This window comes from Phoenix dactylifera, chromosome 13 (assembly GCF_051530095.1).
Source record: "Phoenix dactylifera cultivar Ajwa chromosome 13, Ajwa_hap1_PhDact_Kaust_v1.1, whole genome shotgun sequence".
NCBI classification, from domain to species: Eukaryota; Viridiplantae; Streptophyta; class Magnoliopsida; order Arecales; family Arecaceae; genus Phoenix; species Phoenix dactylifera.
The window spans coordinates 19,317,596-19,385,058 of NC_143202.1; the positions used below are offsets into that span (position 1 = coordinate 19,317,596).

Genomic DNA, 67,463 nt, shown 5'->3' on the forward strand with positions numbered 1-67,463 from the left:
TCACGCTCAGTACCCTTGTTCTCTAACAAGCACCTGCACTATCACTTCAGTGTCCCTACACTGTGGACTCAAGTCTCGTCCATCCAGAAGGAAAGTGATCTGTGCACTGATCGGATCGATCACCGTCCTCGTGATGATCCATTGATCAGGAGCATTTAGAAATTAATCACCAATGATACATGGCTCAAATTCTCAACTCTTGAGAATATGCATCATCATCTTATTAATTTCTTGGACGATTCATAGACACATAATTAATATAAATGAAAAGATGCCTTTTATTTATTCAATAATAAATAGTCAAGTACAAAATTATGTCCCTAGAATTAACAATGTGTCAGCCAGATTGGCTTCTAGGGCATACATCTAACAAAATAGTCATGGATGAATTCAGATGAATACTGTTACGGGGGAACTTAGCCACCATGCCCCACGTGACCGGCATGCGCGCCCAGGAAGACTACGGCTGCCCCTTGATCCAGCAATCCGACCTCGGGTCGGATATCTTCGGCTCCGCAGCCCGACCCCGAGTCGGCTGCCCCTTGATCCAGCAATCCGACCTCGGGTCGGATATCTTCGGGTCCGCAGCCCGACCCCGAGTCGGCTGCCCCTTGATCCAGCAATCCGACCTCGGGTCGGCAATCTCTTGACAACAACAGACTGTTCTCCTGAGGCACGCCGCGGCCCCCTGCTCCACTACTCCCTGCAACGGCCGAATCCGGCGCTGCCCCACGATCCGCTGTAACAACCGTACAAAGCGGAGCTCCACTACGCCCTGCCATGGCCGTACCCGGCGCTGCCCCACGACGCCCTGTAACGGCCACATCAGTGGCAACCCCATCGTGCCACACGATGACCAATCCCCAGAAAAACCCCCCAGCCTGATATATATGGGGCTAGGGGGGAAGGGGGAGGGTAAGCAAGATTCTCCATAGCATCATCTTACCTGCTACCTCTCCTTCTCCTTCGATTCCCTATAACTTGATCGTCGGAGGGCCCCCACTACCCCAGTGGTGGTACGAGGCTTGCTTGCAGGTTTTCCGGCGGAAGGTGGAGCGCAACCAAAGCAATTCAAAGGGAACCCCGTTCACACCGCTGTGCCAATCGTTCTCGGTTTGGACCCCCAGCAACAGTTGGCGCTAGAGGAAGGGCCCGGATCTCAGAGCGATCGTAATGGCACGGCGAGGTGGTCGTGGAGCTTCCAATGCTTCCGGTCGCGGGGCCTCTCGCGCCACTGGCCGGGAGGCCGCTGCATCTCCAACACGCTCTCAGCAACACTCCACCGCCCCACCGCCCATTCAGATGGTCGAAGCCGCCCAGTTCGACCAGCTAACCCAGCAGGTTCGCACCCTCGCGGAGGCGGTGCAGAATCTGCAGGGTGCGATGTCCCGGGCGCCGCAGCGGGCTCAGGAGCCGCCGCTGCCTGAGCGTTCGCCTGTCCTCCTCAACCCGCGCTTCTTCCTCTCCCATGGGGAGGAGCGCCGGCGCGAGGAGGATTCTCGAGCACGCTCCATTCTGCCGGGACCTTCCCACCGGAGCTGCGCGGGGTACGAGAGGCGGGCCCGGGCGCGTTCCCAGACCCCCCAGTCCTCGAGGAACCCGCGCTCCAGTCGGTCCCCCTCTCGCCGCTCCTTGTCTCCCACCCACCGGTCGCGCTCCCTGGACCGGCGGGTGGACGATCTCCACCGACAACTTCAGGTCCTGAAGGGCCATTCCAAAGATCCCTTCGCCGACTTAGAGATCTCCTCCCAGCCGGCGCTCGCCTAGAGGATCCTGCGGACCCCGAATCTGTCGGGGTTCAAAATGCCGGCGATCGAGCCCTATGACGGGGCGGCGGATCCGCGGGATCACGTCGAGAGTTTCAGGACCCTTATGCTCCTCCACGGAGCATCAGATCCCCTTCTCTGCAAGGCTTTCCCGGCAACCCTCCGCGGCCCGGCGAGGGCATGGTTCGTCGGGCTGGAGGCTGACTCAATCCGGTCCTTCGACCAGTTCACTCGCCTCTTCATCACTCATTTCGCCGTCAGTAGCCGGCGGCGACTGGTCTCCGACTCCCTCTTTGATGTCCGGCAAAACGAGGGAGAAAGCCTGCGGGATTATCTTACCCGCTTCAACAGGGCTACGCTGGAGGTCCGAAATCTGAGTCAGGAGGTAGCTCTTTCAGCCCTGAAGCGTGGCTTCCGAAAGGGCAGACTCACCTTCTCCCTGGACAAACGCCTGCCGCGGAGCTTCCCAGAGCTGTTGTCCCGGGCGAACCAGTATGCGGACGCCGAGGAGGCGGCCGCCCACCGGAGCAAGGAGGCCGCCGAGATCCCTCAAAAGCTTGGGAAGAAAAGGCGGAAAGAGGCACGCCAGAGGAGGAGCCCGACGCCTCAGCGTCGGCGCAGAAGCCCGTCGCCGGCGAAGAACCACGGCGCCCCACGCCCTCGTTCTCCGCCCCGACGTTTTCACCGGTACACCCCTCTCCTGACTCCCCGGGCCCAGATCCGTATGGAGATCAAGGGGCGGGAGGACCTCCCGGCCCCGAGACTGATGCGGAGGATCCCTGGGAAGAGGCCCTCCCGGGCGTACTGTGAGTACCACCGAGACCATGGCCACGACACGGAGGACTGCTTCCAGCTTCGGGACGAGATCGAGGCTCTCATCCGCCGGGGGCGTCTCGGTCGATATGTGAGCGACCGACGTCCCCCCGCAGACCCGCGTCCGGCCGACCTGGCCCCTCCGGAGCCTCGGGAGCAGAATCGACCCGTTGCGGGCGTAATCCACACTATCACTGGGGGCTGCCCCCGGCCCGTGAGGAAAGCAGGGGGCTCGACGGAAGCGTTAGGGGCGGCCGTCGCAAAGAGGCAGAGGGTCGGCAATGTAATCACCTTTTGTGATGAGGATGTAAAGGGGGTTCAGACCCCCCACGATGACGCCATGGTGATCTCCCTCACTATGGCAAACTATGATGTAAGGCGTGTTCTTGTGGATAGTGGAAGCTCAGCTGATATCTTGTTTTACGAGGCCTTCCAAAAGATGGGCTTGTCCAGACAATTGTTGCACAAAATATCCACCCCCCTCATAGGATTCACCGGTGACGCTGTCCCGGCGGAAGGTGTCGTTGAGCTGCCTGTGACTGCGGGCGTCGCACCCGCAGAAGCCACGGTGCGACTCAGATTCTTGGTCGTCCGTGTTCCCTCGGCCTACAACGCTATCCTCGGACGACCCGGACTGAACGCCCTTCGCGCGGTGGTCTCTACGTACCACTTGCTCATGCGGTTTCCCACGGCGGTCGGGATCGGGGAGGTCCGAGGCGACCAACCGACCGCACGGCAATGTTTCCTAGCGACCCTCAAAGGGAAGAAGCCCGCAGAAGCCCTAAGCGTCGAGTCCCTTGATGCCAGAGACGAGGTGGCCTTGCGGCAGGGGGAGCCGGCCGAGGGTGTGGTCGAAGTTCCCCTCGAGGAAGGCCGCCGGGACCGGGTGGTCCGGGTCGGCGCCAATCTCGACCCGGGAGCTCGGGCCCGGTTGGTGGAATTCCTCCGAGCCAATGCCGATGTATTTGCCTGGTCGGCGGCCGATGTACCTGGGATTGACCCGGAGGTCATTTCTCACGCCCTCAACGTCGACCCGACCCACCGGCCAGTGAAGCAGAAGAAGAGACACTGTGCCCCGGATCGGATCCGGGTGGTCGACCAGGAGGTAGACAAACTCTTGGAGGCAGGATTCATAAGGGAGGTGAGTTACCCCGAGTGGCTGGCAAATGTTGTACTTGTCCGGAAGGCGAGCGGGAAGTGGAGGATGTGCGTCGACTATACCGACCTGAACAAGGCGTGCCCTAAGGATAGCTTCCCGCTTCCGCGGATAGACCAACTGGTCGACGCGACTTCCGGATATCAGCTGCTGTCTTTCATGGACGCCTTCTCCGGTTACAACCAGATAATGATGGCCCCACAGGACGAGGAGAAAACTGCCTTTATAACGGACCGGGGGCTGTACTGCTACAAGGTAATGCCCTTCGATCTGAAGAACGCTGGCGCCACTTACCAGCGCCTCGTCAACAAAATCTTCAAAGAGCAAATCGGCCGGAACATGGAGGTGTACGTGGACGATATGCTGGTGAAGAGCCGCCAGGCAGACCAGCACATCGTGGATCTGGAGGAGACTTTCACCACCTTACGGAAGTTTCGCATGAAGCTGAACCCAGCGAAGTGCGCCTTTGGCGCTTCGGCCGGGAGGTTCCTTGGTTTTATTATCAACCAGCGGGGTATCGAAGTCAACCCGGACAAAATCAAGGCCATCCAAGGTATGTCCCCTCCGATCAAAGTAAAGGAAGTTCAGGAGCTCGCTGGAAGGGTCGCCGCGCTCGGACGATTTGTGGCAAAATCGGCCGAACGCTGCCAACCATTCTTCAAGGTGTTAAAACGCCCAAAAGACTTCCTCTGGACTGCCGAATGTCAAGCAGCATTCGACCAGCTCAAGGAATATCTGGCGTCTCGTCCCCTACTGTCCAAGCCGCAAGAAGGGGAGATGCTCTAACTCTATCTGGCGGTCTCCCCAACCGCGGTCAGCGCGGTGCTGGTTCGGGAAGAGGCAAAGCTCCAGAAGCCTGTGTACTACATCAGCCGGGTCCTACGGGACGCCGAGACGCGGTATACGAAGGCTGAAAAGATCGCCTTCGCGCTGCTGACCGCGACCAGGAGGCTCCGCCCCTATTTCCAGGCCCATTCTGTCACCCTCTTAACTGATCAACCGTTACGACAGATCCTCAGCAACCCCGAGAATGCGGGACGGCTGGTGAAGTGGGCAGTAGAACTCGGAGAATTCGACATCCGCTACCAGCCTCGACCCGCCATCAAGGCCCAGGTGCTCGCGGACTTCCTCGCTGAGTGCACGGTGCAGGAGGCGGAACCTAGACCGCCGGAAACGCCCAGCCTCGACCTCCCGACCTGGACGCTTCACATCGATGGATCGTCGAACCCCGAGGGTGGAGGGGCCGGGCTGGTCCTTACCAGTCCTGATGGAGTGATAGCCGAGTATGCCTTGAGGTTTGGATTTTCAGTTACCAACAACGAGGCGGAATACGAGGCCCTAGTCGCAGGACTCAAACTCACTGGGGAGCTCGGCATCCGGCGTTTGAAGGTCTTCACCGACTCCCAGCTGGTGGTCGGGCAGGTCCGTGGGGAGTTCGAGGCCCGGAGCCCGACCATGTAGAACTATGTCCGGAAGGTGCAAGCACTCATTCCCGACCTCGGCAGTGTCGACATCCAGCAGGTCCCCAGAAGCGAAAATGCCAGGGCCGACAGGTTGTCCCGCTTGGTGGGCGCAGAGGCGCACAACTTGTCGAGGGCAATCTACCTGGAGACCCTGGATGCCCCGAGCATCGGCGAGGCTGGAGCGGTGATGGCGATTGATCCGGAGCCGTCTTGGATGGACCCGCTCGTCGCCTACCTCGCCGAAGAGATCCTCCCTGAAGACGAAGATCAAGCTCGGCGACTTGTCAGGAAGTCCGCCCACTACGTACTCTATGAAGGGAGGCTGTATCGGACCTCGTTTACCGCCCCCCTCTTAAGGTGCCTCCGCCCCTCGGAGGCGGCCTACGTCCTCGGCGAAGTCCATGAGGGCGTCTGCGGATCGCACTCGGGGGCTAGGTCCTTGGCGCACAAGATCATGAGGCAAGGCTATTATTGGCCTACCTTGTTGGAGGACTCAAAGGATCACGTACGGAAATGCGACGCCTGCCAGCGCCACGCCAACGTCCAGAGAGCCCCTTCTGTCCCCTTGGCACCAATCACCGCACCCTGGCCCTTCGCACAGTGGGGAATGGATATCCTCGGACCATTCCCCGTCGCTTCCGCCCAGCGAAAATTCTTGATTGTTGCAATCGACTACTTCACCAAGTGGGTGGAGGCAGAGCCGCTGGCCACTATCACGGAGGCGCAAGTCCAGAAGTTCGTGAAGAAAAATATCATTGTCCGATTTGGGGTACCCCGGGTCCTCATCTCGGATAATAGTCGACAGTTCGACAACAAGCATTTCCGTGACTTCTGCGAGGAATTCGGGATCGAGCATCGGTTCACATCTGTGTCGCATCCCCAAACCAACGGTGAGGCCGAGGTGACAAACCGGACAATCCTCCAAGGAATTAAGGCGCGAATCGGTCGGACGGGGCAAGCTTGGGTCGAAGAACTCGAGAACGTCCTTTGGGCGTATCGGACCACGCATCGGACCCCTACCGGGGAGACGCCTTTCAGCCTAACCTATGGCACGGAAGCGGTTGTCCCCGTGGAGCTCGGACTCCCCTCGCCCCGGGTGGCTACGCACCGACCCGAGGCCAATTCGGAGCAACTCCGAAGAAACTTGGACCTCTTGGAAGAAGCGAGGGAAATGGCGCAGGTTCGGATGGCGATGTATCAGCGGAGGGTGGCCCGATATTATAACTCCAAGGTCCGACCAAAACTTTCAGAATCGGAGATCTGGTGCTAAGGCGAGCCAAAGCATCCCAACCCGCGGAAGGTGGGAAGCTGGCGCCAAATTGGGAAGGCCCGTATAGGGTTCGCTGGGTAAACCGACCTGGCTCCTACCAGTTGGAGGCCTTAGATGGTCGAGAAATCTCAAGGAGCTGGAATTCCGCTAACCTACGGGTGTATTACCAGTAGAAAGACAAAGCCAGAAAGACAGTTCAAAAAATGTATAGTCCTTTTCATTTCAATAATTCCTGGTCACAATGGCGTGTTCGTGTGATTACAAAGAATTCCCAGAGGGGGATTGGGGAGTAAAGAAAGTAAGGAAGAGGTGGGGACTCCGTAGAGTTGAAGATCCGGGATCCCGAACCCTCCACCCGAAGCAGCTGCAATCCCACCGGGCGTGGGTGCTTCTCCCCGGAGGCGCCATCGACGCCTCACGCAAAAGACGAAGAGCCGGCGCGGACAAAGAAGAAGTGGACGAAGAAGGAGTTCACACTGCTCCTAGAGGAACGCCACCTCCAAAGGATATTCCGGCCCTCCCCAAGAGAAGGGAAGGGAAGGAATACAAGGGAGAAGAGCGCGAGGAGGCGCGATCCCAGATGAAATGCCTAGAGCGGAGTTCCATCGGGGAGAATCTCCCCGTTGATCCCAGATGAAACGGCTAGTTGGCGGAAGTCGCGAGGGGCGCACCTCCCGTTCTTCCGGCAGGGGCTTCCCAGCCACGCAACGGAGAGGAGGTCCACGATCCATGGCAACTTGAACAGCTCCGGCTTGGCAGGCTCCACCGCACCTGCACTTATATTTATAGCCAAACTGTGGCCCCCCGATCGTTCCGATGCGGGTGGCTCCAATAAATGCGGGCGCATCGAATCCGGAGCCGTTCCGGCTCTCGAGGCGTATCCTCCCACGACCCCCTAAGCGTCGTTCTCCTTAATTGCATTCTTCATGCAGGACACTCCGGACGGCGTGTATCCCACGGCACACGTATCTCCGCACGCGCCCAGGCCGCATCCGCCTCGAAGAACGCGCGTATCGCGGCCGCTTAACTGGCACTCCTCCCAAGCAGCAACTGGCCGATCCGATTTTCCAGGTAACGCCTCAATTAGCATTTAATAGCCTTCTGGTATTCCCCAGGCGACGAGTCGAGAGGAGGAGAAATACGATCGCAGCTGGCCACGGAGAAATCCTGTCGAGCGGCAAGTGATAGGCACGCGACCAACGAGCGGAATTCCCCGAAGCTCGGCCTTTGGATGCCAGGCTAACCCGATGATCATCCCGGGAGCAGACTAGCCTGAAGCTCCGACCGGTCGCCTCGGCTTGCGCCAGCCTTGGCCGACCAACGAGCGGAATTCCCCGAGGCTCGGCCCTCGGATGCCAGGCTAACCCGATGATCATCCCGGGAGCAGACTAGCCTGAAGCCCCGACCGGTCGCCTCGGCTTGCGCCAGCCTTGGCCGACCAACGAGCGGAATTCCCCGAGGCTCGGCCCTCGGATGCCAGGCTAACCCGATGATCATCCCGGGAGCAGACTAGCCTGAAGCCCCGACCGGTCGCCTCGGCTTGCGCCAGCCTTGGCCGACCAACGAGCGGAATTCCCCTAGGCTCGGCCCTCGGATGCCAGGCTAACCCGATGATCATCCCGGGAGCAGACTAGCCTGAAGCCCCGACCGGTCGCCTCGGCTTGCGCCAGCCTTGGCCGACCAACGAGCGGAATTTCTCGAGGCTCGGCCCTCGGATGCCAGGCTAACCCGATGATCATCCCGGGAGCAGACTAGCCTGAAGCCCCGACCGGTCGCCTCGGCTTGCGCCAGCCTTGGCCGACCAACGAGCGGAATTCCCCGAGGCTCGGCCCTCGGATGCCAGGCTAACCCGATGATCATCCCGGGAGCAGACTAGCCTGAAGCCCCGACCGGTCGCCTCGGCTTGCGCCAGCCTTGGCCGACCAACGAGCGGAATTCTCCGAGGCTCGGCCCTCGGATGCCAGGCTAACCCGATGATCATCCCGGGAGCAGACTAGCCTGAAGCCCCGACCGGTCGCCTCGGCTTGCGCCAGCCTTGGCCGACCAACGAGCGGAATTCCCCGAAGCTCGGCCTTCGGATGCCAGGCTAACCCGATGATCATCCCGGGAGCAGACTAGCCTGAAGCCCCGACCGGTCGCCTCGGCTTGCGCCCGCCTTGGCCGACCAACGAGCGGAATTCCCCGAGGCTCGGCCCTCGGATGCCTGGCCTAGCGCCGGAAGAATTTCCTGAGGCCTAACCCTCGGATGCCTGGCCTAGCGCCGGAAGAATTTTCTGAGGCCTAACCCTCGGATGCCTGGCCTGGCGCCGGAAGAATTTCCTGAGGCCTAACCCTCGGATGCCTGGCCTAGCGCCGGAAGAATTTTCTGAGGCCTAACCCTCGGATGCCTGGCCTAGCGCCGGAAGAATTTCCTGAGGCCTAACCCTCGGATGCCCGGCCTAGCGCCGGAAGAATTTCCTGAGGCCTAACCCTCGGATGCCTGGCCTAGCGCCGGAAGAATTTCCTGAGGCCTAACCCTCGGATGCCTGGCCTAGCGCCGGAAGAATTTCCTGAGGCCTAACCCTCGGATGCCTGGCCTAGCGCCGAAAGGATTTCCTGAGGCCTAACCCTCGGATGCCTGGCCTAGCGCCGGAAGGATTTCCTGAGGCCTAACCCTCGGATGCCTGGCCTAGTGCCAGAGAAACTTCAAGAGTCAGGAGTCGGCGAGACGCTATCAAGAGTTAAAAAGAGGAAGGACGAAAGTGAAATGGGGAAACACTTTGTTTGCATTAACTTTTGTTGCATCAGGGCCGAGACCCATACAACATGGCAAAACGCCAACATACAAAGAAAAGAACAAAGAAAAAGTACAGAGGGTCAGCTTGGAGGAACCCCTGGATCGGGAGCACGTCCGCGAAGGGTAGGGAGACGGTTGGAGAACCGGCAGGCAATGGCATCGGAGGGGAGTCGAGGAGGGAGACCCCACTCAGGTCAATTCCGGGGTATTTAGTGGACACCCATGCCAGGCCTTCATCGAAGCCTAAGGCAAAGGAGTCGGACCCCGCATCCGACATGTCACGGATGAACTCGGCGGACTGACGATAGGCCTGTACCGCCTGACGCCCGATTTCTGCGCTCTTCTCGGCCAGCGCCGCCTCCGCTCGCTCCGTAATCTAAGCTTTCGCTTCCATGACCTTCGCCACAATCCGCTCGTCCGCCTCGGAGGAGACCCTCAGCAGATCGGCCCGAGCCTCCATGTGCTTCGCCTCGGCAGCGACGCGAGCAGCCTCAGCCTCCTCCAGGCGCGAATGAAGCTCCTGGTTGCTCGCACGAGTTCCCTCCAAGGCCGACTCCAATTCGGCCATCTTGGCTTCAAGAGATCGGGTTCGGTTGCGGGCGTTGTCGGCCGACTGCTGGGCCTTCTCCCACCTCTCCCGGAAGTCGGCAGCCTTCCGGGACTGCTTTTCGGCTCGCTCCTCCGCCTTCCTGATCTCGCTTTCGAGACCCGAGGCAACCTTGAGTTGCTCCTGAGCCTCCAACAGTTGCCTCTCGAGGGCGGCGAAGCCGAGTGCCCGCTCTTCAGCCACCTGGAGCCTCGTCTCGAGGTCCCTGGTCGTTCTCCCCGCCGCAGCCTGGCCTCCCTCCTCTACAGCTTTCAGTCGGCTCTCGGCCTTCGCCAGGAGCCTCGCCTGTTCCTCGTGGCTCTCCTCCAGACGGATCATGTACTGGGCGAGCTAAGAGATTGGAAAAATGAGAGCGTCAGACGGGGATCAATAGAGCCTATAAATGACGAAAGCGACCAAAAGAACACTCACCGACATGAGGCAGACGCAGCTGGCAGCTCCGACTTCAGGGATCCTCATCTGCCGGACCTGCCTACGGTCACCCTCCAGCAGCACCGTCTCAATGAGGTTTCGGGCGCCGGCGAAAGTGAAGGCCGACCCCGACTTCGCCCCGGAGCCGGACGGTGGTTCTGCGGCCTTACCCTTACCCATTGCTTGAGGGAGAGTCATGCCGACCGTGCTCAGGGCGGGGGCCACGCCAGAAATCGACAGGATCCCGCTCGGCCGAGGCCTCGGCGCGCCCCTCCTCGTATCATCCGAGGCCGACCGAGTCGAAGGCCGGGCTGGGGACCGACCGCGTCCGACCCGGCCGTCTCGGGCGCGCCCGAATGACATCTCCGGAAAAGCGGTAGTCTCATCACTGGAGGGCTGATACGGCGTCAACTGTCGGTCCAAGCCCGCGGCGTCCCCCTGATCAGTGGGCCCGGACCCGTCTGTCGGCGTCGGAGTCGCCTGCTGGCGGGGCTTCTTCGCCGGTGGGACCCCGCTCGGAGGAGTCCGTTTCTTCCTCCGGACCGCTTCCAGTAGGGACGCCCTACTAACAGCCATTGCCCTGTCCGACTGCATGACGTCGTCGATTTCTGCAAAAAGAACGAGATGGTTAGAAACTGAGAAGCTGATGGAAAGAAGAAACGAAAGAGGAGAAAAGAGCTAAAAAAGAAGAAGTGATGGCGGACTCACGATCGGCGGGGACCGAGCTCAGACCGACGTTCACCAAGGCATCCTCGGAAATAAGGCGAGCCACCGGGGGGAGCCGGCCCTCGGCAACCAACCCCCTCAAAACGGCGACGCCATCGGACTCCTCCCTTGACAACCTCGATAGGCCGATCGGGGACTTCATCGGCGTCTCCCAGGTTGTCCCGATTCCCCAAGAGGGATCTACGTCGATGAAAAAGAAACGCTCCTTCCAGCCATGAATGGAGGAAGGAGCCTCCTTGACGAGGCCGCACCCTCGCCGCGCCGCAAAGCACCACCACCCTCTGTCCCGGGGGTGGCTGTTCAGGCCGTAGCATTCCCAAAAGACATTCAGGGTGGCGGGAACCTCGTGCATGCGGCAGAGAACCTGGAAGGCTGTCAGGGTACGCCATGAGTTCGGCACCAGTTGCGTCGGCGCCACTCTTAAACCTCGAAGCACCTGCACGACTAAGTCCGAGGGGAAAAAGCGGAACCCAGCCCGAAGGATGTCCTCATTAATGGCGACCTTCCCTGGAGGAGGATGGGACATCCTCTCCTCAGGCCCCGGGAGCGTAACGTTGCAGGCTTCGGGAAGGTGGTACCGGGCCACGAACCTATCTAGGTCTTCGGGGACCAGCTCCGACTGAATGCGGTCCGCTCTTACTTCGTCCATCCCTAACGGCCAGAGAATCTACGGTCAGGACGGGGTCAAGAGGGGAGAAGGGACCGGAACGACTGGGGTACACTAATACGAAAGGAGAAAGTACGGAGAGCCCTAAATTGAGGAGTGGGGCAACTCACCGGAAGGAAAGGAAGAACGGCTCCGAGAGCGTCAAAGGAGGAGCGAACGAACAGTCCGACGGCAACGGCAACAGCACAAGGAAGAAACTCGAGGATGCCTGTGAAGAGAAAGGCGGACGGGGGAGGGCCCCCGGTTAAATAGGCAGAAAGGCGGGTAACGCCTCGGTGACGCCAGAGGACGCCTGGCTATCGAAGGATCGTTCTCGCCCCAAAGGCGAATCGACGCCATTAAGGAAGGATGTCCGCCGAAATCCGCAGACCGCCAGATCAGCGACAACCGCCATACGCCATAAAAAAAGAGCGGGGAGCTCGGAGCGCGCGCCTTTCCGAGGGATAGCGGCAATCTCGAAGCATCACTCCCTTCACCCGTTCCCCTCCTGGTTCCAGGCTCGGAAGTGGGGGGCTACTGTTACGGGGGAACTTAGCCACCATGCCCCACGTGACCGGCACGCGCGCCCAGGAAGACTACGGCTGCCCCTTGATCCAGCAATCCGACCTCGGGTCGGATATCTTCGGCTCCGCAGCCCGACCCCGAGTCGGCTGCCCCTTGATCCAGCAATCCGACCTCGGGTCGGATATCTTCGGCTCCGCAGCCCGACCCCGAGTCGGCTGCCCCTTGATCCAGCAATCCGACCTCGGGTCGGCAATCTCTTGACAACAACAGACTGTTCTCCTGAGGCACGCCGCGGCCCCCTGCTCCACTACTCCCTGCAACGGCCGAATCCGGCGCTGCCCCACGATCCCCTGTAACAACCGTACAAAGCGGAGCTCCACTACGCCCTGCCATGGCCGTACCCGGCGCTGCCCCACGATGCCCTGTAACGGCCACGTCAGTGGCAACCCCATCGTGCCACACGATGACCAATCCCCAGAAAAACCCCCCAGCCTGATATATATGGGGCTGGGGGGGAAGGGGGAGGGTAAGCAAGATTCTCCATAGCATCATCTTACCTGCTACCTCTCCTTCTCTTTCGATTCCCACTAACTTGATCGTCGGAGGGCCCCCACTACCCCAGTGGTGGTGCGAGGCTTGCTTGCAGGTTTTCCGGCGGAAGGTGGAGCGCAACCAAAGCAATTCAAAGGGAACCCCGTTCACACCGCTGTGCCAATCGTTCTCGGTTTGGACCCCCAGCAACAAATACCATCTAAAGATGAAGATGAAAAGTTAAGATTTTATAATACACATGCACTTGTAGCTGACTTCTTTTGTAAAAGGATGATGGGAAAGCTTAAAACAAAGGCAGTGTGTTAATGTCTTACGGTGGGCATCATTATTACTTAGATCAAAACATTCATTTATCCTTCCATTCTGCCAATAATAAACTTGAAGATAAGACTAGGCTAGAAGGCCTAGAAAGTCTGAAAAGTTCATATTGCTGAATTGTTTTTTAGGGAAGTTGTTCATCTTCATAGTCTTCCTAAGACAATTGTTAGTGATAGGGATGTTAAGTTCCTTAGTCATTTCTGGCGAATTTTGTGGGGTAAGTTGGGAACAACTTTGTTATTTTCTACTACTTGTCACCCTCAAAAAGATGGTCAAACAGAGGTTGTGAATCGGACTTTAGGTACTTTGTTGCGTGCTATAATTAAAAAAAATTTGAAGACTTGGGAAGATTGCATTCCTTTTATTGAATTTGCTTATAATAGAACTGTGCATTCTTCTACTTCTTATTCACCATTTGAAGTTGTTTATGGTTTTAACCCATTAACTCCATTGGATCTACTTTCTTTACCTGTTAACAAGATTACCAGTTTAGATGGGAAGAAGAAAGCTGAAAAGGTGAAGAAAATCCATGAAGAAGCACGCCAACATATCCTTAAATGAAATGAGCAAGCTGCTGCCCATGCCAATAAAGGAAGAAAGGAAGTCATTTTTCAACCAGAAGACTTGGTTTGGGTACATTTCCGCAAAGAGAGATTCCCTAGCCAACGAAAATCAAAGCTCAATCCACGTGGGAATGGTCCTTATGAAGTACTGGAAAAGATCAATGACAATGCTTACAAGATTGATCTTAAAGATGAGTTTGATATTTGTTCTACCTTTAATGTTTCTGATCTATCTCCCTTTTATGCAGATCTTGATTCGAGGATGAATCCTTTTCAAGAAGGGGGACATGATATGATCCAGCTCAAGGACTTTGACAAGGACAAAGAAGAAGCTCAAGATGATGTGGAGATTGCAATTGGGCCAATCCAAGAGCTCGGGCCAAGAAACTTCAAGAAGCTGTCCAAACTTTATTAACTCAAGCCCAAGGAGAAGGATCTAGCCCACATGAAGATTTGGACTTGAAGATGGTTAATATGTGGCAAGTCCATTTCGACAATATCCAGCCCAATTAATTATTTAAACATGGAAAAGAAGAGTCTAATCCTTTCAAATTCGGACTCCTCCTTATGGTGCATTTATCATAGGCTTTTGGAAGGTTGAAGGACATTTTTGAGGCTTGCAAATGAAGGATGAACCTAGTCAAAATGGTTGGAAGTTTTGCTACAACTTTCCAAGGTTAATTAATTGCTGCCAAGACTTTAAGTAATATTAATTCCTTTCATCTTTACCAACTTTCATTTAATGTTTGTCTAGTAGGTTCAATGCACCCAAGGCTTGTTTTGCCTATAAATACTTGGTGTTTTCACTTGTAATCAAGCAATTCCGAAATATAATCTTTTTGTGAGAATTTTCTCTCTATTGTTCTTGTGTAGAACTTACGGTAGTTTCAAGTACAACCACTTGAACCTCCAACCCTTGATAATATTGGTTTCTGACTCTCTATAGTCACGGGGTCATTATTCCTAATCCTTTGATAATATAGGTTTCTTGCTTTTTATAGCAACGGGGTCTATATTTCTTTTCTTTTAACCTTTTTGGACGATCTGAATATTGATTTTCTAAACTATTGTTGTTGGGTCTCACGGCAGGTTCGTTGAGGTTTGCATCAGGGATCCTTAGCGATGTTCAACTCAGAGTTCGTCGAACTCTAAGTTGAACATCTCTAAGGGTCCCTCTCTGAGTTGGACCCTTAGCGATGTTCAACTCAGAGTTCGACGAACTCTGAGTTGAACATCGCTAAGGGTCCCTTTCTGAGTTGGACCCTTAGAGATGTACGGGTCGAACTCTGAGGGATGTAATTGGACCCTTGTATGGGTTGAACATCGCTAAGGGTCCCTCTCTGAGTTGGACCCTTAGAGAGGGACCCTTAGCGATGTTCAACTCAGAGTTGTTCAACTCTGAGGGATATAATTGGACCCTTGTATGGGTTGAACCCTTAGAGTTGGAGGGAATATTTTATTCTTTCACCCTTTTTTTTCCTTCTCTATAAAGGCAACACTCGGAGCCTCTCTCTATACCAGCATGGTGCGAGGAGAGGCGGGTTGAATGGCAGTCCCTAGGTGGGTGGAAGGTTTAGTGAACAACAATGGCGGTAGGGACCTCCGGTTCATAATGACCAAATCCCTCTCGAGTTCCGACCTCGATCTTTGGGACGAGAACCGCCTCCTCATTGCCTCTCAATATGTGAGGGATAACCTCATCCCAGGGCTCTCTGAGGCTGAGAAGACTGCTGCCAGCCTTCTTCAACCTCCAGCAAAGAAGAACATGCCCGGCACTGGTCGTGTTCAAGGAAGGGTACATAGGGGACAGGAGGTATGGGTGTACCCTCAGAGTGGGTTTCGCTGCCGGTTGACGCTCATTCGCTGGGACTCTGGATCCACAGTGATAAAAGATCCGGAGTACAAGTACTTCTTGGACCGAAGTCGCCTTCAAGAGAATGACGAAGTGGAGTTGTGGGGCTTCCAGCAAGGAGAGGAGGGGAAGCTGTGCTTTGCGCTTGGCAGAAGATAGTAGGCGAGTATTCAAGCGGCATCGTGCTTTAATATTTAAATGTCTCTCTCCTTTTAGCTTGCATTGGGGTCCTTTTTAGTATGTTGGTGCATGAGCACCTACGTATCGTTTCGTCTATAAATAAAATGTAATAATTATGTTTGGTGATTACTGTATTGACTTGATTTAAATGCCTAATTTACATCGATGAACTAGGGAGGATTTTAAATTAATTCAATATTAAATGGCACTACAGAAAATATGTGCTTTCCCGACAAGTTTTTGGGGTGCACCCTTGAAAAAAAAGGCTCCAAGTCTTGGAGTTCACCTGGATGGTTTCCATCCATCCAAGTTTTTGGGTTGCAGTCTTGGAGTTCCTAGTCTTGGAGTTCATTTTTGGGTTGCATCCTTGAAAAAAAAGGGTTGCACCCTTGGTTTCCATCCAAGTTTTTGGGTTGCAGTCTTGGAGTTCCTCGTCTTGGAGTTCACCTGGATGTTTCCATCCAACCCTTTTTTTTCCATCCAGGGTCCAACCTTTATTTTTTTCCACCATATGAAAGCAACATAGGCTCGACGTCCATCCAACCAAACTGCCCGCCGGAGGGAATATTTTATTCTTTCACCCTTTTTTTTCGTTCTCAATAAAGGGCAACACTCAGAGCCTCTCTCTATACCAGCACGGTGCGAGGAGAGGCGGGTTGAATGGCAGTCCCTGGGTGGGTGGAAGGTTTAGTAAACAACAATGGCGGTAGGGACCTCTGGTTCATAATGACCAAATCCCTCTCGAGTTCCGACCTCGATCTTTGGGACGAGAACTGCCTCCTCATCGCCTCTCAATATGTGAGGGATAACCTCATCCCAGGGCTCTCTGAGGCCGAGAAGACTGCTGCCAGCCTTCTTCAACCTCCAGCAAAGAGGAACATGCCCGGCACTTGTCATGTTCAAGGAAGGGTACATGGAGGACAAGAGGTATGGGTGTACCCTCGGAGCGGGTTTCGCTGTCGATTGACGCTCATTCGCTGGGACTCTAGATCCACAGTGATAAAAGGTCCGGAGTACAAGTACTTCTTGGACCGAAGTCGCCTTCAAAAGAACGACGAAGTGGAGTTGTGGGGCTTCCGGCAAGGAGAGGAGGGGAAGCTGTGCTTTGCGCTTGGCAGGAGACAATAGGCGAGTATTCAAGCGGTAACATGCTCTAATATTTAAAGGATTTTTTGCATAGATACCCTTCTAAATGTTAGATTTTGTGTGAATACCTTTCCAAAATTGATATTTGCATGCATACCCTCGTAAAACTCTATTATTGTACAAATACCCCTAATATAACGGTTGTTCTAACGGTGTTAAAAAAAATAGTATTTATATTAATTAAAAATAAAAGTAAATTTGAAATGACATTATTACCCTTATCTCTTCCACCTCCACACCCCTGCACCTGGCTTCCCGTGCCCCACCCCCCCTCGGCGCCCGGCTTCGCCACCCCCCCGGCTTTGGGTTCCCTACCACCAGCCCCCCCGGCAGCTTCACCACCCCCTGCGGGCTTCCCCCCCGATGCCCGGCTTCCCCACCACCGGCGCCTCCCCCCCCCCCCCCCCCCGGCGGCTTCCCCACCCCCCGCGGGCTTCCTCCCCGGCACCCGGCTTCCCCACCACCGGCGCCCCCGCCCCCCGGCGGCTTCCCCACCCCCCGCGGGCTTCCCCCCGGTGCCCCCCCTCCCGGCGGCTTCCCCACCCTCCCGTGGGCTTCCCTCCCGGCGCCTGGCTTCCCCAACCCCTGCCCCCGCCCCCCGGCGCCCGCCCGCCCGCCACATATCGGGATCCCGATCGCAGGCGTTCGCGAGATCGCGACGTTATCGCGAGCGTTCGCGAGATCGCGACGCTATCACTGGCGTTCGCCCGCGGGAGACGCGATCGTGAGATCTTGGCTGGTTCGCCCGCGGGCGTTCGCGATGGCGAGATCGCGATCCCGCGGCACATGGCGAGTGCGAGCGGCCCGAGATCGTGATGCGCTTGCTCGGGAGCGGCTTCCCCCTTCCTCTCTTTTCTGGAACCCAGCAGAGAATAAACAAAAAATTTTCTAGGTTGTAAATCTATCCACTCCAAAGACATCATCGATCTTTCAAACCTTCAAAAACTCTTCTATCTGTTGATCATAAATAAAGATATTTCAATATCATCTTGCACTCTCTTCTCTTTCGTTGATTTATTCTATTTTTCTTCTATTAATTTGAACCAAAAAAAAATCATTACAACTGTTAGAACAACAATAATGATTGTTGTAGCTGATTTTATTTCATTCCTATTTTTTGCTGTGAACCTATATTGAAACTCTATTTTTTGGTTTCTAACTGTATACCATATACTTTATTTGAGGGTAAGAAAGGTGAAATATCACCCATTTTTGATTGATTGTTGAAATATAGTATGGCTGTATGTTATTCTTTTTTTCTTTTATTTTGTTAGAATAGGTTTGGTTGATAAACACTCTCTTACAATTTATATCGTGCAAATTTATTTATTCAATGTACAGGTTCTTAAATGGAGCAACAACTATTCAAATTGAAGGTAAAATTTGGAGGATATTTTAAGAAGGTTAAGAATTCTACAAGACTTAAGTACTACTTTAGAAGACAAAAGAGCTGGTTAGTTGATGTTGACTGTTATTGCTACAAGGACCTATACGATGATATAGTGCATACCTTCAATTTGAAGCTTGAAGAGACTATAAAAATTTGGTCTGTGATTAGACATTTAATGCCTAAGTCTTACATGATATTAGACACAGATCAAAAATTGATGAGTTTGTTTGAGGAGTATAAGGATTTAAAAGAGTGTTTCATATTTGTCACAAAAGAGACCAATATTATACAACTTTCTCAATCAACACTAGGCAGCCAAGATCAAATTGAAACATGCAGAAGCACTGCAACTGCAATAGAAGAGATTCGAGAGGATGAAGTAAGAGAAAACCAAAGGTACAATGAAAATGAGCATCTAGCTACAATAGGCATTGATACTTTAGCTACTGCTATTGAAAATAATGACTTTGTTGGGGTAAATGATGAAACTTTATCTCAAGAGGAGCAGGAAACAGATACTGAAATTTATGGTTCTGAGAGTCGTTATTACCGTATTTATAATAGCGATTCTGATGATGATGATGAAAATATCATAGAGTATGAGGGAGAGACATATGAATGGACATTGAGGATCCTAACATGGCTGTAGGGACAAAATATACAAGTCGAGAACAGTTCAAGGTGGCACTAAGTTAGTATGCTATATTGAATGAATTTGCCGTAAGAGTTCTCAAAAGTGAGCCTGGTAGAATGACAGTGAGTTGCAAAGATGAAGCTTGTAATTGGAGACTTCATGCTTCACTATTATGTGATGGTCATACATTTCAGGTATTATGGTTGAAATATGTTAGCTTTTAATTACAGGGCTTATGAAAAATATTGCATGTATTAATATATTATTCTGTTTGTATGTGCAGGTCAAAAAATTGAAGGAACCTCATACGTGCTCATCTATAAACAAATGTGGCAATAAGATGGCCACACAATTTTGGATATATGATAGGATCGTTGGTTGGCTACGAAAAGAGGGTGACCTGTCGCCTATTGAGTTAAGAAGGAGATTATTGCAATTCCATCATTTTGAGCTTCCATACCATAGAGTTTGGAGAGGAAAAGAGCTTGCCATGTCTATGATTCATGGTAATTGGGCAGATTCTTTTGAGAGAATGGAGGATTTCAAGGAGGAGCTTTTGAGAAGAAACTAAGGTAGTGTAGTAAAGCTAAAGTTAGATGTGGTTGATGACAAGCATTACTTCCACCGCTTCTTTATTTGTCTACGAGCTTGCAGTACGGGCTTTTTAGCTAGTTGTAGGCCTTTCATAGGCCTAGATGGTTGCCACTTAAAGGAAAAGTTCGGGGGTGTGATGATGGCTGCTACATCACTTGATGGAAATAATGGTTTGTTTCCAGTTGCTTTTGGTATTGCAGAATCTGAAAATAGTGATAGCTGGACTTGGTTTTTGGAGGTGCTTGAAGAATCAATTCAAACTCCAGAAGGTCTAATACTTGTATCAGATCGACAAAAGGGACTTGAAGAAGCAGTGCAACATATATACCCTCAAGCAGAACATAGAAAATGCATGAGACACTTGTACAAAAACTTTCAAACAAAGTTTCTAGGAGACTGGCTTAAAATTAAGGTATGGGGAGCTTCAAGGGCATATACAAAAGTCCAACATGACGATATCATCAATCAAATTAAGGAGGCTAGTTTGGAGGCATTCAAGTATCATAATGCTGAAAATATTTGGCTTATGGAGTAGATCTCAGTTTGGCATCACAGCTAAGTGCTCCTATATAACAAACAACCTTTCGGTGTCATTCAATGCTTGGATTTTTGAGGCTAGACATAGGCCAGTTCTTGATTTATCAGATGTCGTAAGACAAAAAATTATGGTGAAAATGGAAGCAAGAAGGAGAATGGCTGCCCGCTGGAAAGAAAATTTAGTTCCTGTGGTAATGAAGTATGTAAGAGACATTAGCCTTAAGCTAGGTGATTATAATGTTTATAGAACCAGTGATTATAAAGCAGAAGTAATTGAGACTAATGGAAGACATGAAGTAATTCTAAATGAACAAAGGTGCACTTGTCGTCTGTGGGAGGTGTCGGGCATTCCTTGTGTGCATGCTGCAGCTTTTATTTGTAGTATGAGAGGTGCAAATTTGGAAAATTATGTCTTGGAGTACTTCACTGTTGCCAAGTATAAGACTGCCTATGCATTAGAAATTGGACCATTACCTGACAAGGCTCAATGGATAAAAGTTGATATTGGATACAAGGTATTGCATCCTAAGCTCAGTCTAAGACCTCTAGAAAGGCCTAAAAAGAAGAGAATTAGGGGTACAGATGAGAATACATCGAAGAAGATGCACAAATATAAGCGTTGCGGTGATCTTGGGCATCATGCAAAAACTTGCAAAAATCCAGTAATGGAGGAATCTCAAGCTTCAATGTCCTCTTCTTCTGCACCGAAGAAGCTTGGGAGGTAACATATAGCACTACTCTAACTTAATGATGTTTGTGTTTTATCACTTGGTTATCATTAAAATATTGCAGGCCTAAGGGAAATGTTTGAAGAGGAAGAGTGTCATGTTCAGGAGGCACACATGCAGTGTTCGTAGCACCAAGAGGAAAAAAAAATAAAGGACGACCCCGCAAGCAAGCTAAGAGAATGGAAACTTTAATTAGAGAAGATAATGCCTACCCACAATTTTGATTGGTACATGTTGGATATACCTATCCTAACTTTTGCACCTTATTTGCTTTCAAGTTATTTGGATCACTTTTAGCATTATTACTAAATATAATTTATTAGTTGATATAGAGTTAATTCTCATACTTATTCTTTTTCATTTTTTTGCTAATTGCAGATTTGATCGCATGTTTTGCTGGAGCAGTGAAGATTATGTTGGATATAGATTTGTTTTTTTTTCCTCTAGTATAAGTAGGTTGGTAGAATTAATGCTATTATTTCTACTCCTACCTATTCATTTTGGTTGGTGTTTAATGCAAATCTTGGTACAAGAATACATCTCTTCTTTACTACAACCATGGTGACACTGTTTTGTTTTGTTTTTTTTTCTTTTTCCCTGATAGTCTCCTCTTCAGCTAAATTTCTATATCATCTTGCATCATTGCATGAGAGGGTGCAAATTGTTTCGAGTTAATTGGCAGCACCAGGCCAAGTCGTCGCACCCCTCCTCCAAAAGAAAGATTTGCAAGGTTCAGAACTTGGGAGATGTTCTTCTATGTATGTGGGACCTGTGTAATTCTAATAGAGGGGGCTTGGATTTTCTCGGGTGGTCCAAATAAACTTCATTTCTTTCTCTTAATAGAGACCCGAAGCTTTTAATGCACGACATAGATTGAAGGAAAGCGAGAACACTTTGTATGCATTTGGACCCAGATCAAAAGAAAGTTTCTTTCAACTGTTTGACAGTGTAGAGGCTGTTTTCGAATTTAATGCATAGAAAAATATAACCATTTATACTACTATCCTGCCAGAAAGCGCTCCATATTAATTATCACGCAAAGCTACCATACCGCTTATTATGATATTAATCCCATCATCAGATTAATTGCAGGAGGTAAATCTAGATACAACTAATTTGTAAATCCTATTGTATATTTTTGTTATATTTATAATAAAGAAACAGGCCTTTGGTCATATAACTGGGTGCATTTCCTAATAATTATAGAATTATAAAGGCTATCACATTAATTAATATATCTAAATTCTTTCCATCTACTAGAATTTCTTTTTGCGTATATACCTTTCTAAATATAGGAAATTATATGAATATCCTTATAAAGTTACTATTTGCTTGTATACCCTTATAAAATTTTTTATTTGCACGCCTACCCATTAAGGGTATTTTAGTCATTTTAATTTGAAACCGTTAATTTTTTAACGGCGTTAGATGGCATGGGTACATATGCAAAAATAAGAATAAAAAAGGGTAACATAGCAAAACAAGTATTTTACGAGGGTATACATGCAAATATCAATTTTGGAAGGGTATTCACGCAAAATTTAATATTTAGAAGAGTATCCATGCAAAAAACCCATATTTAAATGTCTCTCTCTTTTTAGCTTGCATTGGGGTCCATTTTAGTATGTTGGTGCATGAGCACCTACGTATCGTTTCGTCTATAAATAAAATGTAATAATTGTGTTTGGTGATTACTGTATTGACTTGATTCAAATGCCTAATTTACATTGATGAACTAGGGAGGATTTTAAATTAATTCAGCATTAAATGGTTAAAATTTAAAAATTTTATTTATTTATTTTGAGATTAGGGAGGCCATTGATACTATCTTACTTAATGCGTGAATAGTCTCAGATCTATTTGGAGCTGAAAACAGAATAGGCTGGGCTGTGCCCCTACTCGAGCCTACCTTGAAAAAATTGTTTGTAAGACATTTGGCTTGGCTTAAGCTCAAAAACTTGAAAAAATACGGACACTAAGCCTGACTCTTGCACAGGCACGGGCCGACCCAAAACCTAATCGGGCCTGCTTGAATTAACCACTAGGGCCAAAAATTGAGCCGACCTGATTTGGCCTAATTGGAATTAAGAGATATAAAAGAAAAGTTGGTTTTTTTTCAACATTGTTCCAGAGTTTAATTTTCGTTCTATGAATTTTGTTTTGAGTCTAGGAAGACTGTTTAATAGCATTACTTTATAAGAACATAATAAAATCAATTGCTTTGACAACTGATAGCCGACTTCCTTTCGCTGCACAAACTATAATAAGATTAATTTACAAAAACATAATAAAATTTATATGTGGTAGCAGAGCATAATAAAATTAATTTACACGAACATAGGAAAATTAATCAATGTTAAATATTAAGTTCAATGATAGCAAAATCTCTTCTAATCATTCAAAAAATTATCCAACTCAAGCCAAGTTCAGCTTGTAAAAGTATCTATTCGATTGGTCCCATAAAGATGCACCACAGAAGAAGCGCAAAGATGGAACAAGAGCAAGTTGGTTCAACTTAATCTTCAATTCTGGTTAGGTGTCAAGCTGTAGAATTTGGACCGTTGAAGCTTGTAAATTTGTATGCTTCAATTGAAAAATAAAAGAGCTTCATCTGGAGTAACAAGACCTGCAGAAGCCCAAACAATAGAACCAACCGACCCCCTAGTTAACACAATAGTAACAGTGCATTAAAGCATAAAGGTGCAAAAGAAATAATAAAATTACTTAATTTTTTTATATAGACATGTGCTCGAGACCAATGAAAGGGTCGCGCATGGGGTCTATTTTGGACCTTATTTCGGGCTTCATCCGTGCTTGACTTAGGACAAATTTTTTTGGGCCTGGCAGTGTCAAGCTGGACCACGTATCTACCCAGGAACGGCCGAAAAATCTTTGGGCCATATTTTAATCCCATACTCGATGTGAATTCTTTTGGGCCTATCCCATAGACCGACCCGAAAACAAGCCAGCCCGATGACCCTCAGGCCGGCCCCAGTCCACTTCCAGTTAGTGAACCCAAGTTAGTGAATCAAACTACCCTCACTTTGCTGGAATATGAACCTAGCTACTTGCTAAACTTGAACCTGAGATGACTTCAAGATTCCTTTTTTTTGGATCAAAAAACATCATTGGTGTCAGTTCCTCCTTGGAAAATGATAGCTGAACCAAATTGTATCGAAGCAACTCGGACAAAGTGTGCTCCTAAGGTCATATAATGGCAGCAAACTTGACACATGATGGCAGAAGGTCGACATTCTTTAACATGTATGGCAGAATATACTAGCAGCAATTTCTTGAAATATAATTTTGCTTTTCAAAGTAATAGCCTCTATTATCCTTTGTAACAGAAAATATTGGAAATATAGGCCTTAGTTGGTTGAAACATCATTACTCAGAGAACAAATTAGTAGTTTTGGGACTGATATAATGATTTGGACTTTAAATGAGCGGTGAAAATATTAATTTATTTCCTTTGGATTAGCATAAGAAACTTGCAGCAATAATTGTGTTAAAAGGCCCATCGTGTTCATATAAAGGCTTCTAAGGCCCATTGCTAGGATTTATTTATTATTCCTATTTTGGGGAAATTCCCAATGCTTGGATTCAAACTGGAGATCTAGATTGGGCCCTCTCGATGCAGTTCCTTCACCCTCCCAGCGAAAAGCAGATTTGTTTATGGTGCGAGGAATGTCCAAAATTAATTATTCCCAATTACTAGTCAATTCCATGGGGAACAGAGAACCCAGTCACACGAGAAGGGAACAGGGAGAAGCCTGGGGAGAGGGAGAAGCCTGAATAGAGCTTGAAAGCATGGCAGGTTGAAACTTGCACACACGCACGAGTAGGGGAGAGGAACGTCGGGCCGTCCCTGTTTCCAGGAGGAGAGAGGCAGCCAATTCGAAGAGGACCAGGAAGGTCCATACGCCCGAATAGGGGAGGGGGAGCACGTGGCTTTTGGGTACTTTGCTGCTGTGGGTCCCGGCCCGGATTCTGGAGAGGAACTGTCCGGATTGAAGAGAGGAGAATCGCGTCCCAAGAGCCAAGAGGAGAGGGAAGGGGGAAGCCAATTCCCAGAGGACTGGAGAAAGGGTGCATGTCGCAATGACTGGGGAAAGGGTTGAACTTCCTCTATATATACCAATAAAACTCTCTTCCTTTCTCATTCCTTTTCATCTCCACGAATATTTATACATCCCCAGTTCATCGACTAGCATCTCTCTCTAGCTCGTGCTCTCTCCTTGCTCCTCCTTTCATCCTATAAAAGGCATCAGCAGGAGCCTGTAAACAAGCAAAGTGTGAGGAGAGATGAGTTCAACTACAATCCCAGAGTGGGTGAGAAACTTGGTCGACGAGCATGGTGGCCGTGACCCCTGGTTCATAATGACCAAAACCCTCAAGAGTTCCGACCTCAATCTTCGGGACCAGAACCGCCTCCTCATCCCCTCTCGAGATGTGAAGGTCAACCTCATCCCAATGCTCTCTGAGGCCGAGAAGGCTGATGCCAGCCTTCTTCACCCCACATCAAGGAGGAACATGCCCAGTACTAGTCGTGTTCAAGGAAGGGAGCATAGGGGACTGAACGTATGCGTGTACACTCGAAGCCGGTTTCGCTGCCACCTGAAGCTCACCTGTTGGGACTCTACTGGATCCACTGTGATCAAAGGTCCGGAGTACGGGTTGTTACTGAATCGGAGTTTCTTTCAGGAGAACGATGAGGTGGAGTTGTGGGGCTTCCGGCAAGGCGAGGAAGGGAAGCCATGCTTTGCGCTTGGCAAGAAGACAGTGCGCTGAGTATTCAAATGCCATTCTTTTTCTGGCTTGTGTTGGGGTCCTTTTACTATGTTGGTGCATGAGTACCTATGTGTCCTTCCATCTATAAGTTTGTGATTGGTGATTATTGTATTGATCAATGATAAGCGGATTTGATTCTAATACCTAATTTAGGTGGGTGAACTAGGGAGGATCTTAAATTAAACTAGTATATTAAGTGGTTAAAATTTAAAAATTTTATTTATTTATTTTGGGAGGAGGCCAGAGCTACCCTCATACTACCCTCATATCTGGATAGTTTGATATTTAGTTGGGGCCAGAAACAGGCTGGGCCAATGCCTCCACCCGAGCCTGGCTTAAAATTTATTTTGCCAGACTTCAAGCCAGACTTTAGTCCGAAAATTTGAAAAAATACAGACTAAAGCCCGATCCAAGCAAAGACCGGGGCCCAACGCCAAACCCAATCCAGCCAGCCTAAATTTAGCCATTTGGGCCAAAAACTGAGCCGCTCTAATTTGGCCCAATTCGAATTAAGCGACATAAGAGAAAAGTTGGTTTTCTTTCAACATTGTTTCAAAGTTTGATTTTGGCTCTTTGTTTAATAGTATTAATTTACAAGAATATAATAAAATTAACTGTTTTTTTTTTGGGTAAGTGTAAAATCAATTGCTGATAGCTGATAACCAACTTCCTTTCGCCATGGACACTATAAAATGATTAATTTACGAGAACATTATAAAATTTATGTTCGCCAAAGCAGAGCATAATAAAATTAATTTACACAAAAATAGAAAAATTAATCCATGTTGATATCAAGTTCAATTGTAGCAAATCTTTTCTAATCATTCAAAAAATTATCCAACCCAAGCCAAGTTCAGCTTGTAAAAGCATCTTTTCAATTGGTCTTATGAAGATGCACTATAGAAAAACCGCGAAGATGGAACAAGAGCAAGTTGGTTGCATCAGAGTTGATTCCCACTGGCTGCTGCAACTTAATCTACATTTCTGGATAGGTGTCGAGCTGTAGAATTTGGATTGTTGAAGCTTGCAAATTTTCATTCAGCAACTGAAAACTAAAAGAGTTCCAGCTGGAGTAACAAGACCTATAGAAGCCCAAACAATGTAACCAACAAACCCCATAGTCAATACAATAGTTGCAGTGCATTCAAGCACAAAGTTGCAAAAGAAATAATAAAGTAGTTAATTCTTTGATTGAGTTGAGTTTAATCTTGTATATTAACAATTTCGGCTGTTAACAGAAACAAATTTGAAAATTCTTCACTAGTGCATTTTTATTTAAGCTCAAGGCTAAGGGAATTTTGGGCCTCTCTCAAAGACATGTAACACCTATTATGTTCTTTTTCAAATGGGGACATATATTTTTCAACCGACTCCCTACGTTGTTGTGTCAACCTATCTAAATCGGCTGGTAACACCTCTGGCTCGGTTTTATAAAACTATGCATGGAATTGACTCTCCAATTCTTGCCAAATAAACATAAAATTTGAGAGTAAGTTAACATACCAAGAGAAAGCAAAACCCGTGACTGACTTAGCGAAAAACTTAGTTTAAGAATGTCATGGGTGCCTACTTCATCGTATTGGATAGAAAATCTACCAATATGTTCCATCATAGATACTCCATCATCACTCGAAAACTGAGAGAATTTAGATACTTCATATCATCTAGAGAATTCATAGGCCTTGTCATACCATGCTGGATGTGGCTTCCTATAAATCAGCCTATTAATTGGCCGAAACGGAAAAGCCTGAATAGAGCTTGAAAGCATGGCATGTTGAAACTTGTACACACGCACGAGTTGGGGAGAGGGAGCAGATGAGCTCTGGTGCTTTAGCTGCCGTGGGTCCTGGAAGGATCTCGTTGAAGGGCCATTGTTGGGCTTTGGGTACTCGGGATGCTGTGGCATGTTTGACGCTGAAGAGCTTCAAAGGATGAACAGTTACTTAACCTAACGGAGATAGGGGTCGCAATCGAGCCTAGTTGAGTCAGATATGGATTGGGTTGGATGGAAGTCGGATCAAAAATTTATCAAACCAAATCCGATCTTTTTATTAAACAGGTCAAAAATTTAAATCTAAATCCAACCTATTTATTAAATAGGTAATCCGATCCGGCCCACATAACCTTTTTATTAAACGGGTACATGGGTTAGACAAGTTTTAACAGTTCAAATGAATTTAAACAGGTTAAACGAGTTGAGTTAAATAGGTCAGAATTAGGTTGAGCAGGCTTCAGAAAAGTTAAACAAATTTTAATCAGGTTAAACGAGTCCAATTATGGTTAAACAGGTTGAGTTAAATAGGTCAGAAACGAGTTAAATAGCTCAGAAATAAGTTAAGCTGATTTCAAACAAATTAAACAGATTTTAAATATTTTAAATTGATTGGGCCATAATCCGACTCAATTATTAAACGGATAAAAATAGATTAAATGGATTAAAGATTTAAATCTAAATCTAATAGGTTTAGATGAATTTATTTATTTATGATCTAAATTTATTTATCTCAAATTCAAACTTACTTATAAATTGGGCAACTTTGGTTTAGAAGAGAAACATTGGCCCGTCCCCGGTCCCAGGAGGAGAGGGGCAGCCAATCCCATGAGGGAGCACGTGGCTTTTGTGTACTTTGCGGCTCTGGATCCCAGCCCGGATTCAAGAGGGGAACTGTGGGTCCCGGACTCAAGAGAGGAGCATCCCGTCCCAAGAGCCAAGAGGAGAGGGCAGCCAATTCCTAGAGGACTGGGGAAAGGGTGCATGCAGCAATGAGATGGCAATTCCTCTATATGTACCCAATAAAACTCTCTTCCTTCTTCATTCCTTCTCATCTACACGAATATTTCTACAACCCCAATCCATCGACAAGGATCGCTCTCTCTCTTTTCTCCTTCTTTCACCCTGTAAAAGGCATCAGCTGGAGCCTGTAAACAAGGAAAGTGTGAGGAGAGATGAGCTCAATTACAATTCCTGAGTGGGTGGGAGATTTGGTGTGCAAGCTTGGCGGCAGTGACCCCTGGTTCATAATGACTAAAACCCTCAAGAGTTCCGACCTCAATCTTCGGGACCAGAACTGCCTCCTCATCCCCTCTCGAGATGTGAAGGTCAACCTCATCCCAATGCTCTCTGAGGCCGAGAAGGCTGCTGCCAGCCTTCTTCACCCCACATCAAGGAGGAACATGCCCAGTACTAGTCGTGTTCAAGGAAGGGAGCATGGGGGACTGGAGGTATGCGTGTACACTCGAAGCCGGTTTCGCTGCCACCTGATGCTCACCTGTTGGGACTCTATTGGATCCACTGTGATCAAAGGTCCGGAGTACGGGTTCCGTGAGGGCGTGTGTTTAGTTCCACATCGATTATTCGCTAGGTAGATCTTGGGTACTTATACAGGATCAGGAAACCCAAATAATACCTTCCGGCTAGCCATTTTGGGTGAGGTCCTGGGTTGTTACAAATAGTATTAGAGCGGACCTGGCCCATAACCTATGTGGACTAGGGGACACTACAGCACGGATCCATTAGGGCTGACCACGGGCCAATCGTGGTGTTTGTGATTAGATTTGAATAGATTTGAACCCTTAGTCTGACGAGGATGTCAGGGCTTGAACTGGGGGAGTATGTGAGGACCCGTACGGGCGTGTGTTTAGTCCCATATCGATTATTCGCTGGGTAGATCTTGGGTACTTATACAGGATCAAGGAACCCAAATAATACCTTCTGGTTAGCCATTTTGGGTGAAGTCCTGGGTTGTTACAGTTACTCAACTAGAGTTTTGTTCAGGAGAACATAAGGTCGAGTTGTAGGGCTTCCGCAAGGCGAGGAGGAGAAGCTGTGCTTTGCGCTTGGCAAGAAGACAGTGAGTTGAGTATCAAATGCCATTCTTTTTCTGGCTTGTGTTGGGGTCCTTTTACTATGTTGGTGCATGAGTACCTATGTGTCCTTTCATCTATAAGTTTGTGATTGGTGATTATTGTATTGATCAATGATAAGTGGATTTGATTCTAATACCTAATTTATAGGTGGGTGAACTAGGGAGGGTCTTAAATTAAACTAGTATATTAAATGGTTAAAAATTAATTATTTTTTTTTTTTTTTAAGATTAGGGAGGCCAGAGCTTCCTTCATACTACCTTAATATGTGGATAGTTTGGTATTTAGTTGGGGCCAGAAACAGGCTGGGCCATGCTTCCACCCGAGCCTGGCTCAAAATTTATTTTGCCAGACTTCAGGCCACACTTAAGTCCGAAAGCTTGAAAAAATACAGACTAAAGCCCGACCCAAGCAAAGACCAGGGCCCAACGCCAAAACCATTCCAGCCAGCCTAAATTTAGCCATTTGGGCCAAAAATTGAGCCGACCTGATTTGGCCCAATTCGAATTAAGCGACATAAGAGAAAAGTTTGTTTTCTTTCAACATTGTTTCTAAGTTTGATTTTGGCTCTATGAAGGTTGTTTAATAGTATTAATTTACAAGAATATAATAAAATTGACCGCTTTTTTTGGGTAAGTATAAAATCAGTTGCTTTGATAGCTGATAACCAACTTCCTTTTGCCATAGACACTATAAAAAGATTAATTTACAAGAACATTATAAAATTTATGTTCGCCAAAGCGGAACATAATTAAATTAATTTACACAAAAATAGAAAAATTAATCCATTTTGATATCAAGTTCAATTGTAGCAAATCTTTTCTAATCATTCAAAAATTATCCAACCCAAGCCAAGTTCAGCTTGTAAAAGCTTCTTTTCAATTAGTCTTATGAAGATGCACTATAGAAAAAGTGCGAAGATGGAACAAGAGCAAGTTGGTTGCAGCAGAGTTGATTCCCACTGGCTGCTGGAACTTAATTTATATTTCTGGATAGCTGTCGAGCTGTAGAATTTCGATTGTTGAAGCTTGCAAATTTTCATTCAGCAACTAAAAACTAAAAGAGTTCCAACTTGAGTAACAAGACCTATAGAAGCCCAAACAATGTAACCAACAGACCCCCTAGTCAATCCAATAGTTGCAGTGCATTCAAGCACAAAGTTGCAAAAGAAATAATAAAGTAGTTAATTCTTCGATTGAGTTGAGTTTAATCTTGTATATTAACAATTTTGGCTGTTAACAGAAACAAATTAGAAAATTCTTCACTAGTGCGTTTTTATTTAAGCTCAAGGCTAAAGGCATTTTGGGCCTCTCTCAAAGACATGTAACACCTATTATGTTCTTTTTCAAATGAGGACATATTTTTCACCTGACTCCCTAGGTTGTTGTGTCAACCTACACCTTTGGCTCGGTTTTTATAAAACTATGCATGGAATTGACTCTCCAATTCTTGCCAAGTAAACATAAAATTTGAGAGTAAGTTAACATACCAAGAGAAAGCAGAACCCTTGACTGACTTAGCGGAAAACTTAGTTTAAGAATGTCATGGGTGCCTATTTCATCATATTGGACAGAAAACCTACCAATATATTCCATCATAGATACTCCATCATCACTCGAAAACTGAGAGAATTTGGATACTTCATATCATCTAGAGAATTCATGGGCCTAGTCATACCATGCTGGATGTGGCTTCCTATAAATCAGCCTATTAATTGGCCGAAATGGAAAACTAAGTTGTTCTCTAGCCAAATCTGCCAAATGAGCTGGATTTGGCGGTCATTGACCCTGCTCATCCTGATTTTGCCGTACTACGCATTCCTACAAGGATGAGTGTAGTTGCAGTTGAAAAAAAGGTCTCCAATGTGTCACATGGGGCTGACATTAGCTTGATGAAGACTCCTTTCCAATGCTTAAGGAACAAACATAGGAACAGATAAGTGGATCCCTTGAGGAGATGCATTATTGACTGGAGGAAACCCAACTTGCCCTGCAATGTCAATAATTAGGATGGCTGAAGGTGCCAAAATTATTACTGGAGCCGCTTGCTGTAATATGTTACCGAGTCCACCTTGCCCTCGAGCATTAATAGCAGTACCTGTTCCAGATGTCAGGTTCAGTTGTGTTGCCCAGAAAGCAACCCAAGAGGAGGGGTGAATTGGGTTCTAATTAAAATTAGATTTTTTAATTTTATCTAGTGAGATTAATGAAAACTTTCTTGATTTTAAACAAATGTAATTAAATAATTTATAAGAAAGCAATAAAAGTATAAAGCAAGATAAATCACAACACAAACACAGAATTTTTATAGTGGTTCGAAGCCAACCCTTGCTCCTACGTCCACTCTCCAAGCTTTTCTTGGGAGTTCACTATAATCTCAAGATTACGGCCCGGTTGTTTTACAAGCTCACAACCCAACTTGTTATTTTCATAGGATCACAACGAACCTGGTCAGTTTTTCTGGCTCACCGACTAAAATCTTTTCGTTTGTTTTTTCAGGCTCACAAACAATCCAGCTGGTTTTGCGGGCTCACCAACCAAAACCTACTCCGTTGGTTTTACGGGTTCACCAACAAACCATAACCCTTTGATTCAATCTTCTGATTGAATCAAATAACATATGTCAAAGAAATAGAGTTTAAAGATTACAAGCTTCTTAAATAAGCAGATATAACAATATAAACAAAATGTAAAGAAAGAAGCTCTCAAACAGAATTTGCTGATGCGAGACTTGGCTTCTCCTTTACTGGATCCTCTCTTGAATGCGCTGGTGGTTGAGGATCCCTCCAATGAACCTTTAATGTGAGGAGTGCTCTGAAATCACTTGGAATGAAATAACTCCTTTTTTTCGCTTTGAAGGGCTCTGACTCTTCTTTGGTGATTGATTCACTTGAATGCTCTTAATGAAATTTTCCTCTTCTTGTTGTGTATCCTTAGAACCACCTTTTATAACTTAACTCCTCGAAAACTAGCCGTTAGAGAGGAGAAAAGAGCCGTTCTGACAAAACTGTACGTCCTGACAAAGTATCCGTTGGGATCGGAGTCGACTTGCCCATCTTGGAGTTGGCTTGGCTGAAACAGGAGACGCCTCGTGAAAATTTGGAGTCGACTCGAGTTCGGGCTCTTACAAATAGACTCTCTATTGATCCTGTAAGAGACGACTCGAAGGAATCGGGACTCGACTCGCCCATAGCATCTTCAAATGTGAACTACCAGCTCTCTTTCAAGAGATGGCTCAAGCATTTTCGGAGTCGGCTCGCGTTCTGGTTTGTAAGAAAATGCTCTCGGCCATTTTCTGTAAGAGTTGACTCATGAACAGCTGGAGTCGACTCGCGTTCTACGACTTGGAAATCAGCTCTCTGTCTTTTCTGTAAGAGTCGACTCGTGAATAGTTGGAGTCGACTCACGTCTGCGACTTGAAAATCCGCTCTCTGTCTTTTCTGTAAGAGTCGACTCGTGAACAGTTAGAGTCGACTCGCGTTCTGCGACTTGAAAATCAGCTCTCTGTCTTTTCTGTAAGAATCGACTTGTGAACAGTTGGAGTCGACTCGCGCTCTGCACTCTTGAAAAACTACTTTCTGTCTTTACTGTAAGAGTCGGTTTGTGAATAGTTGGAGTCGACTCGCTCTCTGCACTTTTGAAAAACTGCTCTTTGTTTTTACTGTAAGAGTCAACTTGCCTCATCTGGAAGTCGGCTCGAGGAAGTGCTAGATAGTAACCATGTGCCAGAGTCGACTCGAGAATTCTGGGAGTCGACTCGAGTGCAAGGCAAATACTTAAATGGTTCCAAACATGAGTAAAACTCATCTTAAAATTCTTGAACCATTTTCTAAGGCATTCTTTTAACTCTAAAAGTATTTTACCTGAAACACTCACTTGAATTCATTAGTATAATATGAAATATACTCAAGTGTTTTGAGCTTATCAAAATCAAATAGGGGATCAACAATCACTTAGCAAGTTGCCTCCCAACATAAACCACAACTTCAATTGCAGGCCTACTTCCGTTACCACAATGACCAATGAAATCTCCACTAGCAGTTATATTTGGCCTATAGCTGGCCGAAGCAATTGCTTAGAATAGGCATTGTGTCCTAACAAGTAGTCCAAAATTCTGAAAGTAGGGCTTCATTTGTGACGATTCTCCCACATAATACTCAGCCTTTCCTTTATCATATGACATTATTTTTTTTTAAAGTTAGTCCATTCCAAAATTTTTACACTTCTATCCTTCAAGTTTTGAGCAGGTGATTGGCATGTGAACTGGGGATAGCTTTCAAAGATCTGCATGCTCAAGGATGCATTACAAGACATTCGTGAAGATCGATTCTAATCATCCAAAACTACAATCAACTTATCAATTTGATTGGATATATTTGCATAGAAGAACTCTCCTATTAGCTTACTAATGGTCTCAAAACTGTAGCAAATTGGCTCGTCAATGCTTCCAAGAGATCCTTTTGATTTTTATCCAAATATTATTTGAATTATGCAATGGTGTCACACATTTAGCCTGCTACCCATTGGAATGATCCCGTAATTGGAAGATGGCCTTCATATTGGCCAGCATTCCTGTGGGGAAACACATCTTGTTAGGTTCCACCACTAACAACACTATAAGATTGCTGTGAGGGTGAGGAGTTCTCCACGAACTCGGCCTGGAAAACTTGTTGCTCTTCTGTCGTAGAAGAGTCTTCAATAGGATTGGTGGAAGGCTGAACATCAATCTTCTTCTTAGGCAGCATTCCATGATAGTTCCATCGAGCATGCCAAAAAACTTGTTTCTCTTGGTTTCAGGACAAAAATCGGGATTCCAAGCAAATGGCAGCACAAGGAGATTTGAGCGGAGTGCCACCTGTCTACAGCCGGAATTTGAAGAAATAAGATTGCGTTTAATTGCCCTTGAATCTTTAAAGAGTTTTGAGATCACATAATGCTACCTAAATCTACTGTAAAAACTAGAACAAAACAAAGAAGAAGATAATATGAAGCGATTTCAATGCTTGGATATTGATTGGGCCCTCTTGATGCAGTTCCTCCACCCTCCCAGTTCAAAGCAGATTTGTTTATGGTGCTTGACAACGACCAGCATACCCAACTTCAGTGACTCAAACATGAGCGCGAGGAATGTCCAAAATTAATTATTCCCAATTACTAGTCAATTCCGGGGTGAAGAAGGAAACCAGTCACACGACAAGCGGACTAGCGGGAGAAGCCTGGGAAGAGGGACAAGGCATGTTGACACTTGTACACAGGACGAGTAGGGGAGAGGGAGAAGATGAGTTGTGGTGCTTTGGCTGCTGTGGGTCCTGGAAGGATTTCGCTGAAGGGATGCTGCGTCATTGTTGGGCTTTGGGTGCTCGGGATGCTTTGGCATGTTTGACGCTGAACGGCTTCAAAGGATGAACAGTTATCCACACGCACGAGTAAACGAAGGGGAGCAGGCGACTTTTGCGGACTGCGGATCCCACACACTGGTTCCCCGATTCAAGAGAAGAACGTTGGCCCGTCCCTGGGTCCAGGAGGAGAGAGGCAGCCAATTCCAAGAGGACCCGGAAGGTCCACACGCCCGAGTACAGGGGAGAGGGAGCACGCCGCTTTTGGGGACTTTGCTACTGTGGGTACCAGCCCCGATTCTAGGGAGGAACTGTGATTCGAAAGAGGAGAATAACGTCCCAAAAGCCAACAGGAGAGGGAAGCCAATTCCCAGAGGACTGGGGAGAGGGCGCATGCAGCAATGAGATGGCAATTCCCTATATATACCCAATAACTCTCTTCCTTCTTCATTCCTTCTCATCTACACGAATATTTACACAACCCCAATTCGTCGACATTTTTCCTTCTTTCACCCTGTGAAAGTTATCAGCACGAGCCTGTAAACAAGCAAAGTGTGAGGAGAGATGAGTTCAACTACAATCCCTGAGTGGGTGAGAAAGTTGGTGGGCGAGCATGGCGGCAGTGACCCCTGGTTCATAACGACCAAAACCCTCACGAGTTCCGACCGCAATTTTCGGAACCAGAACCGCCTCCTCATCCCCTCTCAAGATGTGAACGACAACCTGATCCCAATGCTCTCTGAGGCCGAGAAGACTGCTGCCAGCCTTCACCCCACGTCAAGGAGGATAAGCAGTAATGATCGTGCTCAAGGAAGGGAGCATGGAGGGCTGGATGTATACGTGTGCTCTCGTAACGGGTATCACTGGAACTTGAAGCTCACCTGCTGGGACACCACTAGATCCACTGTGATAAAAGGTCAGGATTATAAGGCCTTCATGATCTTTGGTACCCTTCAGGTGAACGATAAGGTGGAGTTGTGGGGCTTCCGGCAAGGCGAGGAGGGGAAGCTGTGCTTTGCGCTTGGCAAGAAGACAGTGAGCTGAGCATTCAAATGCCATTCTTTTTCTAGCTTGTGTTTGGGTCCTTTCAGTATGTTGGTGCATGAGTAGCTATGTGTCGTTTCATCTATACGTCTGTGTTTGGTGATTATTGTATTGATCAATGATAAGTGGACTTTATTTTAATAGCTAATTTATATGGATGAACTAGAGAGGATCTTAAATTAAGCTAGTACATTAAATGTTTAAAATTTAAAAAAATTTACTTATTTATTTAGAGATTAGGGAGGCCAGTGCTACCCTAACACTACCTTACTTAATATATGGATAGTCTGAGATCTAGTTGGGGCAAGAAACAGGCTGCGCCATGCCCTTTCCCGAGCCTAACTTGAAATTTTTTTGCCAAACTTCAGGACAGGCTTAAGTCCGAAAGCTTGAAAAAATATAGACTGAAGCCCGACCAGAGCATAGACCCGGGCACAACCCCAAACTCAATCCAGCTAGCCTAAATTTACCCACTGGGGCCAAAAATTGAGCCGGCCTAATTTGGCCCAATAGGAATTAAGTGACATAAGAGGAAAGTAGATTTTCTTTCAATGTTGTTCCAGAGTTTGATTGTAGCTCTATGAAGACTGTTTAATTGCATTAATTTACAAGAACATAATAAAATCGATTGCTTTTTTTCGGTAAGTGCAAAATCTATTGCTTTGATAGCTGATAACCGACTTCTTATCGCTATAGACATCATAAAAACACTAATTTACAAGAACATAATAAAATTTATGTTCGCCATAGCATAGCATAATAAAATTAATTCACACGAACATAGAAAAATTAATCCATGTTGAATATTAAGTTCAATGGTATTGTGGAAATAAAGGGGTCTGGACTTAGTCCCACATCGACTAAATAGCGGAGAGGTCTGTTCCTTAAATGAAGAGGAGCTACCCCTTTCTCTTCAGAGGCGCCTTTTGTGGGGCAAAACCGTGCGTTAGGAAGAGACTATGAAACCCTCTTCAAAGCGCCAATGATGAGGTCGGGGTTCCTCCGACCTCAGACCTTAGCCCCTACCGAACTGGAACAGGAAAAGAAGACTGTGTCCCCATAGGAGGTATTGTCCGCTTTGGGGTAGGATACGACACAGATCGGCCTCCCTTACGGTTTTGTCTTTTAAAAGGCGCCTTCCGAGGGAAGGGTAATCGAGTCCTCTATTTAAGGCACAGACCTTTTCGCTATTCAGTCGATGTAGGACTAACTCCGAGACCTTTTATTCTTACAACATCAACCCCCCCAGCGGAAAGGTTTGAGCCGAGGTCAAGGGCCCCTACCTGGTGCGCCAATGATGTCGGGGTTCCCCCGACCTCAGACTTTAGCCCCCACCGAACTGGAACAGGAAAAGAAGACTGCGTCCCCACAGGAGGTATTATCCGCTTTGGGGCAGGATACGACATAGGTTGGCCTCCCTCATGGTTTTATCCTTTAAAAGGCACCTCCAAAGGGAAAGATAATCGAGCCCTCCATTTAAGACACAGACCTTTTCTCTATTCAGTCGATGTGGGGCTAAGTCCGAGACGTTTTATTTCCACAACAAATGGTAGCAAATCTTTTCTAGTCATTCAAAAAATTATCCAACCCAAGCCAAGTTCAGCTTGTAATAGCATCTTTTCAATTGGTCTCATGAAGATGCACTATAGAAGAAGCATGAAGATGGAACAACGGTGATGACCCAAAGATTGATTCATAGATTGATTTTGATGATCACAAAACCTTGAAGTATAGATACTAATGTTTATGTTGCAAGGAGAAAGATATTTATTTTGCAAGGAACATAGCAAGTTGGAAGAACACAAGAAGGCCTCCAAAGCTCTCAAGTTGGAAGAAAGCTACAATTTATTGGCCCAAGTTTAAAGTTCAAAGGATTCAAATTGGAGGAGTAAAATCAAAAGAAAAATTCAAAAGAACAGTCTTCGAGTCGACTCCAGTGGAATTCGAGTCGACTCCGAAGAAGTATGAGTCGACTCCGGAGAAGTATGAGTCGACTCCTAGGAGTCACAGGCAGAAAAGTCAGAGAGCAGTTTTCGGGTCTGAGATTCGAGTCGACTCCCGCATTGCACGAGTCGACTCCGAGACTCCGCGACCATCAACAGACAGAAAACCAAGTTACTGCCTCTGAGATTCGAGTCGACTCCCAGACAGCTCGAGTCGACTCCAAGGCAGCGCTACACCAAGATGGCAGAAGGCTGTGTTTCGCAAACTGAGAGCCGAGTCGACTCCAAGGAAGTTCGAGTCGACTCCAAGACTGGACGAGCCAAAAGACAAAGAATCGGGAGTTCGGGCTCTGAGATTCGAGTCGACTCCCAGGACAGTCGAGTCGACTCGAGAGGACAAAATTCAAAATTGGATCCACGGACTTCAGTGGATGAGCCGACTCCGAAATTGCCAAGTCAGCTCCAGAAGTTGGCGAGTCGACTCCAGGTTAAGACGAGTCGACTCCCAGTCGAGGCAAGCACATTAATTCAAATTTGGAACAGTGGCCGAGTCGTCTCCGGTAAAACACGAGCCGACTCCTGCAACAGGCGAGCCGACTCCTGATCGCGCGAGTCGACTCTGATCCCAACGGTAACATTGTCAGAAAATGCAGACTGTGTCCAACGGCTCTTTTTCTTGTCTCTAACGGCTATATTCTTGTTTCCACGCCATCTAAAGCTATAAAAACAAGAAGAGAGCTAGGGGAGAACTCATGGAAGTGGGAGAGATCATCTAGGAAAGAGATCTCAAAGAGATTACAAAGGAAATCTCCCATAAGCACAAAAGGGCCATCCAAAACGAAATAGAGAGAAGAAGAGCATCCAAGTGAATCCGAAAGCTTCCTCTCCATCCGTGTGCTGCCTCGGGGATCCTCTACTTCATGCCAAATCAGAGGAGGATCAAGTAAAGAAGAAGCCGAGCTCCTCCATCTTCAAAACTCGTTTGAGGGCTTCTCTTTACTCTATTTGTTTATATTGTCATATTTGCTTGTTTAAGAAGCTTTGTTTTGTTTTATACTTTGTTTTAATATCTTGTAACTTGATTCAATCAAGGGATTGAATCAAGGGGTTAAGGTTTGTTGGTGAGCCAAAGAAAAACCAACGGTGTTAAGGTTTGTTGGTGAGCCAAAGAAAAACCAACGGTGTTAAGGTTTGTTGGTGAGCCAAAGGGAAAACCAACGGTGATAGGTTTGTTGGTGAGCCGAGGGTAAAACCAACGTGTAAGGGTTTGATTGTGATCCCGGGAAAACAATCGGGGAGGTTCTAGTCGGTGAGCCAGGGAAAACCGACCGAGTTCGTTGTGCGCTCGTAAAACAACAAGTTGGGTTGTGAGCTTGTAAAACAACCGGCTGTAATCGGTAGGATTATAGTGAAATTTCCAAGAGGTCTTGGGGAGTGGATGTAGGTGCTGGGGTGCACCGAACCACTATATGTCTTTTGTGTTTGTAATGCCTCTAGTTATTGTCTAACTAACACACTTACTTACTTAGATAAATTGCTTGCTTAATTCTTATCCGCACATCCTTTAGTTGCAAGCATATTTAATCAAGTCGAAGTCTATACATCAAACACTTGCTAAGTTTAACTTTCACTGTGCATCTATACAACTTACCATAGTAAATCAAAAAGTTTTAGAAGTAGCATAAAAGTTTTAAAAGACCCAATTCACCCCCCCTCTTGGGTTGTATCTACTGGGCAACAAACGGCAAGTTGGTTGCATCAGAGTTGATTCCCATTAGCTACTGCAGAATTTGGATTGTTGATGTTGCCCAGAGATGGTCACCCAAGAGGGGGGTGAATTGGGTGTTTTAAAACTTTTTGTCCAATTAAAAATAAAACACACAAATGTATGAGCTAAAGTAAAAATAGAGGTATGAAAACAGACAATCGCAAACACAAGGTTTTATAGTGGTTCGGAGCTTCCACTGCTCCTACATCCACTCCCCAAAGCACCTTTGGAAATTTCCACTATAATCCAAGATTACAGTCCGGTAGTTTTGCGAGTGCACTACCCAACTCGTTGTTTTACACCGGGCTAACAACGAACCCTACAACCCCCAATTTCACCTAGGCTTGGGACGCCTTTCCCTTGTTCCAAGTCCCTTCACTGGAACAAGCACAATAATGAAAAGTTTTACAAGGATTCAAAAGCTCTTAAGAAGCAAATAAAACAGTGAGAAATAATAAAACCCGGAAGAACCCTTTTAGCCGTTGGAAGCATGGGAAGTGGTGGTTCTTCCGATGTGGATTGCGTTGGCTTGAATGTGAGCTTTGAATGCCGAGCGGGAGAGAGTAGTTGAGCACGAAATCAGTTGGGAAGCTTGAAGGCACTTGATTTCTTCACTTGAATGCACTAACTCCCTTGAACCTCTTTTTCTTTCTTCTCTCTTGAATGATCTTATGTTAGGTTGGTGAGAAGTTGTTGGAAGGCACTTAAGAGCTCCCTTTTATAGCCCAAAAAGCAAATATAGCCGCTAGACACAAAGAAAGAAATGTTTGAAATTCAAACAAACCTGCAAAAAGGTGTCAGTCGCGTCCCAGGCGCTCCGGAGACATCTCCGCTTCAACGCGAGACGTCTCGGCTGTAAGATTTTTCTTTTGACGTTGTTTGGGGTCGACTCGGCGCTTTACGGGGACGACTCTGATGATGAACCGTTTGAATGCTTGTTTTTCTATTTTTCTGAGAGGGTCGCCTCGGCACTTTACGGGGACGTCTCAGGATGTTTGCACTTTTTGCATGGGGACGACTCCGCTGCCTCGGGGACGACTCCGCTGTTTTATCTTCGAAAAACAAGTCCTCTGGAATTCTCTGAGAGAGTCGACTCCGCTTTTTCAGGGGACGTCTCCGCTGCCTTATCATCGAAAAAGACATCCTCTGGAATACCCTGAGAGAGTCGACTCCGCTACCTCGGGGACGACTCCAGAAGTCTGCTTTTTACTCGCGGGGACGACTCCGCGTCCTGTGGAGACGACTCGCGCGCATCGCTTGAAATCGGCCTTTCTGCCGCCTCTGAGAGAGTCGACTCCGCCTCTGAGAGAGTCGACTCCGACCCTGCGAGACGCCTCGCCAGGTGCCGGGGACGTCTCCAGACGTGCCAGTTCTTCCTGTTTGTGCCAGAGACGTCTCTGAGACAACCCGGAGACGTCTCGGCTGTCCCTGATCTATTTTCTTCAACTAAAAAATTCTTCAATAAATCCTTAAAAATTATGGGAACTTGCCTAGACATTTCTTAACAATATTATTAATTAATCACCTGAAATTCTCAAATAAATTATTAAGATAAATGGAATTATACTCTATTATTTTGTATTCATCAAAATCCATTAGGGGGTCAACAATCTCCCCCTTTTTGATGATGACAAAATACTGAGTATATGCAAAATTCGAAATTTAAATATATACACAGTATTTGATCAGATGTACAAGTATAATGTTTTGATTTGAGCTAGATACAGTGTGCATAATTCAAAATAGTCAACTTTTAGTTCTATCCTTATGCATAAGATTGATCTTAATAGCTCTTAAGCAATTTTAGCATATCAACTGAATTTGAATCAAGTTAAAATTTAAATTAATGAAATATTGATGCTAAAGACAATTGAAGGCTAAGTTCTTTTTGACTCCCCCTTTCTTTTCCAGAAGGGCAATTATCTTAAAGCCAATATTCTTCAATTTTATCTTTTTCTAATTCAATTTTTTAAGTATGAGTGTAAATTTTGCATTCCATATTTAGGTTCTACTCCATATACTCCATATATATATATCTACTCAATACACTCCATAAATTTTGCATTCCAATATATCCAATATCCATATTGGTTCTACTCCATATACTCCATATATATATATATCTACTCAATACACTCCATAAATTTTGCATTCCAATATATCCAATATCCATATTGGTTCTACTCCCCCTTTTTGTCATCAACAATGAAGGGGACAAATTATCCTTAGGTACTTAAAACTCAATTCCTAGTAGAATTCAGCATATTACCATGAACCACTCAAGGATATTCAAGTTATTTTTATTAAAGAATTCAGCATTCATTTCACTCCCCCTTTGTTTTGGAATTCATTTCAGACTCCTCTTTTTGTTTAAAATAGTTATCACAAGATGTGCTCCCCCTGTTTTATATGCATTGATAAATTGTGTCAAATTTGAACACTTAAGGTATGTTATGAGATTTTTATGGCACAACACAGAATCACATACACAAGGTTTGATTCCACAGGATTTGAAACAAACACAAGATTTCAAAAGAAATTGTATGTCATTCATATGTCATTGCAATCATTTGAAGGCATTACAAGGTTAAAAAAAAGAGGAAATCATTACAAGTATTGATTCCTAATACAAAAGAAGTGTCAAAATGAGCCTAGGGTTTTACAAAAACAGATGAACCCTAGATGTCTACAAAATGTCCCTCATCGGCGACGTTGCTCATAAGCCCTAGCAGCTGCATCTATAAATGCATTAATTGAATCTAGCAGTGTTCTGAACTGATCTCCCTGAGACTGATGGAAGGCTGCCACTAGTGCTTCAAATTCAATGCTTGCCCTTTCAATTCTTCCTCTAAGTTGGGCAACCACAGTGCCCACATTGCCTCCAGGGCTTGTCAATTCTTGAAGGCTTTTTGATATGCTCTTCAAGTCATCCTGTAGCTTAATTGATCTGAAGGATTGGGTGGCACTCACATGAACTAGTTCTGTCGCTGTAGCTTCTATCTGAGCTCTAATTTCCTTCAACTCTTGTAGAAGCCCTTCATGTGAGGTTCTGATGGGGGCCAACTCAGCAGAAATCATCGATCTCATCTCCTCCCTCATCTGCTGGCATATTACAGATGCTAAAGTGCGCATCTGTTCTTCTGATAGGGAGAAGGGCCCACTGACTGGAGGAGGAGGAGGCACAGATGTGGAAGGTCCAGCTGAGCTGGAGGGTACATCAGGGAAGGCCATGTGGCTATGTGGAGGAGAGTGGTGGTCAGGCTCCTGATGTGGGATCTCGGGCTCTAAGGTTTGAAATTTTCTTTTTGGTACCTTGACCCAATACCCATCTACCTTGTGAGACTCCATTCTACGCATTGTGCTTTCATTATAGTAGTCGGTGTTTCTCAAGGGTTTTGCAGGCTCATTTTCTAGAATTTGAACCTTGAAATGTTTGAATACTAGGGTAAAGATCATCCCATAGGGTATGCTAAACCTAGAATACCTATGACATATAGAAATGTAGTTCAGCATAAGTCTAGGGAGATTTAGGGGAATCCCTAGTAGGATGTGGTGCATGATGACTAAATCTCGCTCCGAAACAAAATCGAAGCGACCGATTTTTGGAAACAAGACCCGGTTGACAATACTCAAAAGTAGTCTCATCTCGGCATTTAGGTCTTGTGAGTTAACCACATCAAGAGGGCCGCAGTCCTCTCGTCCTAAAACTAGGTTTAGGGCTATTTCCCTTTGGGGATGTGAGGTCGGAGCCTCACCGTCTTTAGGGATTTGTAATACACTAGATAGGGTATCCTCATTGATCTCTATCAATGTCCCTCGGACATAGGCAGTGTACCCCGAGTCCCCTAAGGCCATATTACTAAACATCTCTCTAACTAGACCGGGGTAGGTTGATGTGTTGAGAGTACAAAGATATTTCCAACCTTGGGCACGGAGTCTCTCTCCAATAGAGAACCCCTCACTCTCTAAAAAATGGAAATCTATAAACCTACCCGTGGTTACTGTGCGATTCGCACAGGAAATGGTCGTGGTTGGCGGAGCAACTGGAGGAGACGGTGCGGAAGGTTCTTCCCTCCGTTCCTCGGCGTCGGTCGCTACCCTAGGACGCCTCCCACTTGTTCTCCTAGCTCTTTTAGGTGCCATGGCTCGGAAATCCTAGGGAAATGGGGAGTTTTGGTTCGGTTTGAGGTGGAGAGAAAAATGGAGGCTAGGGTTTTGTATTTTGTTGGGGACGAAAGAGATAGCTCGGGTCGGCTCGAGCTGTTTCGACCTATTTTAAAAACCCTCGTTCGGTCCCCGAGACGTCTCCGCGACTAACGCGAGACGTCTCGCCGGGGGGACGTCTCTCCGATTTGCCAGAGACGTCTCCGGCACTGAAAAATTTCAGACTGAATTCTATCTTTTTCCAATTTATTTTATTTAACCACACTAATCAACATGATTTCTTTTGGTGAATATAGAGTGAGTTTGTTTGTGATCCTTCCCTTTAATAATATACCCTATAAAAGTTTGATAATAATTTTTTGAATTATTAATATTGAAATGAGGAATGTTTGACCAAATTTCGAATACCTATGAAATAGGCTCTGAAAATATCTCCATGAAGAGTCCAAGGGAGAGTAACCATCCTCCGGCAAGTCAAACAGTTCGTCATTTAACTTAGATAGATTCATGCTTTCACTTAATAGATACTAGGTTTGCTATTTGTGACTTTGAGGTGGATTATTAGTTTGAGTAGCAAAGCATTGCAATACAAGTTTAATTTATTTGCTAGGATCATACAAGCTCAAAGCATTCCTTAAATAGTTGAACCTATCTTTACAAAGGGGCTTTGTAAAGATATCGGCCAATTGATTTTCAGTACATATATACTCAATCATCACATCATTTTTCAGCACATGATCCCTAATAAAGTGATGCCTAATCTCTATATGTTTTGATTTTGAGTGTTGGACAAGATTTTTTGTTAAATTAATTGCGCTTGTATTATCACATCTAATTGGTATATTGTCCATTTTGATACCGAAGTCTTCAAGTTGTTGCTTAATCCATAGAACTTGGGCACAACAGCTTCCAGCTGCAATGTACTCAGCCTCAGCTGTGGACAAGGCAACTGAATTCTGTTTCTTGCTAAACCAAGAAACCAAATTAGCACCCAAGAATTGACATGTGCCACTTGTGCTTTTTCTGTCGAGTTTGCACCCGGCAAAATCAGCATCGGAATAAGCAATTAAATTTATGTCAGATTGTTTAGAATACCATAAGCCTACATTAGATGTCCCTACTAGATATCTAAAAATTCTTTTAACAGCTTGCAAGTGTGATTCCTTAGGACATGCTTGGTATCTAGCACACATACAAACACTGAATAATATGTCTCGTCTACTAGCAGTAAGGTAAAGTAAAGAGCCTATCATACCTCTGTACAATTTGCAGTCTATACTTTTACCTTTTTCATCTTTGTCAAGCTTGCAACTTGAGCCCATGGGTGTGCTGATTTCCTTTGCATCCTTCATCTTGAATTTTTCCAACATTTTCTTGATATATTTGGACTGACTGATGAAGACGCCTTCCTCTGATTGTTTTATTTGTAGCCCAAGGAAGAAGTTGAGCTCACCCATCATGCTCATTTCAAATTCTCCCTGCATAAGCTTGGCAAACTCTTGACAAAGACTATCATTAGTAGCACCAAAAATTATATCATCTACATAAATTTATACAAGCAATAAGTCATTTCCTTTTCTTTTAATGAAGAGGGTTTTGTCTACATTTCCTCTCTTAAATTTATTTTCAATTAGGAAATACTTAATCTTTCATACCATGCCCTAGGGGCTTGCTTCAGTCCATACAATGCTTTATGTAATTTATAAACATAATCTGGATGTAAGTGGTTTTCAAAACCTGGAGGTTGTCCTACATAAACTTCCTCCATTATATAACCATTTAAAAATGTACTTTTTACATCCATTTGATAGAGTTAAAATCCATGAAGCAAGCATATGCCAAAAGTAGCCTAATAGCCTCTAACCTAGCAACAGGAGCAAAAGTTTCATCAAAATCTATTCCTTCCTCCTGATTATAGCCTTTGGCAACTAGTCTAGCTTTGTTTCTTATAACTATTCCATCTTCATCTAGTTTATTTCTATACACCCACTTGGTGCCTATGATTGAAACATTAGGGGGTCTTTTCATTAGAGTCCAAACTTGATTTCTTTCAAATTGATTTAATTCCTCTTGCATAGCATTTATCCAATTTTCATCCTTTTCGGCTTCCTCTAGTGACTTAGGCTCTATTTGTGAAACGAAAGCAAGATAGTTACTAGTATTTCTTAGAGAGGTTCTTGTCCTTACCCCTTGTGAGGGATCACCAAGGATTAAATCCCTTGGATGATCATGTGCATACCTCCATTCCTTCGGAAGATCTTGATTTCTTGCTTGAGGTTGATCTTCTTCATCTTGCTGAATTGTATCTTCCTTGACTTCATCTTCAAGTTGTTTGTCTTGTATGGAGAACTCCTTCATTCTGTCTTCAAGTATACCTGCATCACTATCTTCTTCTTTTCTAGAAGAATCTCCATTAGCTTCATCAAAAACAACATGAATGGATTCTTCAACAACGAGAGTTCTCTTGTTGAAGACCCTGTATGCTCTACTAGATGAGGAATAACCTAAGAAGATCCCCTCATCTGATTTAGCACTAAATTTACTTAGATTGTCCTTTCCATTGTTTAAAATAAAACACCGACAACCGAAAACATGAAAGTAATATATATTTGGCTTCTTATTATTCAGCAACTCATAAGGTGTTTTCTTTAAAATAGATCTGACTAATGCACGGTTTAAAATGTGACATGCAGTATTTATCGCTTCAGCCCAAAAATATTTTGGTAGATCCGATTCGCACAACATGGTACGAGCCATATCTGCTAGTGTGCGATTCTTCCTTTCTACCACCCCATTTTGTTGGGGTGTCCTAGGGGCCGAGAAATTGTGATTGATACCATTTTTGTCACAAAATTTTTCAAAGTGTTGATTTTCAAACTCGGTACCATGATCACTCCTAATTGCTTTTAGTTTAAGATTGAGTTCATTCGAAACCCTATTATGAAACTTGATAAAAGCGGGAAAGGACTCATCTTTATGTGCAAGAAATGAAACCCATGTAAAACGTGAAAAATCATCAACAATTACAAGACCAAATTTCTTACCCCCTAGACTAGCAGTTCTAGTGGGTCCAAACAAATCCATGTGAATTAGTTCTAAGGGTTTTGATGTTGAGACTATGTTCTTAGACTTGAAAGAACTTCTTGTTTGTTTCCCTAATTGACATGCAGCACAAATTTTGTTCTTTTCAAAGTCTATTTTTGGTAGTCCTTTGACTAGATCTTTTGTAATTAATTTAGAGATTAAATCCATGCTAGCATGCCCTAACCTACGATGCCATAACCAACTAGTCTCATTAACTTTGGGATCCATGGCTACAAGACATTGGCCATCCTTCATGGTGAGATCATCAAGATCTACCATGTAAACATTTCCATGCCTATGTCCTGTGAGTATGATCTCATTGTCAATTGGACTACTAATTATGCATAGTGATGATTCAAATGACACTTTAAAGCCCTTGTCACAAAATTGACTTATACTTAATAAATTATATTTTAGTCCATTAACTAACAATACATTGTCAATAAAAGAGGAGGGTGATATGGAGATTTTACCAACACCAACGATTTGACCTTTAGCATTATCTCCAAATGTGACTACTCCTCCTTCTTTTGATTTCAAGGTGACGAAGAGACTCTTGTCACCGGTCATATGCCTTGAGCAACCACTATCAAGATACCACATTCTCTTTCTATTTCCGGCTGCAAGGCATACCTGCAAAATAATCAAGTGATGCTCTTAGGTACCTAAGTCTTCTTGGGTCCTTCTTGGTTAGTATAGTTGGTTCCCTTAGGCACCCACACTTTAGTTATGTTTTTACCTCTTACAAATGTACTCTTGTTAGTTTGAATCTTTCTTTGAATGCAAGAGTAGGCTTTATGTCCACTTTTTCCACAATGAAAGCATGTAGGTTTTTCAGATTTGACATCTTTTGTTTTCACAAAGAAATTCTTTAGATACTTTTGTTGTTTGCTAGTTTTATATCCTAGACCGGCTTTATTAAAAACAGCTCTTTGATTGGATAGAATAACTTTTCAGAGCTATGTGTAAATTTTTCAACAATTGGTTTGTACTTATGTACCTCATTCTTGAGATCCACATTTTCTTTAACTAATTCTTCCTTATCCTTTTTAAGGAGTTCAACATTTTGCGCAAGTAAGGTATTACTATTGAGTAGGAATTTAACTTTTAGATTTAATTCCTTAATTTGTGTTTTTGCTGTTTCATTTTCAATGCTGAGTTTTGAATTTTTATTTTCTAGGTCAATGGTATTAACATTTTTGAAGCTCTCCTTCTCAATCAATAGGTTTTCAATATCATCCTTTAGTTTTTGATTGGAGGCTTTTAATTCTTTATTCTTTGCTCCTAACATACTACAATCACTCATGAGTTCTTGAAAAGCTTCATATAATTCTTCTAAAGTAAAATTTGTAGTTGAGCTATGACTTACCTCATCGTCTTCGAATGCCATGAAGCACAAATTGGCGGTCTCTTCCTTCTCTTCCTCGGAGGATGATGTGTCACTATCATCCCATGTTGCTTTCAATGCCTTCTTCTTCTTCTTTCCAAAATGCTTCTTCTGTTGAGGGCATTCGGAACGGATGTGTCCCGGTCTCTTGCAATCATAACAAATGATTGGGTCTCTTTCCTTTTCTTTTTCCTTTTCCCAATCATTTCTCCCTCCAAACTTCTTTCTTGGGAAGGGTTTCTTTCTTCTCATGAATTTCTTAAATTTCCTTACTATTAAACCCAAGTCCTCATCTTCGCTTTCTTCTTCACTCTCACTACTTTCTTCTTCACACACACTCGAAGTAGCCTTGAGTGCGATTGTCTTCTTCTTTGGCAACTCTTCTTCATGTTGCTTCATTGTGAGCTCATGCGTCATCAATGAGCCCAATAGTTGTTCAAGTCCCAATGTGTTGAGGTCTTTAGCTTCCACGATCGCCGTGACCTTCGCTTCCCATGCTTTTGGCAAGGACCTAAGAATTTTACTCACAAGTTCTGGGTTAGTGTAGGATTTGCCCAAATTCTTTAGACCATTTATTATATCGGTGAAGCGTGTGAACATGCATGAGATGGTTTCGTTGGGTTCCATCTTAAATAACTCATACTTGTGAACTAGAATGTTCACTTTAGATTCTGTGACTTGATTTGTACCCTCGTGGGTAACTTCAAGCCTATCCTATATTTCCTTAGCGGAACTACATGTGGAGACTCTATTAAATTCATTCACATCTAGAGCACAAAATAATGAGTTCATGGCTCTAGCATTGAGTTGAACCATCCTGTTATCATTCTCATCCCAATCCTCCTCAGGTTTGGAAATTTGAATGCCATTAACCATGTGAGATGGATCGTGTGGTCCCTTGATTATGACCCTCCACAAGGCATAATCTTGTGCTTGAATAAAGATCCTCATTCTAGTCTTCCAATAGGTATAATTTGTCCCATTGAAGAGTGGAGGTCTATTGGTTGCCTGCCCCTCAGCAGGAACATTGTTGAAGGGTGTTGCCATCTAGATCTTTGGCCAAGACGGTTAGGTCTTCAAGAAATACACAGAGCACCTGCTCTGATACCACTTGTTGCCCAGAGATGGTCACCCAAGAGGGGGGTGAATTGGGTGTTTTAAAACTTTTTGTCCAATTAAAAATAAAACACACAAATGTATGAGCTAAAGTAAAAATAGAGGTATGAAAACAGACAATCGCAAACACAAGGTTTTATAGTGGTTCGGAGCTTCCACTGCTCCTACATCCACTCCCCAAAGCACCTTTGGGAATTTCCACTATAATCCAAGATTACAGTCCGGTAGTTTTGCGAGTGCACTACCCAACTCGTTGTTTTACACCGGGCTAACAACGAACCCTACAACCCCCAATTTCACCTAGGTTTGGGATGCCTTTCCCTTGTTCCAAGTCCCTTGACTGGAACAAGCACAATAATGAAAAGTTTTACAAGGATTCAAAAGCTCTTAAGAAGCAAATAAAACAGTGAGAAATAATAAAACCCAGAAGAACCTTTTTAGCCATTGGAAGCGTGGGAAGTGGTGGTTCTTCCGATGTGGATTGCGTTGGCTTGAATGTGAGCTTTGAATGCCGAGCGGGAGAGAGTAGTTGAGCACGAAATCAGTTGGGAAGCTTGAAGGCACTTGATTTCTTCACTTGAATGCACTAACTCCCTTGAACCTCTTTTTCTTTCTTCTCTCTTGAATGATCTTATGTTAGGTTGGTGAGAAGTTGTTGGAAGGCACTTAAGAGCTCCCTTTTATAGCCCAAAAAGCAAATATAGCCGTTAGACACAAAGAAAGAAACGTTTGAAATTCAAACAAACCTGCAAAAAAGTGTCAGTCGCGTTCCAGGCGCTCCGGAGACGTCTCCGCTTCAACGCGAGACGTCTCGGCTGTAAGATTTTTCTTTTGACGTTGTTTGGGGTCGACTCGGCGCTTTACGGGGACGACTCTGATGATGAACCGTTTGAATGCTTGTTTTTCTATTTTTCTGAGAGGGTCGCCTCGGCACTTTACGGGGACGTCTCGGGATGTTTGCACTTTTTGCATGGGGACGACTCCGCTGCCTCGGGGACGACTCCGCTGTTTTATCTTCGAAAAACAAGTCCTCTGGAATTCTCTGAGAGAGTCGACTCCGCTTTTTCAGGGGACGTCTCCGCTGCCTTATCATCGAAAAAGACATCCTCTGGAATACCCTGAGAGAGTCGACTCCGCTACCTCGGGGACGACTCCAGAAGTCTGCTTTTTACTCGCGGGGACGACTCCGCGTCCTGTGGAGACGACTCGCGCGCATCCCTTGAAATCGGCCTTTCTGCCGCCTCTGAGAGAGTCGACTCCGCCTCTGAGAGAGTCGACTCCGACCCTGCGAGACGCCTCGCCAGGTGCCGGGGACGTCTCCAGACGTGCCAGTTCTTCCTGTTTGTGCCAGAGACGTCTCTGAGACAACCCGGAGACGTCTCGGCTGTCCCTGATCTATTTTCTTCAACTAAAAAATTCTTCAATAAATTCTTAAAAATTATGGAAACTTGCCTAGACATTTCTTAACAATATTATTAATTAATCACCTGAAATTCTCAAATAAATTGTTAAGATAAATGGAATTATACTCTAGTGTTTTGTATTCATCAAAATCCATTAGGGGGTCAACAGTTGAAGCTTGTAAATTTTCATTCAGTAATTGAAAACTGAAAGAGCTTCACTTGGAGTAACAAGACTTGCAGAATTAGGCTTGTTAACGAGCCGAGCTGCTCGAGGTTGGCTTGGACTCGGCCCGGTAAAAGCTCATCTCGAGCTCGGCTCGTTAGTCAAACAAGCCCGAGCCTAAGCCCAAAATGAGGCTCGTTTAAGCCCGAGCCCGAGCCTGAGCAGCTCACGAGCCCAAATGGAGCTCGTGACTTAACACTGCCCACTGACGACCAAATGAGGGGGCGGCTTTGGGATTCGACAGTCGATGGAACCGTGGGTGGTCAGATCTGGATCTCAATTGGAAACCCTGCATCCAACCGAAGGGCCAAGGCCCTCCTCTCCAACCATCCTGTTGCCCAAGGAGACAACCCAAGAGGGGGAGTGAATTGGGTTTTAATTAATTATTGATCAATTAAAAATAAGTTGAGTGATTAACTAAATCTATTGCAAGTGAATTAGTTAGATCATTAGATGCAATGTGTGAAGAGAGAGAAAGAGACAAGGTCCAATACAAAATACAGAAAGGTTTATAGTGGTTTGGAGCCAACTCTTGCTCCTACGTCCACTCCCCAAGCCGCACTTGCGAGTTCACTATAATCTCTAGGATTACAGCCGGTTGTTTTGCAAGCTCACAACCTAACTTGTTGTTTTCACGAGGTCACAACGAACTCGGTCGGTTTTGATAGGCTCACCGACTAGAACCACTCAATTATTTTCTCAGGTTCACAATCAAACCCAGTTAGTTTTTTCCGGTTCACCAACCACAACCTTACACCGTTGGTTTTATCTTTGGCTCACCAACTAACCTTACAACCCTTGATTCAATCCCCTGATTAAATCAAGTACAAACACAAGAGTTTAAAGTTCACAAGGAAAGCTTATAAAAAGCAAATATGAAATAATATAAACAAGATTGAGTTAGAAGCCCTCAAACAGATTTGAGATGAGGAAGTGGGGGCTTCTCAATTTTTGAGTCTCCTCTTGAATGAGCCAAAGGATGTAAGACAGTAGATAGAGCTTTGAATGTGAAGGAATCCTTTTTGGTTTTAGTTGAATGCACTTCTCCCTTCTTTTGCTTGGATTCACTCGACGGAAACTCTTGGTGGTTGAAAACCTTTTGTGCTCAAATGGAATAACTCTCTTGTTTCCTACTACTGTTCACTCTAGCTATTTAAGTGATTCCCTTCGAAAAATAGCTGTTAAGAGCGATTTGGAGTCGTTCTGACCCGTCTGCACACTCTGACAATGTATCCGTTGGGATCGGAGTCAACTCACGCGATCTGGAGTCGACTCATCTGTTACTGGAGTTGACTCGCACTTTACTGGAGATGACTCGTTTACTGTTCCAGATTTGAATTAAAGTGCATGCCTCGTCCTAGGGTCGACTCGGACCAAACTGGAGTCGACTCGCCAACAGCTGGAGACGACTTGGGCACTTAGGGGTCGGCTCGTTCTCAGGGTTCCAGAAATCCAACTTTCTATTTTTCTTCCTCGAGTTGACTTGGGTTTACTTGGAGTCGACTCGGCTGGTTTTGAGAGATAACTCGAGATCTTCGGGAGACGTCTCGTTCTCAGAGACCGAAAAATTGATTCTCTATCTTTTGAACTGATTTGCCTCGGAGTCGACTCGGGCCTTGTTGGAGTCGACTTGGCTAACTTGGGGGTCGACTCTAGAACACTTGGAGTCGACTCGTTCACAGGATCTCCGAAACTGAATCTCTGTCTTTCAGACTGCTTTCCTCTGGGAGTCGATTCGGACAAACTGGAAGTCGACTCAGCTGATGTGGGAGACGACTCGAAGTCTTCGCGAGTCGGCTCGCTGACAGGGTCTCAAAAACTAATGTTCTGTCTTTTTGTCAGCTTTTCCATGGAGTCGACTCGGGACCATCTGGAGTCGACTCGCCAAGCATCAGAGTCGACTCGCAACCTTTTGGAGTCGACTCGCTAACAGAGTTTAAAATTCATCGTTCTGTCTTTCTGTCTGTTCTCAGTCGGAGTCGACTCAGAGAGTCTCGGAGTCGACTTGGAGAGTCTCGGAGTCGACTCGAGCTTGTGCCAGAAACTTCAAGTGTCCCGAAGTCGACTCATAAAGTTCAGGAGTCGACTCGTGATGCAGACTTTGGTTTAAATATAGTTCAATACTTAACCAAAATGCTCTGAACCAAAGCTCAAGGCACTTAGACAGAAATTCATAAAGATTTATCTGAAATACTAGATTGAATTCATTAGAACAACATAAGGCATACTCAAATGCTTTGAGCTCATAAAAATCAATTAGAAAATACTCAATCACTCCACACATCCTCCTCCCCCGACTTATTGTCGACCTTCGAATATCTTTCTTCCCCACCTCCTTCTTCGTCTGCCCTAGCTTTCGCTCTTCCCTCCCTTTCCGATGTTGCTATTGTCTCTTCCAAAACCACCTCCAGAGCTGAGCTGCCTTTTCTCTACAGAACTCGTCGCTCATCCATAGCCCTAGTTGAGGTAATCCCTTCTTCTTCTTCTTCTTCTCAGGAGTGAAGTAACTTTTCCATCTCCTCTGCGATCTTTGGAGCTTTGTTGGTTGTTGGAAAGAAGAAGGAAAATCGAAGAATAGAGATCAAAACTGTGGGTATGTTTGTGTTTCTTCTTCGTTTTTAACTCCGGAATGAATCAATAATTTATGTTTGGTAAATTTGGTCAATAATTTATACTGTTTGTGGTGTTTAATGAATACTGGATCCTTGTTATCGAGCTCGAGCCCGAGCTCGAGCTCGGGCTTGAGCTCATAATTGAAATGAGTTTACAAGCTCAAGCTCAAGCCTTTGCTTTGCCAAGTAAGCCCGAGCTCGAGCCCAATACAGAGCTCGTTACCGAGCCCAAGCCCAATCCTGAGATTCTATAAAACGAGCCGAGCCCGAGCCTCCCAAGCTCGGGCTCGACTCAGCTCATTAATAGGCCTATGCAGAATCCCAAACAATGTAATCAACATAAACCCTAGTCAATGCAATAGTTGCTGTGCATTCAAGCACAATGTTGCAAAAGAAATGATAAAATTAGTTAATTCTTTTACATAGATATATGAAAGACCCAAGTAGCTAAAGCTCGAGCTTGACTCGATTCAAAATACATGGACTTGAAACTCAATTCGCGATCGATTAAGCTTTAATATCTATCTTCAAACTCAACTTGATATATATATATATATATAAAACCTATAATCGAAATCAATGTAACTCGACTCGAGTAACAACTAAGCCATACTTGAGCTCGAATTCGAGCACAAATTCAAGCCTTGGTCATAATTAAAAAATATAGTTAAGACTTAAAAATTAGGCTGGTTTAAAAAATATAGATATTATATTTTTAATGATATATTATAACTAAAATATAATATTATTAAGAATATATACTTGACTAGGCTCGCGAGCCTTCGAGCAGGGTAATTTGCTACTCGAGCTTGACTTGAAAAATTGTTCATGCAACTTGTGCTTGTTAGGCTAATTTGCACGCTAAACCTGACTACAAGATTCATCGACACTATGACCCCATTTCCTACTTCCATTTTGCCATATCTATGTAAAGATCATGAGGAACAATTTCTTTTCTAATAGGTGAAGATACCTCAAATTTATTTTTTTAATATGATAATCCTGCACCAAGTCTTTGGTATTTCAAGATAAATGTTAACAATGACCAAGGAATTGAGAATGAAAGAATTATAGAAAAATCACTAGTTGAAATACAGGGTGGAATTGGGAAGGGTGGAAGTACATTTATTTTGGATACCTCTTGAATCTCCATTTGCTGCCCCAACTCAAGACTCTGAGATGGAAATAATCACCTTCTCTTCCCCTTCAACTATATATCTCACTCTTAGCACATTGGAGATCCAAAATCCCAATTAAAGAAGCATCAATTGAAGGTTATAGAGAAGAATGGACAATTCGGTTGTTAACGGGAACAAATTAGAAAATTCTTGACTAGTGAATTTCTCTCTAAGCTTTAGGTTAAGATTGTTTCGAGAAATTTTAACATATGTGGCCTCTCTCAAAGACATGTAACACCTATTCCATACCCTTTCAAATGGAAACATATATTTTTCAACCGACTCCCTAGGTTGTGTTCCAACCTCGCTAAATCAGCTGGTAACACCTCTGGCTCGATTTTATAAAACTATGCATAGGATTGACTCTTTAATTCTTTTCAAATAAACATAAAATTAAAGGGTAAGTTAACATACCAAGAGAAAGCAGAACCCGTGATTGAGTTAGCGAAAACCTTAGTTTAAGAAAGTCATGGGTGCCTGCTTCACCATATTGGATAGAATACCTACCGAAATGTCCCATCGTAGATACTGCATCATCACCTAAAAATTGAAAGGATTTGGATGCTTTGTATCCTTTGGAAAATTCGTAGGCCTGGTCATACCATTCTGGATGTGGCATCCTATAAATTAGCCTATTAATTGGCCGAAATAGAAAACTAAGTTGTTCTCTAACCAAATCTGCCAAATGAGCTAGATTTGGTGGTGGTTGAGCTCGCTCATCCTGATTTTGCTATGCTACGCATTCCTGCAAGGATGGATGTAGTTGCAATTGAAACAAAGGACACCAATGTGTCACATAGGTGCTGGTATTAGCTTGATTAAGACTCTTATCCAATGCTTAAGGAATAAACGCAGGACTAGATAAATGGATCCCTTGAGGAGACACATTATTGACCAGAGGATACCCAACTTGCCCTCCATTGTCGATAATTGGGTTCGCCTAAGGTGCCAAACTTATCACTAGAGTCGCTTGCTATAATATTTTACTTGATCCACCTTGCCCTCTAGCATTAATAGCAGCACCTGTTCCAGATGTCAGGTTTAGTAGCCTCCCAACATGAACCAAAGCTTCAATTGTAGGCCTACTTCTATTCCCACATTGGACAATAAATTCTGTTGCCTAAGGTGACAACCCAAGAGGGGGGGTGAATTGGGTTTTTCCAAATTTTTGATACTTTAAAAACCTCCTTAGTTGAGTGCGATGGATGCTTTCTTAAATTACTTCAATAAATTAAACTATAGCAAAGATGAAAGATAATGCAAGAATAATCATAAGTGAAGCCACAACACAAACACTACGATGTATAGTGGTTCGGTGCACCATAAGGCACCTACATCCACTCCCCAAGCGTCTCCTTGAAAATTTTACTATAATCCCTTGGATTACAGTAGGATTGTTTTTCGGGCTCACAATCCAAAACCTTTACAATTTGGTTTTCCGGGATCACCAATAACCTATGTTGGTTTTGCGGGCTCACCAACAACCTAACATTGGTTTTACAGGCTCACCAACAACCTAACATTGGTTTTGCGGGCTCACCAACAACCTAACGTTAGTTTTACGGGCTCACCAACAACCTACACCATTGGTTTTATGGGGTCACCAACAAACCTTTCAAGGAATAATAGAAAAAAAGTTTAAAGCTCCTAAATGAGCAAATATAACAAATATGCACAAAAAGAAGAGAGTAGAAAATAATTATTGCTTTGTAGATTGCTCTTCTCTTCTTTCCCAAGGTTGCTTCACTCTTCAATGAATTGGTTGAGCTCTTGAAGGTACTTGAATTCTGCTCAACACACTTCTTTTAGGTTTGAACTTGAAGCAATAACCTTAACTTTCTTGAATTTCTTCTTTCTCTTGAATGCACACTTAGATTCCCACCAAGATTACTTTCTTTGATGAATAGTGACTCTTAAATATTTCTCCAACCTCCAAAGATCACTTTCCTACCATTGGAATGGAGAAAGTAGCCATTTATAGCCGTTGGGGACTTAAAAAAGTACATCTGCAGAACTAGCCATTGGGCTGTCACCCATGCTGGGGTCGACCCAAACTTTTCTGGGGTCGGCTCAAGTCACTATACATTAATCTAGGGTCGGCTCAAACTTATCTGGGGTCGGCCCCCGCTATAGTGGGATCGGCCCTCTCAGAAAATCCAGAAGCTTATTTTTCTGACTCTTCACGCTGGGGTCGACTCATGCTTTCTTGGAGTCGACCCATGCTACAGTGGGGTCGACCCAAGCTACAGTGGGGTCGACCCTCTCAGTGATTCCAGAGACATATTTTTTGAGTTCTTAACCAGGGGTCGTCTCATGGTCTCTTGGGGTCGGCTCCACTAGGGTCGGCTCAAGAAAACTTGGGGTCGGCCTTCTCAGTAAATTCCAGAAGGCTGTATTTTCAGATGGCTGAAGCTGGGGTCGGCCTGAGCTTTTCTGGGGTCGACCCGAGATCTATGCCATTTGTGCCAGAATGTGCCAAAGTGTGCCAAATTGTGCCAGGATCGACTCCATCTCTTCTAGGGTCAACTCTAACTATGTTTTTCTGCATCATTAGATTAGATTTGTACATTAAACATAAAAAAGAAGTAACAACATTGCAAAGCATTTCTTTCTCCTTAGGATGCTTGGCACATTACAGTTTAAGCTCGTTAAGCATGTAAATGACAGAGTTAAGCTTCAATCAAAAGAACTTGACTCTAAGGTATATTAAACTCTACAGTTAGTTCCTTCCTCAAGTTCTTCCAATATAATTTATTTTAGATATATTTTTGAAAGTTCTTTTAAATATATCAAGCAAAGCGTATCAAGGATGTATCAAATCTTTTTTTCTTACTTACTTATGTATTAGATCAATTGAATTGAAAGCATTAGTATTTTCATTTGACCTCAATGGCTTTGTAAACATCAAAATCACACTAGGATCCTCAATCTCTCCCTTTTTGATGATTACAAAACCTTGAGTGTAAGCAAATTGATATTCATGTGAGAAGTATGGTTTAATGTATAGAAAATGCTTTTGGTGCAAAAGTGTCAAGATAGTCCAATTTAGAAAGTGTACCAATGAACCAAATGCTCCCCTTATCTTATTCAAATAGATGCCAAATGAATTTTAGCTTTGCTCCCCCTTACTCTTGTATTTCATTCAAACAAAATTTTCAAAAGTTTGTGTCAAAGCAAGAGTTGCAAGTCATGTATCGAGGCAAGAAAAATCTCTATTATTATGTGCCAGAATTTAGATTTTTTTTTTTTTGTCACATGTCTCCCCCTTAAGTATTACATGTCTCCCCCTTAAGTTTGCAATATATACCTTGTATATTTTCTCCCCTATATAGTTTTTCTTATAGAATTTGCTTCTAGTTTCTCCCATATATTTTCTCCTCTTTTTTGTTATCATCAAAAAGAATAAATAACAATGAAATAGATAGCATTGTAATGACAATCACAAAGATCATAACTCAAGAGAAACATTGTATTTCATCTATGCCAAAAGCACAATATTTTAGAGAAGAAATACAAACTACCACAAAGAGTAAATACAAGTCAAAACAAATACAAAATCTAGGAGACACTTTAAGAACACACATCATGATAATGCTTTAGAGCAACATATTTCAATTTAAACTGATTTATATTCAATTCAAAGCATAAAGCATTATGAGCATATACTCAGATATTTCTTCTCCTTTTTGACAACATCAAAAAGGTTGCAAAATAATGAAGCATTAAGCACAAAGCAACATTTCATTCAATGCATGTCAAATTATTGCAAGGATAGAAATCACGTAACTCAAGGCAATAATGTCATGGCAAGATATAGATCAGAGCCAGTTAAGATAGTTTCAAAATTATCACATCAAAATTGATGATTTTAACATTCTTTTAAAGTTCTTTTACCTCTCTTTGAAAAAGACTAAACCTGAAATAATTTCTGGGGTAACAAATATCATCAAAAGCAACAATGAAAAGTTTGGCTTTAAGAATGAGATATTTAAGATACGAGCTAGAAGAGATCTCTAAATGTAGATTCCAAAGATAGTTCTCAAATCAAGTGTAGATAGAATCTTTCTCAGGTTATTTCAAGGAGTATCAAGAATAATATTCAAAGAAAGTATGAATGAAAATCCAACATTTTTTTTTAATATATTAAGTATATAGCAACATGAGAGCAATCTAATTAATTTTCAGAGTATAGTATAAGAGCAGATAAAGATCAAAACTTATATACTCGAAAAATATAAGATCATGTTGAATCCTTAATTCTTAATGAATTCAAAGTTCTTTCATGATATAAAAGCATTGGGGCATAAATACCAAAATATGAATTTATGCAATGTAGGATACATAAAATTTAAGGCTTTGAAAGTTTTTTTAGAGCTCTTTTAAAACTTTCTTTACTCCTTTAAAGATCATAGCATCAAAATCAATTAAAATGAATTGGCTCAGGATTGAAACACTAAAGTATAAGCCAACAAGAACTCATTAGTAGATTCCAAAGTAAATTTTCAATACTAAGACAAATGGAATTCTTTTCAATTAGTTTTCAAAATAAATGATTTACCAATTAAGTACATATGAAAATCCAACTTTCAAAAGATATTCAATGAAGCACAAAGTCTGATATTTGTTGGATCAAGCACTTACCACCATACCAAAAGCAGTTGCTTAAATTGATATGCTTAAACGAATTAGACATTAAAAGTATACGAAAAGCCTTTTGCCGAATTTACATAGAGTAACCTTTAATGATTTAGCTTGAAGAACATTCAATTTTCTCTCATTTAAGTAAGTCTCTTAATATCAATTCATGCTTTGTGAGTAAAACAGTTAAATTCAGAAATTGACAATAATGATCATGAATCAAACATAAAACATTCAAGCTATGCATCAAATATAAGTGACTTTTGAAAAAGATGCAGAATGCGAGGAGATTGAATATTTAAGGCTCCCCCTCAAAACATGTATTCTTCTTTAAACATTCTTTTCTTTTATTGAATTTCTGATTTTAATGATAAGCATGAATAAACTAAAATTTTATGATATAGAGTGTGGAGTGATTGAGTAAACCCCTATTTGATTTTGATGAGCTCAAAGCATTTGAGTATATTTCATGTTGTACTAATGAATTCAATCTAGTGTTTCAGGCAAATATGTGTGAATTTCTAGTTTAGTGCCTTAAGCTTTGGTTCAAAGTAATTTGGATAAGTATTGGACTCAACTTGAACCAAGGTCTGAATCCCGAGTCGACTCCGGAGGATTACGAGTCGACTCCGAGTAGTTTAAAGGTTCTGGCACAAGCTCGAGTCGACTCCGATACTCTACGAGTTGACTCCGACTAAGAACAGACAGAAAGACAGAAAGAAGAGTTTCAGACCCTGTTAGCGAGTTGACTCCAAAAGGTTTCGAGTCGACTTCGATGCTTGCCGAGTCGACTCCCGACGGTACCGAGTCGACTCTAAAGGGTAACAGACAGAAAGACAAAATGATGGATTTTAGACCCTGTTACTGAGTTGACTCCAGAAGATCACGAGTCGACTCCGACGTTTGGCGAGTCGACTCCTAGTTTTGTCTGAGTCGACTCTTAGAAGAAAGCAGTCTGAAAGGCAGAGAAACAATCTCGAAAACCCTGTGAACGAGTCGACTCCAAGAGTTCCAGAGTCACCCCCAAGTCAGCCAAGTCGACTCCAACAAGGCGTGAGTCGACTCCGAGGCAGATCAATTCAATAGACAGAGAATCGGCTCTTCGAACTCTGAGAACGAGTCGTCTCCTGAAGATCTCGAGTCGCCTCTCAAGACAGCCGAGTCGACTCTAAGAAAATCCGAGTCGACTCGAGGAAGAAAAACAGAAAGATGGATTTCTGAAATCCTGAGAACGAGCTGACTCCCAAGTGTCCGAGTCATCTCCAGATGTTGGCGAGTCAACTCGAGGTTTGGTCCGAGTCGACTCTAGGACGGGACAAGCACTTTAATTCAAATCCTAAACAACGGACGAGTCGTCTCCAATAAAGCATGAGTCGACTCCAGCAATAGCCGAGTCGACTCCAGATCGCACGAGCCGACTCCGATCCCAACGAATACATTGTCAGGAAGTGCAGATAGGACAGAACGGCTCCAAATCACTCTCTAACGGCTAGTTTTCGAATGGAACCACTTACATAGCCAGAGTGAACAGTAGTAGACAATAAGAAAGCTATTCTATCTAAGCATTAAAGCATTTCAACTACCAAGAGCTTCTCAAGAGTAAATACAAGCAAAAGAAGAAAGAGGCGCATTCAACTCAATCCGAGAAGTACTTTCTTCGCATTCAATGCTCTACTATTGTCCTCCAATCTTCAGTTCTTTCAAGAGAAGACTCAGAAATCGAGAAGCTCCTATTTTCCTATCTAAAATCTGTTTGAGGGCTTCTAATTTTACTTTGCTTATATTATTCTCACATCTGCTTTTTTAGAAGCTTTCTTTGTGAACTCCCAAACCTTGTTTTTCTTACTTGATTCAATCAGAGGATTGAGTCAAGGGTTGTAAGGTTTGTTGGTGAGCCAAATATAAAACCAACGGTGTAAGGTTGTGGTTGGTGAACCCGAAAAAACCAACTGGGTTTGATTGTGAATTCGGAAAAATAATCGAATGGTTCTAGTCGGTGAGCCTGTGAAAATCGACCGAGTTCGTTGTAATCTCATAAAAACAACAAGTTGGGTTGTGAGCTTGTAAAATAACCGGCTGTAATCCTAGGGATTATAGTGAACACCCAAGTGCGGCTTGGGGAGTGGACGTAGGAGCAAGAGTTGGCTCCGAACCACTATAAACTTGTTTATGTTTGTATTGCTTGTTATCTCTTCCTCTCTCTTCATTCACTGCATCTAGTAAACAAACTAATTTGCTAGCAATAGATTTAGTTAATTACTCATTATAGTTTTAATTGGTCATAATTAATTAAAACCCAATTCACCCCCCCTCTTGGATTATCTCCTTGGGCAACAACTGGTATCAGAGCAGGTGCTCTTATATCGATTGGTGTTCCAATCCTTTAAAAGAGTAAAAGATTAAAATTACAACCCCTTTTGGATCTTCCCTTAGTGAGGGGCAATCCAGCCTCCATTGTTCAATAGAACTAACTACACCTATTGGAAGGCTAGAATGAGGATATTTATCCAAGCCCAAGACTATGATTTATCCAAGCAAAATCTTACTTCATGAGGTGAATCTCCTTGATAAGAAGGAAGAAGGCATGGATCTCTCACCAAAGGAGTTTAATAAAAGAAGACTTCTAAAACAATCATTAGATGAGATCTGCAAAAAAGAGAAAGTATATTGGAGACAAAGGGCCAAGATAACATGGCTCAAAGAAGGGCACAAAAATACTAACTTTTTTCATAAGGTTGTTTCATGGAGAAAGAGGAGGAATATTATTGCTTCGATCACTGAGGATGGCATTGAATACCAAACTCAAAACGGCATTTCCAGTGAACTCCATGATTTCTTTAAGAACTTGTTTGGCGTACACTCTTTGTCCAAAATCAAAATTAATTGGTCTTGTTTGTATGGAGAATCAATGGTTGATTTGAGCAATTTGACAGAGGCCTTTACCATTTATGAAGTTAAGAAAACCATCTTCTCATTTGGAAGCGTAAAAACCTCCGGTCGTGATAGATTTTCTTTTGCATTTTTCAAGAAATTTTGAAATGTCATTGGGGATGATATTATGGCTCTCATGGAGGACTTTCACAAAGGTGCACTCAACCTCTCTAGGTTAAATTTTGCTTACATATCCCTTATTCCTCAAAGAGTGGGTGCTCTCTCACCGCGAGATTTGAGCCCTATCAACCTTCTCGATAGCCTTATCAAAATCATCTCCAAAATGCTCTCTCTGCGGCTTGTGAAGTATCTTTCTTCACTAATTAATGATTCTCAATCTGCTTTCATCAAAGGGAGGTTCATTATTGAAAACTTTCTTAGTGCACATGAAATGATTGCACATTGCAATAAATCGGGCCTCAAAGGAATTCTTTGCAAGCTCGATTTTGAAAAGGCATTTGGTAGTTTGAACTGGGATTTTTTGGTAGAAGCTCTTCAAGCAAGAGGTTTTCCAAAGACCTTCACCCATTGGATTCATTGCTTACTATCTTCAGTTACAGTGGCTCTCCTTATGAACGGTAAACTAGAAAATTAGATCAAATGTCGCAAAGGTCTTCAACAAGGTGACCACTTATCTCCTTTCCTATTTATCTTGGCTAGTGATGTTTTGGCGAGGCTTCTTAAATAGGGAGTATCTACAGGGCTAGTTGAAGAAATTAGAAAAATTGATGTCTTTCACAATATTAAAAGTCGTCACTTTGTTGATGATACTCTGCTCTTTTGTGCCACAAAAGAGAAAAGTATTGTTGCAGCGAAAGCCATTCTTTTGTCCTTTGAAGGGGCTTCAGGGTTGAGAAAAAATTTTCATAAAAGCTCCATTATTGGCCTTAATAGGCATGAAGAGGAATCCGATATGATGGCTACTTTGATGAATTGCAAGAAAGGTACCCTACCTTTTACTTACTTGGGCCTGCCACTATTTAACTAGAGACTTACAAAACAATATTTGTTTCCACAGTTAGAGAAGATCAATAGGAGATTGCCTACTTGGAAAGAAAGATTTCTCTCATTGTGGGGTAGGCTTACCCTTTTTAATAGCATGATGTTATCTCTCCCTTCTTACTATATGTCGATGTTTAGATTACCAAAATGGGTCCTTAACAGAATTGATCAGATGCACCGTGCATTCCTTTGGAAAGGAGTGAAAAAGTTAGTGGCTTCCATTGCTTGGTAAATTGGGATTTGGTGTGTAGGTCCAAGGAACAAGGAGGGTTGTGGATAAAAAATATTAAGCAAATGAACCTAGCATTTTTTGCAAAATAGGCTTGGAAGTTCTTGCAGAGCTGTGACTCCCCTCGATGGAAGCTTATTCAAAGAGCTTACTATCAGAGGAAGAAATTTGGGATGAGGTTTAGAAAAAGCCTCAAAAGCTTATCCCCCATTTGGAAAGACATCAGCAAATAACTTGAAGCCTTTTGGAACTATCTGTCGTTTAAATTAAAAAAATGGCACAAACATCCGCTTTTGGGAGGATAGCTAGCTGGGGCCCTTGAAGCTCTCCTCTTTGTTTACTGAGTTATGCTAATACAGTAAGGCAAAACTGCACGGTTGCCTTGTAGTGATCATGGAGAACATTCTCTTGAAAAGTTAAAGTAAGAGGACCCCTTACAAGATATCAAATGGATCAACTATATACCCTCAAAGAAGCTCTCTCTCATGTAAGACCATCTTGAATTAGCGATGCTCCCCTGTAGAAACTCTCACAAAGAGGTTATTTTATAGGAAACTTTTTCTACAAATTTTTTAATAATTGTGGCCTTCATTGTTCTTTTTATAAAAGCCTGTGGAAGGCAGCTTTATTAGAAAAAGTGAGAATTTTTATATGGCTTGCACTCAGAAATCGATTGCCTACAAAAGAGATTCTTCCTAAGAAAGAATGGTAGGTTAGTGATGGATGTGTGCTATGTGAAAAGAAGAACCAAAATGATCTTCTATCTACTAATTAGGTGCCTATATGCGCATAGTTTATGGACAACAATTAAAGTACAACTAAATCTAAGAGGATGGTCTACTAGCATTAGTGATCTCTGGACCAAATAAAGAAACAGAAAATTTCAACTACCAATGAGAAAAGTTGCAAATCAGTTAATTATTGTTGTCTATTGGAAAATATAGAATGAGCGAAATAATCAGATTTTCTTAAAGAAATCAAGTTTTATCTATTGTGTTTTACAAAATATTTTATCAATCATCTTCAACTGGAAGCATTTGTGTTCAGAAAAGCTGCTTGACCCTCATCTCAAACTTGAAAATAGCCTCGCAGCATTGATGCCGCATGTTGAGAGATGTTGATCTATCTTTTTAGAAAAATGCTGACTCACATCAGGATGCAGAGCTTATATAGTTGCACATTGAAGATATAGAGATCCTTCAAATCACTTATGAGATTGTTCAGCAAGTTGAATAGTTTAATAGATCTATTTACAGACCACTACCTTTTGTAAAAATTATTTATTACTTTTTTATATTTTTCTTTCTTGCAAATTCTTTATAAATAGTTTCTATAAACTCCATTTTTTTAATAAAAGTCAGGCGGCTTTGCCTCCCTCTTCATCAAAAAAAAATGTTACCTTCAGTGCATTTCTGCATGCGAGGGAGTAAACTAGTCACCAACAAGGAACTGCTTATCATTGGTGGATTTCTTATGCTCATATAGAGGGTTTGCCAAAATTTTGAGGCTGGACTTCCTAAGGAGTTGGTCATTTTAGCAAGAAAAGATTAAGCTATGCTACCCACATCAATATTGATCTCGCATGATGGCAGCATATGATTCTTTTCTAGTGGCATACAATTTTAGCTTGCATAGAGTACTCTATATGCTACTGGATGCTAGTATTAACGATATCGATATTAATATGCTTGACAATTATTAAAATTTATTGTTTAATGTGTAAAAAATATAAATAATGTCGATACTTATATGCTCATCCATCATTAGCTCATTGTTTAATAGGCAACATAATTTTTGGCTATTGAAGCATTCTATCTATTATAATTTGTCAAATTATTATATTGCATTTTAAGAACAATTGGAAGGAGGAAAAACCATACCTTACGAGTTGTGTGGGGTCACTATTAGTGATAATGGTATAAATGATGGGAGTATCTACATAGAGGCTTTTATGTAGAGTTCTTCATCTGCTATGTGGATGTAGAATTAGTGATAGAAATTTTTTCTTGGCATTCATTAATTTTTTTTTGCTTTATATGCAATAAAAATTTTATATTGAAACTTTTTATTTATTATAATTTACTATATTTTTATATTGTATTTTAAGAATACTTATAAAAAACTAAGAAGAAAACTATATCCCGCATACTATATGCTAGCTATTTTTGGTAAAATATGGAGCAAACTGCTGCATTAATAAATAATAGTAGCAATTACAACACCTTTAGTACAGTGGCCAACCCTAAGGAAAATAGAATTACAAACCAACAGCGACAAAGAAAACTATAGTTCCTAACTTGGAGAATATAACACAAGATGATTACTTTACAGAAAACAACACTCCTGCCGAGAAGAGAAAAATGAAAACAGTGGAGCAGTAATATAATTTAAAATTATCCTTCAATAATAATATGATAATAATATGATTAGTAATATATTATAATATAATATATATCATTAATATAATATATAATATCAACATAATATTATATATATATAAACATTAACATAATATATTGATGGTATATTGATATATCAATTTTTTTGCTAAATTGAGGGGTATTTTTGTCTTTAACTTTCAACCCAGGATCACTGCCTTGAGGTGATCTTGGATTCCCGACCTCAAGGACGAGTATCCCATCACCGAGTTAGGTGGTGATTTGAGGAGTGGAGGTGATTTAGGATCACTGACACCTAGAATCACCATGGTGCAACCAAACACGTTGATCTCATCACCTTCATTCACATCACCCTTGATCCTAGGACGATCGCCCCATACCAAACACCTCCTATAGGATGTATTGGCCAGTCTTGTGCTGACAAAGTAGGTTGTAGATATAGCATTGGATGAAAGAGTAATGGAAACTTTCACTTAAGAACAAAACAACCATGAGTGAGATTGTGAGTACATTATCATCCCAGGCCATTAGATCGTTGATAAGAGGAAACACTATTTGTTTCTTGACCAACTCTAGAGTGCCGAAAAAGTAGTAATTTCGATAATCCATAGTTGCCGTGAACTGAGGTAAGTGTTGAAGCAAAGTGCAAAAACCACAAAGTATTTGAAGGGTTCAAGAAGAGCAACAATCATCCATAACGTATGTACCAGACAGCTTGCAACATCCTGATACTCATGATGAGTCATCTGAACAGTAGGATCATAAGAGTACCTGTCAAAGATTAGTAAGGCATCAACTGATGAGTAATAGTTAAGTTCAGCATCCAGCATCTATTTTGAAGATAGTACACACTTCTACAATCAACCATTAAAACAGCCAGTAAATCTGTAGTTAGTTCATCAGAGCAATTAAAGTTAATGTCTCCTGTTAAAGCTAAATTCGCCAAAAGTTAGCAGCTTGATTGGCTTGGTAGTAAATATAGCATACCATAAACTGTTGTGTAGTTGATTTCAAATGCTAAATATCATTTAGTAGAAGGGAGTAGTGACACCTGCATAATGAAGGATTGGTTATACATTTAATGACAGTTAGGGTTGCTCCTTCCAACCAAAGGTGCTGTGCCTGCAAATTAACAACACAAAGGCCATCCAAGAAGCTGTTAGCTTAGCTTGAGAAACTGAGGATAGAAGTAGTTATCTACCCCTAGCTCTAATAACAATAGTCTTGAATAGCATACCCAGCCACAGCATCAAAAACCGATTTTTGTTACAGCAGCATCAAAATTGATTTTAAAAACTTCCAAGAGAGGGGGCAGCCATGACATCAAGATATTGTTTGAGTTAGAAGATAAATACTGAACACCACCCCATTACCTTAACGGAGGTGACTTAGGTCCTGTTTGGGGGAGCTGTTGGCAATAGAGCTGTTAGAAGTAGAGCTGTTGGAAGTAGAGCTGTCTGAAGTAGAGCTGTTATAAAAAGCTGTTTGCTGTTTGGTAACTACATTCGTAAAGTGCTGTGGTACTTTGTTTTGTGTTTGGTAAATAAACTGAGAAAGTACTTTTGTATGACAAAATTACCATAAAGGACATTGCATAGTATTATACAACAGAACATAATAAAACATAATATAAATTAATACATAAATATACGATATAGTATAATATTATTGTAATATAAAATAATATTATGTTAATATA

The 67,463-nt window shown here is 43.8% G+C and overlaps 4 protein-coding genes across 4 annotated transcripts; 3 read left to right on the top strand and 1 right to left on the bottom strand.

Annotated features, from left to right (window-relative positions):
* Positions 1 to 9,492: 9,492 nt before the first annotated feature.
* Positions 9,493 to 10,345, bottom strand: LOC149751462 (uncharacterized). The gene is made up of 2 exons (XM_089927073.1): positions 10,263 to 10,345; positions 9,493 to 10,181 (listed from the first exon to the last, which is right to left on the bottom strand). Exons 1-2 carry the CDS (start codon positions 10,308 to 10,310, stop codon positions 9,621 to 9,623), a joined length of 609 nt encoding a protein of 202 aa, XP_089783199.1. The 5' UTR covers positions 10,311 to 10,345; the 3' UTR covers positions 9,493 to 9,620.
* Positions 10,346 to 18,910: 8,565 nt separating this feature from the next.
* Positions 18,911 to 20,650, top strand: LOC149751463 (uncharacterized). Its single transcript, XM_089926903.1, has 4 exons — positions 18,911 to 18,988; positions 19,078 to 19,300; positions 19,376 to 19,886; positions 20,008 to 20,650. The coding sequence occupies exons 1-4, from the start codon at positions 18,911 to 18,913 to the stop codon at positions 20,648 to 20,650; spliced, it is 1,455 nt and encodes a 484-aa protein (XP_089783029.1).
* A 4,308-nt stretch (positions 20,651 to 24,958) lies between these two features.
* LOC148700249 (putative B3 domain-containing protein At2g27410) lies at positions 24,959 to 25,444 on the top strand. Its single transcript, XM_088709714.1, has one exon. The coding sequence runs from the start codon at positions 24,959 to 24,961 to the stop codon at positions 25,442 to 25,444; it is 486 nt and encodes a 161-aa protein (XP_088565840.1).
* A 9,763-nt stretch (positions 25,445 to 35,207) lies between these two features.
* Positions 35,208 to 35,687, top strand: LOC120112243 (B3 domain-containing protein At2g31420-like). Its single transcript, XM_039131110.3, has one exon. The coding sequence runs from the start codon at positions 35,208 to 35,210 to the stop codon at positions 35,685 to 35,687; it is 480 nt and encodes a 159-aa protein (XP_038987038.3).
* Positions 35,688 to 67,463: the final 31,776 nt, after the last annotated feature.

Excerpts from the sequence above, each read along its gene's own strand:
- LOC148700249 (XM_088709714.1), top strand. The coding sequence starts at position 24,959 with ATGAGTTCAACTACAATCCCAGAGTGGGTGAGAAACTTGGTCGACGAG.
- LOC149751463 (XM_089926903.1), top strand. The coding sequence starts at position 18,911 with ATGACAGTGAGTTGCAAAGATGAAGCTTGTAATTGGAGACTTCATGCT. Across the intron at positions 18,989-19,077 it reads GTGATGGTCATACATTTCAG|GTCAAAAAATTGAAGGAACC; the intron begins GTATTATGGTTG and ends TTGTATGTGCAG. Across the intron at positions 19,887-20,007 it reads GCTAGTTTGGAGGCATTCAA|ACATAGGCCAGTTCTTGATT; the intron begins GTATCATAATGC and ends TTTTGAGGCTAG.
- LOC149751462 (XM_089927073.1), bottom strand. The coding sequence starts at position 10,310 with ATGAGGATCCCTGAAGTCGGAGCTGCCAGCTGCGTCTGCCTCATGTCG. Across the intron at positions 10,182-10,262 it reads GCTGCGTCTGCCTCATGTCG|CTCGCCCAGTACATGATCCG; the intron begins GTGAGTGTTCTT and ends CCAATCTCTTAG.
- LOC120112243 (XM_039131110.3), top strand. The coding sequence starts at position 35,208 with ATGAGTTCAACTACAATCCCTGAGTGGGTGAGAAAGTTGGTGGGCGAG.